Source organism: Myotis nattereri (assembly GCF_964212035.1).
Source record: "Myotis nattereri genome assembly, chromosome: Y".
Classification (NCBI taxonomy): Eukaryota; Metazoa; Chordata; class Mammalia; order Chiroptera; family Vespertilionidae; genus Myotis; species Myotis nattereri.
The window spans coordinates 37,811,588-37,883,676 of NC_138094.1; the positions used below are offsets into that span (position 1 = coordinate 37,811,588).

General features: G+C 44.0%; 1 protein-coding gene across 1 annotated transcript; it reads left to right on the forward strand.

Moving 5' to 3' along the window:
• Window positions 1-29,231: 29,231 nt before the first annotated feature.
• On the forward strand, window positions 29,232-51,425 carry LOC308512484 (cyclin-Q-like; the record flags this gene model as incomplete). Its single annotated transcript, XM_081082215.1, has 2 exons — window positions 29,232-29,989; window positions 51,416-51,425. The coding sequence occupies 2 exons, from the start codon at window positions 29,232-29,234 to the stop codon at window positions 51,423-51,425; spliced, it is 768 nt and encodes a 255-aa protein (XP_080938341.1).
• Between the last annotated feature and the right edge of the window lie 20,664 nt (window positions 51,426-72,089).

Sequence of the window (72,089 nt, forward strand, 5' to 3'; positions counted from 1 at the left end):
AATTGATAAACCATTAGCAAGACTCATGAAGAAACAAACACACACGATTCCAATAAGTAAAATCAGAAACAAGAGTGGAGGAGTAAGCACTGGCACCACAGAAATTCAAAGGATTGTAAGAAAATACTATGAACAACTATATGCCAAAATGCTGGACAATGTGGATGAAATAGATGAAGTCAGTAAAAAATGCCAACTACCAAAATTGATTCAGAAAGAATTAAGTAAAAAATGCCAACTACCAAAATTGATTCAGAAAGAATTGAATAGGCTCATAACAACTGATGAAATAGAAGCAGTAATCAAAACACTTCCAACCAACAAAAGCTCAGGTCTGGACAGCTTCACAGGGGAGTTCTACCAAACAGTCAGAAAACTACAATCTATACTCCTCAAACTGTTTCAGAAAATCAAAGAGGAAAGAATACTTCCAAACTCTTTGTATGAGTTCAGCATTATTCTAATTCCAAAAGAAGGTAAAGACACTACAAAGAAAGAGAATTACAGGCCAATATGTCTGATGATGACAGACACTAAAATCCTCAACCAAGTATTAGCAAATCACATCCAGCATTATATTAAAGGACCAAATGACATGATCAAGTGGGATATATTCCAGGGATGCAAGGCTGGTATGATATTCACAAATCAATAAATGTGATACAACTCATAAACAAACTGAAGGTTAAAAATCACATGATCATATTGATAGACACAGAAAAAGAATTGGAAAAAACCCAACCCCCAATTTTGATAAAAAGTCTCAGCAATGTGGTAATAGAGGGAGCATACTCAACATGATAAAGGCCATATATGAGAAACACACAGCCAACATCATACTCAATAGGCAAAAACTAAAACCATTTCCCATGAAAGAACAGGAACATGACAGTGATGCCAATTTTCACAATTCCCGTTCAACATAGTACAGGAAGTGCTACCATAGTGCTCAGACATGAAGAAATAAAAGTCATCCCAACCGGAAAAGCACATAATAAATGAATTTGGTCATGAATCAGGATACAAAATTAACACCCATAAATATATGTATTTTTATTTACCAAGAATGAACTCCCAAAAGGATAAACTAAGAAAAGAATCCCACTTACCATTGCAATAAAGGAAGTAAAGAAAAAACTCAATTAAGGAAGTAAAAGAACTGCACTTGGAAAATGACAGAACATTGAAAAGGAGATAAAGATATCAACCAGTGGACTAATATACCGTGTTGATGGGTTGGTAGAATTAACATTATTAAGATGTCCATACTACCCAAAGCAATTTATAGATTCAATGTAATCTCCATTAATATACCAACAGAATATTTCACAGACAAAGAAAAAACTCTCCAAAAATTCATATGGAGTAAAAATAGCCTCAGCAATCCAGGGAACTACAAAAAAATATGGAAGGCTCACAATACCAGATATTAAGCTATATTATAAAGCCACCATTCTCAAAAGTGCCTGCTACTGGCACTAGAAAAAACATATATACCACTGAAACAGAACAGAGAACCCAGAAGTGGACCCAAGTCATTACGCTGTATTATTAATTTACAAAGGAGGCGAGAGCATTCAATGGAGTCAAGTCAGTCTCTTTGATTTCTACAAGATGGCGGCGATATAGGCAGACGCGTCCCAGGTCTTGTGCCAGAGCAGATGGAGTAAGCAGCTGAAACTAATAACACCCACCGCGAATTGGGGAAATTACTCAGCTGGTGAGACGGTTTGCAGTAGGGAAGGGCAGAGCTCCCCTGGAAAGGTAAAAGAACCAGAGATCTGGGCAGGAAAGTTTGCCAGACCTCTGAGCCCAGAGGGTCAGAGGGAGACCGCATGGCACTGGGACAGGCACAGCCCCTAACTGGGGAAAAGAGATCCGCGGGATTCCTGGCACAGGGGGATTTGAGATCTGGGTTCTGTGATTACGGAGGACTGAGCCTAGAGGGGGCTGCCTCAACAGCTGAACAGACCATGCAGTGCTGGTAAGAGAGGATCTTACAGAAATTCAGACTTCCCCGTTTCTGTGGCCAGCATTTATTTGTGTATTTTCACTGAACCCTGTTCATAGGACATTTCAGAAACAGACACTCACCTGTGCTAAAGAGAGGGAGAAGGTGCAGATGCCTGGAATCTGGTGAGAGGCTGGGGAGAAAGGGGGCGCCGGGAGAGGTGCCAGCGAATTTAGTGCTGAGACACCCCTGGGACCAGGACTCGGGCAGCCATTCTTTCCGGAGTGTGGGACTCCTCCACCTAGCCCCCAGGCAAGGAGCACAGCCACACCCAGATTAGACCCTGAACGAGATGAAGGATTAAAATAATCTGATCAGTCCCTGGGCATTAACAGGGTCTGGCCTATAGAGGGACTTTCAGTCCCAGCAATAACATAGACCAGGGCCACGATTAAAGAACCAGTTCTGGGGAGTTGACCTCCCCAAACCAGTTTTAAGTGCAATAGAGAAAATAAACCGTTGCTACTGGATAGAGACGCTGTATAGCCTCAGAGGCCAACCCAAAAATACTGCCACCCAGAGGCTGGGCCACAACCTTAATCTCAGCTAAACACAAATTAAGGCAGTCTGAGACACAAATACGGCCTGCTTTAAATTCAGGACTATGGTTTACAACACTGAGGAACAGTGTATCGAAGGGAAATTCAACACTCTCCTGAATAACTGGCAAGACCAAGGCGAGCCAGACCAAAGAGTAGAAGAACCGAATTACCTTCACTACTGCAATTTTTTTTTCTTTTTTCACCTTTTAACTAAGAAAGCAATTTTTTTCTTCTTTTTCCATCAGCTGATTTTATCCTTTTAATTACCACATTTTTATGTTTAACCAGTATTATTGCTGCTACCACTTTACCATTTTTTTAAAGTGACATTTTATTGTCTCTATATTTTATTTTGGGATTAGTGTTCTCCATTCTATTTTCATCGTTCCTATAGCATCAATTTTCCCTACCTCAATTTTACCTCTTTGTGCTAAAACCCTCTTCCCCACTTTTCCCTTTTTGTTGTCCTGTTTCTCTTACCCTATTCCTGCTTTAGATTTTCCTGATTCCTTCTTTTTCCCCCTGTCAAAATTTCACCCTAATTATCTATCCTATTTCGACTCCACTGCTCTAAATCCTTATACACTTATCCCTTATCTTTCTTCACTATCCAAAATTTTTTCCCTTCTTTTATCTTTCTATGTTTTGTTTCTGTTTGCTTGATTGTTGAGTATTTCGGTTTTTTTTTTTGTTTGTTTGTTTTTGTTTTTGTTTTGTTTTGTTTTGTTTTGTTTTTTTTTGTTTTTGTTTTTTTTTTTTTTTTTTTTTTGTGTGTGTGTGTGTGTGTGTGTGTGTGTGGTTTAGGACTAGTTGTGAGGTTGTTTTGCTTTTTCCTTTTTTTTTCTTTTGCTGGCTTTTCCCCTCTCTCCACCCCCGCTCCCCGGCAGTTATTTTTTTGCTTCTGTTTTCCCTTGCCTTTCTTGATATTATTGATTATTTGTAGTTTGCATTCATCTCCAGTGATCTGTTGCTGGAATCTGTTGGGATTAGTGGCGGTTCTATCAGAGTTTTCTCCTCATATAAATAGTCTCTTCCCCTCTTCTACTTCATTCTCTCTTTTCACTCTTTTTTTTTTCGTTTTTCCACGTCATTTTTCCCAATTTCTACTTTGAACTCCTTTTTTTCCTTACTTTTCTTTTCTTTTCTCTCTTTTATATTTTTCTCTTCTTTCTTCCTTATGCCCTAATCCTCTTAATTTGGGAAGTCACCTTTATTTGGGGTTATTAATATTGTGAATATATTTGCCTTCAGTGCCTGGTACATTGTGGCTTGATTTGTTGCATTATGTGCCCTTAAATCAGCGCAGCAGATCCAAGCCGCAGCAGCCTCCTGATCACCATACCCTCTGAGGATCAGCAGCTGTATGTGAAGCCTCCCCCCACCAGCAAGAAGAGCCACCAAAGCTGTGAACAGCACACATAAGAGGAGCTGCCAACTGAGGAAAAGCTGCTATCACAACCGCCCGAGGAGCAACCACAGCCCAAGGAGCCACTGCGACCCAGGGAGCAGCTCATGAATGACTCAACGTCTAGATATGTCAGTCAGATCAAACATGGGTAGACAAAGAAATCCCGAAAGGAAAGAGAAGGAGGATTCGACAGAAAACCAGCTAAGTGATACAGAAGCATGAAACATGAGAGGAAAAGAATTCAGAATAAGGGTCCTAGAGTCCATAAACCGGATGGAGGAAAAAATCAAAAACATATAGAAGAACCAAGAAAAAACAGATAAAAAAATCAACTACTTAAGCAAGAATCAAGAAGAAAGAGATGAAAAAATCAACAACTTAAGTAAGACCCAAGAAGAAATGAAGAGTGATATAGCTGCAATAAAAAAACACCATTGAAAGTATCAACAGTAGACTAGGAGAAGCAGAGGACCAAATTAGTGAATTAGAAGACAAGGAAGCAAACACACTCAAACTGTACTGCAATTGGAGAAAAAAATTAAAAGACAGGAGGAGAGCGTAAGTGAGCTTTGGGACAACATGAAACGAAACAACATATGGATAATAGGGGTGCCAGAACAACAGAAAGAGGAACAAGGATTAGAAAACCTATTGGAAGAAATAATATCAGAAAACTTCCCTGTGTTGGGGAAGAAAAAAGTCACACAAGCCCAGAGAGTCCCAAACAAGGTGAACCCGAAAAGACCGACACAAGACACATCATAATTATCATGGCAACTGTTCAGGACAAAGAGAGAATCTTACAGGCTGCAAGAGAGAGACGGAAAGTTACATACAAGGGATCTCCCATTAGATTATCCAATGATTTCTCAACAGAAACACATCAGGCCAGAAAAGAATGGACAGAAATTTACAAAGTGATGCAAACCAAAGGACTGAATCCAAAAATACTCTATCAAAGGCTATCATGCAAAATTGAAGGGGAAATAGGAAGCTTCACAGACAAAAAAAGGATACGAGAGTTTATCACCACCAAGCCGGCAATGCAAGAAATTCTAAAGGAACTGGTGTAAAAAAAGGAACAAAAAGCTCAGAAAGAAAACAGCCACACACAAAAAAAAGAAATGGCTACAAACATGTACCTTTCAATAATAACTTTAAACTTAAACGGACTAAATGCTCCAACCAAAAGACATCGAGTGGCTGAATGGATAAAAAAAACATGACCCATACATTTGTTGTCTACAAGAGACCCTCCTCAAAAGAAGGGACTCACACAGACTGAAAGTGAAGGGATGGAAAAATATCTTTCAGGCAAATGGAAAAGAAAAGAAAGCTGGGGTAGCAATACTTATATCGGACAAAATAGACCTCAAAGTGAAGGCCATAACAAGAGATAAGGAAGGCCACTTCATAATACTAAACGGATCAATACATCAAGAAGATATAACCCTGGTAAACATATATGCACCCAATGCAGGAGCACCCAAATACATAAAAATAACTCCTGGAAGATATCAAAGGAGAGATCAACAACAATGCAATCATAGAGGGGGACTTTAATACACCACTGACATCACTGGATAAATCCTCTAGGCAAAAAATCAGCAAAGAAACAGCCATCCTAAATGACTCACTAAATCAGATGGACTTAATTGACATCTTCAGAACGCTTCACCCCACAGCCAAGGAATATACATTCTACTCAAGTGCTCTTAAGACACATTCAAAAATAGACCACATATTGGGTCACAAACAAAGTCTCCCCAAATTCAAGAAGATTGAAATCATACCAAGCATCTTCTCAGACCACGATGGCATAATATTAGAAATAAACTACAATAAAAACAACCCAAAATACTCAAACACTTGGAAGCTGAAGAGCATGTTATTAAATATTGATTGGGTTACCAATGAGATCAAAGAAGAAATTAAAAACATCCTGGAAACTAAAGACAATGAAAACACAACAATCCAAAACCTATGGGACACATAGAAAGCAATCCTGAGAGGGAAATTTATAGCTCTACAGGCCTATCTCAAAAAACAAGAAAAAATGGTAGTAAATCATCTAACTCTACATCTCAAAGAATTAGAAAGAGAGCAACAACAACAACAAAAAACCCAGAGAGAGCAGAAGCAAGGAGATAATAAAGATTAGTACAGAAATAAATGACAGAGAGACCAAAAAAATAATACAGAAAATCAATGAAACCAAGAGCTGGTTCTTCGAAAGGATAAACAAGATTGACAAACCTCTAGCCAGGCTCACCAAGAAGCAGAGAGAGAGGACCCAAATAAAGAAAATCAGAAATGATAGGGGTAAAATAACCACAGACTCCACAGAAATACAAATGATTGTTAAAAAATACTTTGGACAGCTCTACTCCAAAAAAACTAGACAACCTGGAGGAAATGGACAAATTCCTAGAAAAATACAACATTCCAAAACTCAATCAGGAAGAATCTAAAAATCTCAACAGGCCAATAACTATGGAAGAAATTGAAGCAGTCATCAAAAAGCTTCCAGCAAACAAAAGCCCAGGACCAGATGGCCTCACAGGGGAATTTTACCAAAGATTCAAGGAAGTACTAAAACCTATCCTCCTCAGACTACTACAAAAAATTCAGGAGGAAGGAACACTTCCAAGCTCATTCTATGAAGCCAGCATCACCCTAATACCAAAACCAGGTAAAGACAACACAATGAAAGAGAATTAAAGGCCAATACCCTCATGAACATAGACGCGAAAATCCTCCACACAATCTTAGCAATCAGATCCAGCAGTAAATCAGAAAGATCATACACCATGACCAAGTAGGATTTATCCCAGGGATGCAAGGATGGTACAATATCCGCAAGTCAATAAACGTGATACATCACATAAACAAATTGAAAGAAGAAAAACACATGGTCCAATCAATTGATGCAGTAAAAGCATTTGACAAAATTCAACACCCATTTTTGATAAAAACTCTCAGCAAGGTGGGAGTAGAAGGATCATACCTCAACATAATAAAAGCCATATATGACAGGCCCACAGCCAACATCATACTCAATGGACAAAAACTAACACCGTTTCCCCTAAGAACAGGAACAAGACAGGGATGCCTGCTCTCACCACTCCTGTTCAACAAAGTACTGGAAGTAGTAGCCATTGCAATTAGACAAGAAGAAGAAATAAAAGGCAACCAAATTGGAAAAGAGGAAGTAAAACTGTCCTTATTTGCAGGCGACATGATATTATACATAAAAAACCCTAGAGATTCCATCAAAAAACTAAAAGACTTAATACATGAATTTGGCAATGTAGCAGGATACAAAATTAACCCCAAGACATCTGACGCATTTCTATACATCAATAGTCAACTTTCAGAAAGAGAGATTACAAAAACAATCCCATTTACCATCGCACCAAAAAAATTAAGCTACCAAGGAATAAACTTAAGTAAAGAGGTAAAAGGCCACTACTCCAAAACTACAGGACATTGAAAAAAGAGATAGAGGAAGACATAAACTGATGGAAGAACATACCTTGTTCATGGACTGGTAGAAGCAACATCATTAAAATGTCCACACATCCCAAAGCGATCTATAAATTCAATGCACTTCCCATTAAAATACCAACGGCATACTTTACAGATCTAGAACGAACTCTCCAAAAATTCTTCCGTAATAAAAAAAGGACCCCGAATAACTGCAGCAATCCTGAGAAAGAACAAAGTAGGTGGGATCTCAATACCAGATATTAAGCTGTATTTCAAAGCCGCTGTTCTCAAAACTGCCTGGTATGGGCACAAGAACAGACATATAGATCAATGGAATAGAATAGAGAGCCCAGAATTCAACTCGAACAAATATGCTCAATTAATATATGACAAAGGAGGCAAGAACATACAATGGAGTCAAGACAGTCTCTTCAATAAGTTGTGCTGGGAAACTTGGACTGACATATGCAGGAAAATGAAACTAGACCACCAAATTACACCATACACAAAAATAAACTCAAACTGGATAAAGGACTTAAATGTACGACGGGAAACCATAAAAATTCCAGAAGAATCCAAAGGCAGCAAAATCTCAGACATATGCCGAAGCAATTTCTTCACTCATACAGCACCTAGGGCACTTGAAACTAAAGAGAAAATGAACAAATGGGACTCCATCAAAATAAAAAGCTTCTGCACAGCAAAAGAAACCATCAATGAAACAACAAGAAAACCAATGTGTGGGAAAACATATTTGCCAATGTCATATCAGATAAGGGCCTAATCTCCAAACTTTATAGGGAACTCATACAACTTAACAAAAGAAAGATAAACAATCCAATCCAAAAATGCACAAAGGTTCTAAATAGACACCTTTCAAAAGAGGACATTCAGAAAGCCAACAGACATATGAAAACATGCTCAAAGTCACTAATCATCTGATAAATGCAAATCAAAACAACAATGAGGTACCATCTCACACCTGTCAGATTGGCTATCACCAACAAATCAACAAATGACAAGTGCTGGAGAGGAGGTGGAGAAAAATGAACAGTCGTGCACTGCTGGTGGGTTGCAGACTGGTGCAACCACTATGGAAGGCAGTATGGAGCTTCCTCAGAAAACTACAAATGGAACTGCCATTTGACCCTGTGATCCCACTTCTAGGAATATATCCCAAGAAACCAGAAACACCAATCAGAAAGGATATATGCACCCATATGTTCATAGAAGCACAATTCACCATAGCTAAGATCTGGATACAGCCTAAGTGCCCATCAGTAGATGAATAGATTAGAAAACTGTGATACATCTACAGATGGAATACTATGCTGCTGTAGAAAAGAAGGAACTCACCATTTGCAACAGAATAGATGGAAGTGGAAAGCATTATGCCAAGTGAAATAAGCCAGTCAATGAAAGAAAAATACCACATGATCTCACTGATTCATGGAAAATAAAGACCATTATAAACTTATGAACAATAATAGATACGAGGCAGAGCTGCCTCAAACTGATTGTCAAACTGCAGCGGGAAGGCCGGGAAGGGTTGGGGGGCAGAAGGGAAAGGGGTAAGAGATCAACTAAAGGACTGGTATGCATGCATACAAACATAACCAACAGACATAAGACACAAGGGGGGGGAAGTGGAGGCCAGGGGATTGTCAAGGACGGAGAAACAAAAAGGACACATATGTAATACTCTTTGTAATACTTTACGCAATAAAATTTAAAAAAAGACAGTCTCTTCAATAAATGATGAAATTCAGACAGAAACATGCAAGAAAATGAAACTAGACCACCACCTTACACCATACACAAAAATAAACTCAAAGTGGATAAAGGACTTGAACTTTAGTTGGGAATCTATATGAAGAAATCTCAGAAGACTGCACAGGCAGCAAATTATCAGACATATGTCTTGGCATCTCTTTACTGACACAGCTCTGAGGGCAATGAACACAAAGGAGAAATTAAACAAATGGTCCACATCAAAATAAAAATCTTCTGCACGGCAAACTAAATCCTGAACAAAACAACAAGAAAGCCCACTGCATAGGAGAACATACTTGTCAATGGTATCTCTGATAAGTGTTGAATTCCAAAGTTGACAGGGAACTCACACAAATTAACAATAGGAAGATAAACAATCCAATCAAAACATGGGCAAAGGACTTAAATGGACATTTTTTGAAAGGGGGCCTACATAAGGCCAAGAGACATAGGGAAAAATGCTCAAAGGCAATAACAGTCCAAGAGATGTGAATCAAAATGAGAGAAGTACCAATCCACCACTGTCAGAATAGCTGTCAGAAAAAAATAAAAAATAAAAAACCACAAGTGCTGGAGAGGATGCAGAGAAAAAGCAGCCAGGCAGCTGCAGCAAACAGGAGGCTATCTTGCTCCAGTGAAGGAGGAAGCCATGGTTCCCTGCCTGCCACTGCTGGAAAGTGAGCTTGCACTCTAAGCAACTATGTTGCAATTATAGACACTAAACAAACCCCATGCTTTCAGCCAGCCAGCAGATCTGGAGTTGCAACAGAGTTTCGATAACAGAACCCAAACAAACACAGATACCTGCTTTCAGCAGCCGAGGCCTCAGCCCTCAGTTCCAGTGACAGCCATAGAAGATAAATAAATCCCAGAATAAAAAAAATTAAAAAAAGGAGAGTTTGGGAGCTTCAGTCACCCACCTGCTGAAAAGAGCCCTCAGCCCCTCACCCAGACTGGCCAGGAACCCGAGTGAGGACCCTGACCATAAAGGCGGTGTGACCAGCTGCAAACAGCTATCATCCCCTCATCCAGGCTGGCCAGGCACCCAAGCGGAACCCCCACCCTGATTCAGGACACCCTTCAGGGCAATCCAGCCGGCCCCCACCTGTGCACCAGGCCTATATCCTATATAGTAAGAGGGTAATATGCCTCCCAGCACCAGGATCAGCAGAGCCACGAGGCCTCCAGAACCCGGGATCAGCGGAGCCACGAGGCCTCCTGGCACCTGGATCAGTGGAGCCTGCCAGCACCAGGATCAGCAGAGCAGCAAATGCTCACTGCCCCTGTGTCAAGCACAGCTGAAAGGCCTCCCAGCACCGGGATCAGTGGAGCAGCAAGACCTCACTACCCCTTTGTCAAGCGGAGCCTCAAGGCCTCCCAGCACTAGGATCAGTGGAACCTCCAGGCCTCCTGGCCCCTGGAGCAGCATGACAGGGGGCAGCGCCCAAACCCACTGATCACCCTGCGGCTCTGTGTAGGACAGGGTGCTGCGCCCCAACCACCCCATGGGCCCTGCTCTGTTTGTGACGGGGTGGAGCCACAACCTCCTCCTTGGCCCTGCCCTGAGTGTGACAGGGGCGGCGCTCCAACTCCCCGATCCACGCTGCTCTGTGTGTGACAGGGACAGTGCCCCAACTCCCCTATCTGCCCTACTCTATGCATGACAGCAGGGAGCACCCCAACACCCTGATCGGCCGTGCTCTGTGTGTGACAGGGTACGGAGCCCCAACCCCCCTGATGGGCCCTGCTCTGTGCGTGACAGCAGGTGTTGCTGCAACCTCCCCATCAACCCTGCCTTGAGTGTGACAGGGGGTGGTGCCCCAACCTTCCAATCAGCCCTACCCTGAGCCTGACTGGGGATGGCATCCCAACCTCCCAATCCGCCCTGCTCTGTGCATGACAGGGGCAGCACCCAAAACCCAATCAGCCCTGCTCTAATCACAACCACGGGCTGCACATAGGAATTCGGCCTGCCCTCTGCCAGGCAGGAGCAAGCCAAAGCGAGCATGTCATTACCTCCTGAGGGATCCCAGACTGTGAGAGGGGACAAGTGGGCCTGACGGACACCCCCCCAACCAGTGCACAAATTTTTGTGCACTGGGCCTCATATATATATATATATATATATATATATATATATATATATATACACACACAAACACACACACACACACACACACACACACATAGGCAGACACACACACACATATATATATATATATATATATATATATATATATATATATATATATATATATATTAGAGGCCCGGTGCACAAAAATTTGTGCACTCAGTGGGGAGAGGGGTTCTCTCATGCCAGCCTGTGCCCTCTCGCAGTCTGGGACATCTCAGGACATAATGACCTGCTGGCTTAGGCCTGCTCCTGGGTGGCAGAGGGCAGGCCTAATCCCTAGGTGCAGCCCTTGGTCGGGTTCAGAGCAGGGCCGATTAGGGAGTTGGGGCGCCGCCCCCTGTCATGCACAGAGCAGGGCGGATCAGAAAGTTGCAATGCCACCCTCAGGCACACTCAAGGCATGGTCGATGGGGAGGTTGCGGCGCCACCCCCTGTCATGCACAGAGCAGGGCCAATCAGGTGATTGTGGCGCTGCCCCTTGTCAAGCACAGAGAAGGGTCCATCAGGTGGGTTGGGGCTCCCCCCTGTCACTCATAGAGTAGGGCCGATAGGGAGGTTGAGGCCCCGCCCCCTGTCCACACAGAGCCTCAGGGCGATCAGGGGGTTTGGGCGCTGCCCCCTGTCACACTGATCCCGGTGCCGGGAGGCCTCGAGGCTCTGCTAATCCCAGTGCTGGGAGGCATATTACCTTTTACTATATAGAATAGAGGCCTGGTGCACTGGTGGGGGCTGGCTGGTTTGCCCTGAAGGGTGTCCTGGATCAGGGTGGCGGTCCCCACTGGGGTGCCAGGACAGTCTGGATGAGGGGATGATGGCTGTTTGCAGCTGGTTACACACCCTTCAGGGTGGGGGTCCCCACTGGGGTGCCTGGCCAGTCTGGGTGAGGGGCTGAGGGCTGTTTTCAGGCTGGGACTGAAGCTCCCAACTGGTCCTTCTTTTTTTTTTTTTTTTTTTTTTTTTTTATTCGAGCCACTTTTAGCTCTGAGGCTCCAGCTCTTAGGCCTCCATTCTTGAAAGTAGGTGTCTGGTTTGTTTGGGTTCTATAATCGAAACTCTGCATCAACTCCAGCTCTGAGATCCCAGCCGGCTGAAAGCTGGTTTCTGGGGTTTTGTTTAGCTTCTATACGTTACAATGTTTCTTAAACTGCAAGCTCAGAGGCCGCAAGGCAGGCGGGGAATGTTGCAGTCCTCTGGCATTGAAGCAAGCAAGACTCATGTTCAGTTTAAGCTGCCTGGCTGCCGGCAGCCATCTTGGCTGGAAGTTAATTTGCATATCACCCTGATTAGCTAATGGGAAGGGTAGCAGTCGTACGCCAATTACCATGTTTCCCTTTTATTAGATAGGATATGCACACACACACATACATACATACGTGTATATATATATATATATATATATATATATATATATATATATATACATGTGTTGGTATATATAGATATAGATATAGATATAGATATAGATATATAGGTATATATATACATATCTATATGTATCTCTCAGAGAGGGCTAATGAACTTTGATATTCAGCAAGGCTGAAAATCAGCATTATATTACCCTGCAGTTGGCAAAATGGCTGAAGGAAATCTCCTAACCTGATAACCCTTTTAATATTTAACATACTTGACTGCTGACATGCCTGTTTGCTTTGCTAAAGGGCATATATGAGAAACCTAAAGCCAAGTCAATAAAAGCTGATGGGTGCAGGGTTTGAGAGAGCTTCTCCGCTAGAAAGAAAGGTCTCTGCCTGGCTCCCCCATGTCTTCTAAATTTCTATTTGTTGTCTAGTGTACTCATTTGTGTTCAGCTCCTTTTCCAGATCCTGAATCCTTGCAGCATTCTGACGCCCAATGTGGGGCATCTGGAGAAGAAATTTCACCAGAGTGAAAAATGAAGACATTTCACCAGAAAGCTGAGAAGTGCACTGAAAAGGTGGGGAAAATTCTCTGTGCACAAAGCCCATGCCAGCTTTGGAAATTGTGAAACATAAAGTGGGCGGAAAATCGTTCATTACTGCCAGGCTATAATGACAGAAAGTTTGATTCTAAAGCAAAATAAATAAATAAATAAATAAATAAATAAATAAATAATTGTAAACATTTACTTATATGCTCAAGGATAAAGAAATTAAAATATCAAAAGGTACTCTCTGAAATCAGGCTCAAGGAAAAATGTAACATTGCCGTCTTGAACTATGTGGGTTCTTGTTCGCACTGCATTATGCCTAATTTGTATTGGGGATCAAAAGTCTGTAATACCTAAGCCCTGGGTCCTCCACTCTAGTGTGGAAAGGCACAGCAGCTAGAGAAAATGGGGTTAACAGTCATTTTACAAAAGGACTCTTTAATGCTTTGTCTGAAAATTACCATATGACACCTTGGGACAGGCAGATTTTAGCTAAAATAACTTTAGAGGACAGCCAATGCCATGAAGAGCAGAATAAGATCCATGAAAACTACTCTGATTCATTAAGCCTTGTCTCTATGTTACGGGCGCATGTCAGTTGATTATTATTAATCTGTTTTGGTTGTTTATTGTTAGTCTATTAAGCATGCCTTCAATTTAATTTAATAAGAAAAGAAACAGTAGATGGACAGGCCATTACTAAATATCTAAAACACCTCCCAACCCATTAATTACTAGTCTTTTGGTGATCCTGTAAAATGTATGCCCACTCTCGAGAGTGTTATTAAAAGTCTCATTTTATTTCCCAGGCCGTCATTTGAAATTTAGATAGATGAGACATTCCTCACAATTTAAGGGATATCTCTGGGATTTCTGTACCCATGAAGAGAAAAACACTAGCTTAAGAGAAGTCGCACCCCACCCGATTTGGGGTGGCCTCTTGGACTGACCCCTATCTCTTCACAGATGCTATAGTACAAACCCAAGACTGTTTTTCTTTATAAGATGGTGAAAATGACACAAGGAAAATATACAGGCTGTGTTTAAGCAATAAGATTAGTGTTTCCATAAGAAGGGGCAGTTCTTAAATAATAATGGACCATATTCCAAGGTGAACATTAATGCCAATGAAAGCCAGTAAGTTTTCTCTGCTGCAAAATTTGCCAAAGTGAAATGCGCTTAGATGGTGATAACTGGCTTTTGGAATCTCAAAATTGTTAAAAGTTAAATAGATAGATATAACTAAAATGAAGGCTTTGTGACAAAGCTTTTCAGTAATAATCTAATCTAATAAAAGAGAAACATGGTAATTGGCGTCCGACCACTACCGTTTTCATTGTCTAATCAGGGTGATATGCAAATTAACTGCCAACTAAGATGGCAGTGAACCGCCATCAAAGATGGCGGTTAATTTGCATATATAGGCACAATTCAGGGAGGCGAAAGGGAAAGCAGGAAGAAGCCCCCTGTCACTGTCAGTGATCGGAAACCCAGGGGGGTGCTAAGTGCCCTGCCCCCCAGCCATGGTCGGAGAATTGGGCACCTTTGCCAACCTGGCCACTGATTGTGGGAAGTAGGGTTGGAGCCAGCGATGGGTGCTGGGCACGGGCAAATTTGGCAGTCCCAGCAGCAAGGAGTCCCTTGCCTGGGCTTAAAGCAGAGCCTACAATCACGGGGCCGCTGCCGCTGCGGGTCCCCGCTGCCCAGGCCGGACACCTCGGCCAGAGGCGTTAGGCCTGGTTAGGGGCAGAGCCTGCAATCTTGGGGAGCTGGGGATCCCCTGCCCAGATCTAATGCCTCAGCCAGAGGCATTAGGCCTGGGCAGGGGCAGAGCACGAGATTGTGGGGAGCTCAGGGTCCCCTGCCCAGGCCTACTGCCTTGGCCAGAGGCGTTAGGCCTGGGCAGAAATGGATCCTGCAAACCTGGGGAGCTGGGGGTCCCCTCCCCAGGCCTAACACCTTGGCCAGAGGCGTTAGGCCTGGGCAGGGGCAAAGCGGGAGACTGTGGGGAGCTCGGAGTCCCATGAGGCATTAGGCATGGGCAGGGGCAGAGCAGGAGATCGTGGGGAGCTGGGGGTCCCCTGCCCAGGCCTACTGCCTTGGGCCAGAGGCCTCAGGCCTGGGCAAGGGGCTGATCTGGTGATTGGTGATCAGAGGGTGATGAGGGTCAACTCCTCTGGCAGAGGCATCAGGCCTGGGCGGGGGGTTGAGCCAGCAATTGAAGGGGGCTGGAGGTCCTCAACCCAGGCCTGATACCTGGGCCAGAGGCATCAGGGCTGGGTGGGGGGTGGAGCCGGTGATTGGGGGGATATGAGGGTCCCCTTGCCTAGGCCTGAAGCCTGGGTCAGAGGCGTCAGGCTTGGGCGGGGGGTGGAGCAAGCGATCAGAGGGAGATTGGGGTCCCCTGCCCAGGCATGATTCCTGGCCAGAGGCCTCAGGCCTGTGCGGGGGCCAGAGCCAGTGATCAGGGGAGATGTGGGTCCCCTGTCGAAGCCTGACCAGAGGTGTCAGGCCTGGGCAAGGGGCCAATCCTGTGATTGGAGGGTGATGGGGGTCAACGTCTGAGGGCTCCCAGTATGTGAGAGGGGGCAGGCTGGGCTGTGAGACAGTATCCCCCCTCGCGCCAGTGCATGAATTTTGTGCACCGGGCCCATAGTTATAAATAAATATATTGATGGTGAGGGTGCAGTCCCTGAGGAGAGGGCGGACTGCACTCTCTGTTGGAGGAAAGGGCCAGTGGATCTTCTCCCTGTAAAAGCAGAGAACCTGGAAAAGCACTCTCAGATGTTATCTCTGAAGGAAAAATGTGGTGGTTTTAAAATTCCAATGGCTACAGGCCTTCTTCCTTTCTCCCCCTACTTCTTTGGCAACCTCATATGTCTAAACATACTTTTCCAAAGTCTTTGGTAACTTAAAAAATTGGAGTTGCTTACATTAAGTAAAAAAACTTATTAAAACTCTAAATGTTTTGAAATAACAATATTTTGCAATATTTATTTGAGTTTGACTCGAATGAAAAAACAAAGGACAGATTTGAATCTATTAATTAAATAAGTCTTTGTTAATTTTATTGGAAATATATCCCTAAAAATGTGAAGGTATTAGTAAACTAAGAAATGCTAAGTGTTTAACTTACCACCTAAAATTTAAGGCTTCCAAGAGTTAAAAGTTCAAATTAAATTGGGAGAAATTATGTGCTCATAATGATACAATGCATAAAGTTTAGAAATTCATTATCAAGAAAAATAATTCATGAGATTTCTCTGGAAAAAGTTAGTAGTACGAAATATATTGTAGTCCTTATGTGTACTATGTGTGGTAAAATGTCAACCTAGGATATAATATTTTATTGGACTGATTAAAAAAGAGGATTAATTCTATGGTCAGACCCAAACTTTTTATATAAAATCCAGTTTAAATTTTATTGATCTATTTTAGAATAATTACAACAAATGTATAATGTAATGTTTGGGTTACACATATTTGTGATAGTCTTTCCATGTTAAATTTCAAGACTTTAACCAAGAGATAGCTTTGAAACTTTTCAAGTGCCCTGGAATAATTCAAGGGTTTACTCTCTTCTTAAAAGAAATATTTTAGGAAAAGAAATATTTTCAAACCAAATTACCCCGATCTAATATACTTGAAATGACTTGAAGCTTCATCAAATAAAAATTAATAACTGTGTTCTCTTTACATGCACGTATTTTAAATGTTATAAAAGTTTCACCCTCTAAGGGAGGGCAGGACAAAGTTGCTGAATACTTCTTAAGCAACATCGGACTATTCAGCAGCAGAATTTTAAGATGGGAGACCTGACAGCCAGATCTTTAGCTAGTCCCAGGGGTAGTGCAACATCTGGACTTCATAGGTCAAATGTATAAGTTTACTTACTTTGCTTTCTCAATAAAGATGCGTACTTTAGTCACTAAATAAATTAGCTTTTTACAATATAATCATGGTCTCATATAAACTCAGTTATACAAGAAGCAGATATTTTATTAGCAATTGGTTCTAACACAGTCCAGAGTAAAATTTCTGTACCTATGCAAATGAGCAATAGCCAAAAGAATGCTGTTCAAAAGTAAATTTTAAGCTCAAATAAAGGAGAAATTTTTAAATCTCTTCTGCTACTATTTACAAGGAAAACAAAAAGTTATTATTGGAGCATTAAATCTCACCATTAATAAGACAACACCATAGGAAAAAAGGAGTTACTTTTACTTAATCTGTATGCATTGCACAATTGGCCAGCATACCTCTTATTGGTATTTCTTAAAAGGAACCAAGTTTGTAGCTCTATTTAAAAGAAAAAAAAAATGTTTTTAAAAGAAACTCCCTAAATGTGGCCTAGAAATTACTCTGGGAGAAAAAACAGGAGCATATTCCCTTCAAAAATCTAGAAAACTGTAATTAAAAGTAAATGTATTAGGCCTCATAAAGAAAAGTAAACCATTTGCATTTTGCCTCCATAAACAACGCTTATGTCAATATACTCAAAGACTGATAGCAAAAACCCTATTAGTGTCATTTACTGTCCCCACCCAATGACAAAGTTAGGAAATAAGCCTTATTTTGACTGATTTAAATTAGCAAATGAAAATAAAAGAATATTCAGGGGAACTTACTTGGAATAGGCAGAAACCTATTCCTGGAGCAGTCACTGTTTTTACTGATAGTTCATCTCATGGTAAAGCTGCTTATAATGCAAAGAATTCAGACCTAGTCATTCAGACCAGTCATACTTCTGTGCAAAGAATCGAATTAGAAACGATCAAGGCTGACTTGCAGGATTTCCAAAAGCCTCTTCATATTATCTCTGATCTGCCTATGCTGCTGGCTTGGTAAACAGAACTGCAACTACTCAATTTAAATGGCTGTGACCGAAGCCTATCTATACTATTTGAACAAGTCCTGGTCCTTTAACAAAAGGAAATGCATAGGCCTATCAATTAGTTATTTTATTAAACAGGCCACAGAATCTCATCAACTTTTACATCAGCCTGCCAAAATATTGTACAGCAGGCAAAACAGATTATCAAGAAATGTCCCCCTTGCATGTTATATCTGCTACAAGGGCCTCTAAATCCCAACTTGAAAAACAAAAGTGGGGGAATAGTGAAGAAATTTCCTGTAAGTAGACTACACCAAGCCTTAATTACTTTAAAATTTTTCCTTGTAATGCTGATGGCAAGTCACCCATTGAATTACACTGGTGTCAGAATAAGCCAAACCAAAATGGTCTGGTTAAATGGAAAGATACCGAGTCTGGTTTATAGAAGGGTCCCTTTATTAACCTTTGGTCGAGGATATACTTGTGTGTTTCCATAAAACTCCTCTAAGCCTGGGTGGTTCCTGCAACATGACTCTGAGGGAGGAACTGACCAGACTACTGCAACCACAGATAGCAGAGGCCCCAAGCAAAACGCTGAAGAGTCAGAGGAGAAACATCCAGAGATAGGGGATGGTGAAGACGCCTTGCCATGCTAGCACTCATCATCGGTGCATTGGTGCAGGTTGCCCATGACAAAGCCAAAAAAATTCAGACCTACATTGTCATTTCTCACCATGTGTCCACCATCCAGAACTCGAACATCATTGCTGTCATGTCACAAGCTAACAGTGACTGGGAAAGGGATCCATAAAAAACTAATGGCCCCAAAAGAAGCCTGCTATGAATGAATTCCTTAAATACCTGACAATAATATTTAGAAGGACATGAAAGAACTCAATCCTTGTCGTCGAATCTCCCTACGTTTCCTTTTTAGAGTAACCACTATTGTCTTTCTTTCTTGTTCTTCTATGTTTGCTTCCAGTGTTAAGATGCAGAATGAAAAGTCTTAAAAGGATCTGAGCCCAGCTAATGGCAGACACGTTTCTAAACTAATTAAGAAAGCAAAAAGGGGGAAATGTTGGATCAGCAAAGACCAACAGTAGTGAACATATCAAAGCGAGAATCCTACAGCAGGCGAATGGACTTTGATATTCAGCATGGCGGAAAATCAGCATTTTGCTACCCTGCTGTTGGCAAAATGGCTGTAAGCAACCTCCTACCATGATAATACTTTTGTTGTTTACCAAACTTTACCATCGATATGCCTGTATGCTTTGCTAAAGGGAAAATGTGTATTAAAGTAAATAAAAACTGATGGGTCCTGGGTTTCAGAGAGCCTCTTTACTAGAGAGAAATGTCTTCACTTGGCTCCCTCACGCCTTCTAAATATGTAATTGTTGTCTAGTGTATTCATTTCAGTTCATACACTTTACCAGTTCCTGAATCTTTGCTGCAAAAGGTTGCTGCAGGGAAGGTAGTGGAAGGTGGGGTTAGAGAGATCAACTAAAGGACTTGAGGCATGCATATGAGCCTGACTAATGGAAACTGACAGCAGTGGGGGTGATGACATGAGGAGGAGGTAGGAGGGACAAATGGGGGATAAGGACACATATGTAATACCTTAATCAATACAGAAAAAATAGCCCTAGCTGGTTAGGCACTGTGGATAGACTATTGGCCTCCAGACTGAAGGGTTCCAGGTTCGATTCTGGCCAAAGACACATGCCTGGGTTGTGGGCTTGGTCCCCAGTGTGAGGCATGCAGGTGGCAGAGAATCAATGATTCTCAGGCATCATTGATGTTGCAATCTCTCTCCCTCTCCCTTTCTCACTGAAATCAATAAAAAATAATTCAAACAATAAAAGAATAAACAGATGAATAAAATAGAGCCAGAGTAAAAAATATATGTTTTAGAATATAATAAAAGGAATCCTATTATTTTCATATATTTAATAATTCCTACAACTTTTGTGATAAAATAGGTTTGTACTGTTTTGGTAATATTATATTTAATATTTTTTCCTTAACATATTAATGTTTATTGCATGTAACACTATATTATAACAGACTAATATGCAAATTGTCCCTTCAAACAGGAGTTTGACCAGGAGATCCACCATGGGGTGGGACAGTCTGGCTAGCATCCCGGCTGCACCCTGCAGGCAACCCCACACTGTACTGTCTACGGCCCCCATTCACCCCCTCAATGATTGAGGACCCGCCAGCCAGTAATCTGCCCACAGCCCCTTCCCCTGGCCTTCATCTTCCCCCATCTGATCCCCCACTCGATCTGGGTGGAGCCAGCCGGCCAAACACCTGTATCCCCTCCCCCTGGCCAACCCGGCGATTGGGGTGTGCAGGCCAGACACCACCCATGCATGAATTGTACACTGGCTCTCCAGTATTATTATATTTAAAATTGTTTTTCTTGGAATATTATTGCTTATTGCATGTAAAATTATTACATTTAAAATAGTTTTTCTGGAAATATTAACATTTATTGAATGTAACATTATGACACTAAAACCATTTTTCTTAAAATATTAAAAAAGTAAACATAAAAAAGAGGGACACTGTATCAACATGGATTAAAAGGAATGCATTCTTCACTCTGGTGTTATCTACTTATTACCTCACTAATCAGAAGATGAAGAATTATTCCTAACAATGAAACAATAAGATAGTGTTGAGTACAGATGCCCATCCACTACTCACTTTCCACATGGCTTCCAGAAATTAAAGTGTAGCATTCCTTTTAAAACAGCTCATTACTCTAATCCATGAGAGACTGTACCATTTACCTTGACTTCCCATCCCAGTAATGCTTTGCCTTGGATCAGAATGGGCAGGTCTTGTAGGTGGAGGATCCCAACTTCTTGAAGATGGAGTTCTTTTCAGTGGAAGGGAATCCACCCTGCAGCCACTTCTGTGAAGATTAATTGTATGTCCGCCATCCTCTGTGTCATAAATAACATCATTCTACTTGAATAGGGTCAACATTTGTTAAATGGTCAAGTCTGGTTATTGTGTATAAATATTTACTAAACAGGATCATGGTCATAAGCATGCTGGTTAGCACAAAATGATAAAATTCTATCTTCACATGTCTTCAGTACAGTGCTCAGAGTTTTTGAAAGTCAGTTTGGATAACTGAGAAAGAACTGAAGCAGAATTATATATATACATGCCAATAAAACAAAACAAAACACACAAACACACACACACACACACACACACACACACACACACACACACACACCGGAATTTGAATGCAGAGAATCCAGATATACTAAGTGAAAGAAGTTATTTAAAAGATACAAGAAAACAGTCTCAACTAGTCTTCAAACTAATTTCATCTCAATAAAAGCTTTTAAAACATGTAATGTCATAGTTAAAAATTAAAATATAAAAAGTCAACACATGATGCATTACAAAAAAGTGTTATTTCACGAATGTTATCATATAATTCCTACAGTTCATTTATAAATTAACTCTTTGATCAGAATACTACACTCTATTTTAATAGTATTTAAAGAAAACATGTTGAATAATACATAATTAACAATCACTATTTTCGTTTTCAAATAGGAAAGAGGCTTATCTTCCAATTCTGTAATTCGTCATGGGAAAGAAGAACTATGAGCATCCTCATATGTGGCCAAATATGAACTGGGAAACTCTTCTCAGTATCACCCAGATGGTAAAAACAAGAACATTCACCTTCATCTTGCACAAACCCTGCAATAACACTAGGAAATTTCCCGTGAAATGTCACACACCTAATTATCACAAATGGACACTAAGTCTTTGAAATTGGGAAAACTGGTTAATATGAAACCAACTTTTCCTGCTACAGATATATTGAAATGAATAAACTTTCCTTTCATAGTCAGTCAAATAAGTAAATAGATAAATTAATTAAAAGACAGCTCCCTGAAAATTGCTCGTCAACATTTTTATTCATGTTTCATATTCCTCATATACAAGAAAGAAAGAAGGAAAGAAAGACCAATAAACTTGGTGAATCATTGGTTTTTAGCCTTTTCCTGAGTCAGAGACCCCTTTGTGAATCTATTTAATACCATAGACATTTCTCTTATGTAGTTTCCAAATGGAAAGTTTTCTACATCAAACGTAAGTACAAGATCATCTTATCAAATTAATAATAGAGATTATTATTTTACACAGTAGAGGGTTGCACATTCCTATACTCAAAACTAGTATTTCAAATCCAATTCTAAATAATGAAGTGTGTGTCCTTGACGTTTATATAGTTAGACCAACTTTTATTTCAGTGGGAATTTTCCAAGGTGAACTGATGTCCTTTTTTGAGACGAAAGAAGGGTACTTTCAGAACAAATTCTTAGTAGTTCAATAAGTATGAATCTTCACTTTAAACCTACATGACTTCCTGTTCCCAAAGTGTAAATTCTAACATAAGATCAATAGAATTGAGTTCTTCAGAGAACAGTTGAAGTGACTAGAGGCAAACAGTAATGCTAAAATAGACTGAATTTAGCTTGAGGTTTAAATCGTATCCCTGTAAGATCATTAGGAGTGTTTCACACATTACATATTGCATTCATTATTAGAAGTGCTATACCTCTTTAGCAATTACAAATCATCTTGATCATCAGTATACATTCTCAATCTAATGAACGGTATCATTTCTTTTGCTTTGAATGATATGAATGAAATTGATGTGTATCTCTTCATTCAATGTTACTGTTTTCACATAAATAATGGTTTCATGCCCATATCTTTTTTTTAATTTTTTAAAAACATTTGAGTTACTGACAGTAACTTTATGAATTTAAAGTTATTGAATTTATGGAAGTTAATATGATGTCATAGGCTTCAGGTACACAAGTCTATGACACCTCATTTGCATATTGTATTATGTGTTTACCTAAGTCAGATCTCCTACCATCCCTAGATTTTGAAACATTACCTAAGTGTTTTACACCTGAGGGTCCTTTTGCTTCTCTTACTTCCTCCTCTTCCACTTCTCAGACTTCTCACATCACCTCTATTTCTTGATGGAACTGGTGCCCTCTGCCCACCCCCACTTTGAAAAGATGGCTTCTTGGTGTAGTCTACTTTAGTTGTTTTTCCACCCACAGACTAAAATGAGTACACATAATATCAACACTTCATAACATTTAACCTGAACAAATGAGCAACTGTTTGAAACCTACTTATTATTGCAACTAAAATCAAGATCTACCTCAAATTCTTCTCCCAAACCAAGTGTTTCCTTCAAAAATGACAGAGTCCTTTTTCATGGTAAGTTTATGAAACACTTCATTATTAACAATATTCCATTGAAGTATTCAACACAGAACCATATATGTTGGTTAATAAAATTCCTCCAAAGACCCCTAGTAATAAGGACTAAAATGTATGTCGGTTAATAAAAGTCCTCCAAAGACCCCTAGTAATAAGGACGAAAATGTCTCACATTCCAGGGGAAAGCACATAAATTCCATTCTTGTTTTTTAGTAGGCTTATTCTTGGTTATCTGGAGAGAGGGATATAGAGATGGAAACATAGATGAAAGAGAAATATTTTGATCAGCGGCTTCCTTAAATGGCTCCTACTGGCAAACCAGCCAGCACCTTGGGCATGTGTCCTGACCCGATATAGATGATAGGCCATCTTGGTTCACAATTCTATCCTCAACCATTGAGCAATACTGACTGGGCAATGTGGATTACTTTTTAGAATGTGTCTGTTACTTCATTTATGTTTTGACACATCTATTTCATGTTTTCCAGTGCACCCGGCTTACATAAACTATTTATTTTTTAAAACAAACAATCATTCATTCAAAATGATTAGGTACTTTATTCCTCCTCTACCGCTTCTCAGGTTTCTTACTTTTACTATTTCTTCAGTTAAAATGACAGAAAACAATGTCCAGTATGAATGCAACTCTGTATACATAGTTCTGATTTGTTTCTCCATTCTATTTTTAATCGGCTCTTTGCACAATCTTTAGTATTTTTATGTTACTGCACTGTTTGATGTTAAATATGGTTCTAAGAAAACAAACCATCTTGAAGGGGAGAGCTGCTATGACTAGGAACCCAGCCTCACCTCTACCCAGATGGGCCTCACACATCACCTGAGAGCCACTCTGGCCAAAGACCTTTTTACGGCAGCAGCAGACCCACGGACACCGGGACTCCAGCCCCCCACCACTGCCATTGCCTCCTGTGAGTCTTGGAGTGTACAATTGAATTGCGGATCCACTCTGTGGCCATTGGCCCATCACACCCTGGCACCTGGGTTCTGACATGATAGCTAATATGGGAGACAAACAAACAATGCCCAAAGGACAGAAAAGGAGGAATTGCCAGAAGAGGAACTCAATTAAATGGAGACATACAATATGTTCGAAAAGGAATTCAGAATAAGGGTCATAAAGTTCATACACCAGATGCATGGGAAATCCACAACTTACATAAGAATCAAGGACAAATGAAAAAAAATTGATAATAGCTACAATAAAAAATACGATGGAAGGTTTCAATAGTAGACTAGAAGTAGCAAAGCATTGAATCAGCGATTTAGGAGACAGGGCAGAATAACACACCTGGAACAACACAATCTGAACAGCAACTTGAGAGAAAAAATAGAAAGCAGGTGGATATCCTAAGGGAGATTGGGGATAACATGAAACAAATAACATGTGTATAATAAGGGTGTCAGAATGACAAGATGAGGAACAAGGATTAGGAAACCTATTAGAAGAAATAATCACAAAACCTTCCTGATCTTGGGAAGAAAAAGTCACACAAGCACAGACAGTCCCAAACAAGATGAAACCAATAAGACCTATACCAAGACACATTGTAATTGTAATGGCAAACAATAATGACACAAACAGAACCTTAAAGGCTGCAAGAGAGAGACAGAGAGTCACCTACAAAGGCTCTCCTGTTAGATTATCAAATGATTTTTAACAGAAACAGATCAGGCCAGAAGGGAATGAAAGGAAATATACAAAGTGATGCAAAACAAGGGACCAAATCCAGGAATACTTATCCAGCAAGGCAATCATTCAAGACTATAGGGGAATTCAGTGTCTTTACAGAAAAAAAAAATCTAAGGGAGTGTTTCACTACTAAACCATCAATGCAAGAAATGCTGAAGGGACTGTTGTAAAAAGAAGGAATAGAAGAGACAGAAGAAACACAGGCATAAAGAAAAAAGTGGCAACATATCAGTACCTATCAAAATAACCTTAAACCTAAATGGACTAAGCACTCCATTCAAAAGATATATAATGGCCGAAATTATAATAAAACAAGACCCATATATATGCTGTCTATGAGAGACCCACCTCAGAATAAGGACTCACATGGACTGAAAGTGGAAGGAGAGAAATACTTTTCAGGCAAAGAAGGGGAAAAAACTAGGGGATCAATAATTATATTTGAAGAAATAAATCTCAAGAAGCCAAGATGGCGATGGAATAGGCATACACGTCCCAGGGCACATCCTGGAGCAAATGGAGTGAGCAGCTGAAACTAATAACACCCACCAGGAATTGGCAAAGTACACTCAGGTGGTCAGAGAGTTTACAGCCAGGAAGGGCAGAGTTCCGCTGGTAAGGTAAAAACCAGGGATCTGGGCAGGAAAGCTTGCCACACCTCTGAGCCCAGAAAGGGTATAAGCACCCCTATGTTCATAGCAGCACAATTCACCATAGCTAAGACCTGGAAACAGTCTAAGTGCCCATCAGCAGATGAATGGATTAGAAAACGGTGGTATATCTACATGATGGAATACTATGCTGTTGTAAAAAAGAAGGAATTCTTGCCATTTGCAGCAGCATGGATGGAACTGGAGAGCATTATGCTAAGTGAAATAAGCCAGTCAATGAAGGAAAAATACCACATGATCTCACTCATTTATGGATAATAAAGACCATTATAAACTTATGAACAAAAATAGATACAGAGGCAGAGCAGCTTCGAACAGACTGTCAAACTACAGCGGGAAGGCCGGGGAGGGTTGGGGGGCAGGCGGGGAGAGTGAGAGATCACCCGAAAGACTTGTATGCATGCATATAAGCATAACCAATGGACATAAGACACTGGGAGTTAGGGGAGGCCAGGGGATAGTCAGGGCGGGGAAGAAAGAGGAGACATATGTAATACCCTTTGTAATACTTTAAGCAATAAAACAATTTAGAAAAGAGAGAAAAAATAAATCTCAAAGTAAAGGTCATAAAAAAGAGATAAGACTGATTGCTATGATGTGCTCTGACACCCAGGGAGTAGACTCTCAATGCAAGAGCTGCCCTTGGGGATCAGTGAGCTCCCACAGGGCAGGGCCATTCAGCTGGATCCTGTGCTGACGACTGGCAAGTGGAGCAGCAGTGGCAGGAATCTCTCCCACCTCCACAGAGGTTCTAAGCATGTTTGGCAACTGGGATTAAGCCTAAGCCATCATTCGGACATCCCCTGAGGTCTCCCAGGCTGCCAGAGGGTGAGGGACTCCGCCAAGTGTACAATGATCGTTCACTGGGCCTCTTATATTGCTAATAAACTACAATAAGATATAACAAAATTCAAATACTTGGAGGCTAAATAGTCTTTTATTAAATAAATGGAGGCCCAGGGTATGAATTCCTGTATGGAAGCATTGTGGTTGGCCTCCCCAGATGGGGGCACATGGGGCCAGGCCTGCAGCGGTTAGTGGCCATTGGTGGTTAACCAGAAGGCCATGCCTCTAATCTGGGTGTTAGTGCATATAGGGGGTGGGGCTGACCAGGGGAAAGGCTGTGAGTGGTTTTCTTATCAGTCCTGCCCCGAATGGGGGATTGGGGGCAGATGGGAAGCAAGGCTGGTCAGGGATATGGCCGATTGGGGCCCAGATAAGGCTGCTTGGCTGCTGCAACACAAGTCATAGCCACCAGCTATTCTGGTCATTCTGCCATTCCGGTCACAGGGCTTTTATGTACAAAGATAGATAACTGGGTTACCGAAGAGATTAAAGAAGAAATTAAAATCATCCTGCAAGTAAATGAAAATTAAAAATAAAAGTCCAAAATCTATGGGACACACTGAAAGTAGTCCTTAGAGGGAACTTCATAGCATTACAGGCCTAACTCAAAGATCAAGAAAAACAGTTAACAAATTATCTAACCCCCACAACTTAAAAAGTTAGACAGAGCAACAAGCAAAGCCCAAACTGAGCAGCAGGAAGGAAATAATGAAGATCACAGCAGAAATAAATGACATAGAGACCGAAAACCGCACAAAAGATTAATAAAGACATGAGCTATTTCTTTGAAAGGATAAACCAGATTGACTAAGCTCTAGCTAGGCTCACCAACAGGACCCCAGTAAACAAAATCAGAAATGAATGAGGCAAAATAGCAAAAGACCCCACAGATATAAAAAGGATTGTAAATAAATACTATGGACAACTCTACTCCAACAAACTGATCAACCCTGAAGAAATGGACATATTCCTAGAAAAATACAATCTTCCTAAACTCAGTTAGGAAGAATAAAACATAGGACCACACCAATAACTACTCAGGAAATTCAAGCAGTCACAAAAATAACTTGCAGCAAACAAAAGCCTGGGCGAGACGGCTTCACAGGGACTTTTACCAAGTGTTCAAAGAAAAACTAACACCTTCTTCCTCAGACTATTCCATAAAATTCAAAGGAAGTACCATTTCCCAACACTTCCTATGAAGCCAGCATTACTCTAATCCCAAAGCCAGATAGAGAAAACACAAAGAAAGAAAAATGCAGGCCAATATATCTCTGATGACCATAGATGTTACAATCCTCAACAGAACTCTAACAAATGCGATGCAACATTACATTGAAATGAGCATACACCATGCCAAAGCGGATATATTCTGGGGAAGTAGGATGAGTCAACATCCAGAAATCAATAAGTGTGATGCATCACATAAACAAATTGAGAGAGATTCATATCCATTGGTGCAGGAAAAGCATTTGACAAAATCCAACACTCAATTTTGATAAAAACTCTAAGCAAACTGGGCATAGAGGGATCATACCTCAACATTAAAAAAGCCTTATGTGACAAAACTACAGACAACATCATACTCAATGGGCAAAAACAATTACTCTAAGAAGAGGAACAAGACAGGGATGCCCACTCTCACCACTTCTGTTCGACAGAGTACTGGTAGTGCTAGGCAATGCAGTCAGACAAGAAGAAGTCAAACAAGGCATGCTAAGTGGAAAAGAGGAAGTAAAACTGTCATAATTCTCGCAGATGGCATGGTATTGTCCATAGAAATACCTAAAGACTCCACCAAAAAAACTAGGAGATTTAATAAATGAATTTGGCAATGTAGCAGGGTACAAAATTAACACCCAGAATTCTATGGCTTTTTGATACACGGATAATGAACTCAGAAATAGAAACAAACAAACAAAAATGCCATTTCGCAGTGCAACAAAAATTTAAGAAACCTAGGAATAAACTTAACTAAGGAGGTAAAAACCTGTTCTGGAAAACTACAGGAAATTGAAAAAAAGTGATAGAGGAAGACTAAAGCAAATAGAAGAACATACCATATTCATGGTTTGGTACAATCAACATCATTAAAATGTTCATAGTACCCAAAGCAATGTACAGTTTTAATGTATTAACCATTAAAATGTCAATGGCGTATCTCACAGACCTAGAAGAAAGTTTCCAAAAATTCCTATGAATTTAAGAAAAGACCCCAAATAGTTACAGCAATCTGGACAAAGAAGAACAAATTTGGAGGGATCACAATACCAGATATCAAGCTATACTACAAGCCACCATTCTCAGAACTGCCTCTTACTGGAACTAAAACAGACAAAAAGACCAATGGGACAGAACAGAGAACATAGAAGTCGACCCTAACCATTATGCTCAATTAATATTTGACAAAGGGAGGCAAAAGCATAGAATGGAGTCATACAGTCTCTTCAATAATTGTTGTTGGAACCTGGAAGGCAGTCAGGCCTAGGTAGGGCTGGGTAGGTGGGGCGGTGCGGGGCTGGGCGGCTGCGCACTGGGCTAGGACTCTGCTGGCACAGGCACTGCACTGGAGACTCTTGCCCTTCCCGCGGGGTCTGGGGCCTCCCAGCAGGGCCCCATGGAGGACCTTAGCCTGGACAGCTGCAGAGAGGAGGACGCGGCGCCAGGCGCCAAGGGGTGGCCCGAACCCCAGGCGAGGGTGCACTTCCGCGTGAGAAGGTTCATCATGGAGGCAGGTGTCAAGCTAGGGATGCAGTCCATTCCCCTCGCCACCGCCTGTGCCATTTACCATAAGTTCTTCTGCGAGATCAACCTGGATGCCTATGACCCCTACTTGGTCGCCATGTCTGCCCTTTACTTGGCTGGCAAAGTGGAAGAACAGCCCCTGCGAACCCGTTACATCATCAACGTGTCCAACAGGTACTTCCACCCAGGCAGCGAGCCCTTGGAGATGGACTCCCTAGTCTGGGTGATCCAGGACAGCATTGTGCAGTGCGAGCTCCTTGTGCTGCGGGTACTGCGCTTCCAAGTCTCCTTTCAGCACCCACACAGGTACCTGCTCCACTACCTGATTTCTCTCAAGAACTGGCTGAATCCTTACAGCTGGCAACGGACCCCCATCTCCGTCACTGCCTGGGCCCTGCTGCGGGACAGCTACCGCGGGGGGCTGTGCTTCCGGTTCCAGGCTCAGCACATAGCGGTGGCGGTGCTCCACCTGGCCCTGCAGGTCTATGGGGTCCAGGTGCCCGCTGAGGCCATGGCCGAGAAGCCATGGTGGCAGGTGTTTAGTGGCGACCTTACCAAGCCAATCATTGATAACATTGTGTCTGATCTCACTCGCATTTATACCATGGACACAGAGATCCCCAAAGACAAGCCTGGGACACTCGGCTGCCAGGGGACAGCACCACCACATCGCCCTGAGGGCCGGTCCCCAGAGCACTGGCAGAGAGGACTGGTTTTGTGCTGCTGGAGGCAGGCCGGTGAAGGCGATGACATGCTGCCACTTTGATTCTCAGGCTTTGACTGTCCCTGGCAGCCAAGGTCCAGATGGGGATGGGCGCTGCACCTCCCGCGGGCAGGAGGGTGCCGCGGGCAGGAGGGTGCTGCGGGCAGCTCTGAGGCCTCCGGGTCTGCTTTTGTCCTTTGCAAGGACACAGACTACAGCCGAGGTTTGGGATCAGTGGAAGGAAAATCAAAGAACGGATGGGACTGTGCCCCAGGGGATTTTTTTAAAGGCCAGATTTAGAGAAAGTATGACTCAATTAACATAGAGGAAATTTTATTTTGTTTCATTGAAGATATTACAAAGCCAAAATAAAAACATAATAATAATTGGTGTTGGACTTATAGCACAGATACATGCAAAAAAAATTAGTCTAGACCACCAACTGACACCATACACAAGTATAAATTGGGAATGAATAAAGGACTTAAAAGTAAGTGGGTAACCATGAAAATCTTAGAAGAAGCAAAATATCAGGCATCTGTCTCAGCAATACCTTTACTGATACAGCTCCTAGGGCAATGGAAACTGAGGAGAAAAGAAACAAATGGGACGACGTCAAATTAAAACACTTCTGCAGAGAAGAAGCGGCCAACAAATACAACAACAACAACAACAACAACAAAACAAGGAAGTCCACTGCCTGGGAGAAGATATTTGCCAATGTTATATCAGATAAGGACCTATTCTCCAAAATTCATACTGAACTCATCCACTAAACAAAAGGAAGATCAACATTCCAATAAAAAACTGGGCACCACCACCACGAAGGCCCCTTCTGACTTATGGTGGCCCAGTTCCTGTGATGATTATTACAGCCACACAGGAGATGGGTATGATGGGGGCACGGCAATTACTGCAACAGCCGATGGGACACCCCTGTAAGAGGTCCTGAGTGTGGTGCTGGCGGCGATCACAGGATACACCATGTATGCAAGAGAGAGTGAATCATGCAGTACAGTAGCTCACCTGATTGGGCACTTGGGGAGTCAGAGGGGAAGCCCCTGTGACAGAAGAATTAGACACTGAAAATAAAAATGATAAGGTACAGACAATATTTTATTGTAAGCAATTTGGCTTCTGTTATTTAAGAATGACAAAAAGCAAATGGTAGGTTTGGGGGAAGCAACAAGAATTGTAGGTACCATTATGAAGTTTCAGGATTGGAGGCAAGGTTTGAATTGTACAAGGTTGCTTCCTAAGTGCTGATTTAAATTACAATATACTGAAATGTTTAAATTTTACATATTGTATTGTTAACATATTCAGAATATAAGCACAACCAACAGACCAACAGAGGCAAGACACTGGGAGTGGGTGACAAGAACAAGAGACTAGAGATAGAGGAAGCCGGAGGGAAGGTCAGTAGAAAAAAAGAAAGAGACATATATATTACTTTTTGTAAAACCTTAAACACTAACATTACAAAAAGTTTTCAGAAGAAAGTGTTCTGCAACATGGGATTTCTTGTCTGATTTTACAACAAACACAGAAAAGCAGTCCGTTTGGATGGTGAGTTATATTCATGGCCCTAAATTTCCCAGGGTGTCTATGACCATATGTGCATGAAGTCTTTGAAGTGAACTGCATACAAAATGAAGCAGTGTGTTATTTCGTCATGGCATGCTGCCCTGTTTTCCAGTTAGGGAGGGTAAACAAATGAGGTATTCTCCTTGGAAAACCTAAATGGATAAAAGGATTGAAGCACCTCTGACAAGGCTGCAAAACAAGGATTCCTCCAGCTCTGTGGCCCACATTTTGCCCCCTAAGATACTGGTAAGGAGCAGGCTGATCCCACTGGCCCCAGGAGGAAGAGGAGACCCTGGGGAAATAGGAGATGGTGGTGAGCAGCAACAGGGCAATGTGGCGTGGCAGCACAGCAGCCTAGGCCTCAGCATGAGGAAAATTCACAAACACCTGTGGAAAGGAGTATAGGAAGAACATGTCATGGCAGCCCCTGTTGAGGGCCAGGTGGCAAGGCCTGAAGGTGCTGTGGGCGGACTAGAGGGAGAGTTCAGAGGAGGGGCTGAGGTAATCTGCTTTGACTCTGAGTGACAGTGGACATGCACACTCCCTCCTCCTGCCTAAGCCCCCCTGCCTGAGCTGGAATTGCACTGCCCTTGTTGTACTGGTAGTTCCTGTCTCAGCCACACACCCTGCGGCCCTCGTGTTACAGGTTGTTTCCCTCCCAGCATCCAGGTGTCCCTGTGAGAGAAAAATAATGGCCCAGGAACCTGGCAGCACACCAGGGGAGAACCCAGGCAGCCCCTCCTCACCTGTCCTGTCCGCTCACTAGGGGCCATCATCCTCTCATAGTACTTCAGGGGATTGAGCCACAGGTCTTTGCTGATGATCTGGTAGGGCAAACAGACCTGGGTTAGGAGAGCACAGGGACCAGAATAGAATCCCAAGCAGCAGGCGGACACAGGAAGCTGTATGCTGGCATGGCCAGCGACATCCCACCTCAGCAATCCTGCCAGATGCTGTCACACTGTGGTCAGAGAACCAGTGAAAGAAGCTGGCGCTGCTGTCCTGGAGCCTGTGGCTGTAGACTTCTCATTCATAATGCTGGTACCACTGAATGGGAGTGGCACAGGACAACCTGTATCCTGCAAGAGAGGGGTATGTGAAGCTGGGTACATCGCCTTCCATCCCTGCCCACCACCAGCTGCAGCCCATGCAGGGAGCCTCCTCTTACCTGTGAGGGTGAGGAGATACTCCTTCACAATCACATGGTTGTGGAAGTAGGGGTTGCTGCGGAAGTACAGGCTAATGGTGCAGCAACCCCAGGGATGCCTGACTTCCCTCACCTGCAGAAGGAAAGTGGATACAGGGAGTGAAATCGCTGCCCAGTGCTGCCGCCTGTAGCTGTTTTCAGGGACAGGCCATTTCCCCACCTGCCCTCCACTACTCCTTGGAGCAGGTGCACTTACCTTCAAATCGATCACATGGCCGAGCATATTTTCATCTTGGACGCTGATCATGGCCGACAACTCTGGGTGGTTGACAAACTGCTTTGGGTCAAGGAGCCTCCAACCTGGGAGCTGGGCATGGACCAGCTAGAAAGAGCAGCCTGGCCTGGCCTCTCCTTCCCTTAAGGCCACTCCTTCCACATAAACGGCAGAAAGCGGCACAGCACCACTCTGTTTCCTGACAGACCCTGATGCCCACCAGATTGTTTTGTGCTGAGGGCTTGACAGGCTACACATCACACATTCCTGCTTCTGACTGAGAAACTGGACATAGAGACAGCCTGTAAGACAGCATTAGTTAGTCCCAGAACAGCCCGTGCAACACAGCCCTGTGTGTGGGCATCAGCCCCTGCTGTATGCGTGCCTCTGCCTTGGAGCTCTGCCCCTGGACACCCTGGTAATGCTTCTATGGTGCCTGTACAAGACAGAGGGTGTCTCCAGGATCCTGGGCCAGACCGGGGCGCACTGCCCCTAGCTTGTCCTCAATGTTCTTTTCTATGGGAACCATCCCCGCTTACACCGTTCTCCTGCACTGTCCCATGCTCCTTGTGATCCTGCTCCTCTACCCTCAAGGATACAGCTGTGAGCCAAAACCCAGGGATGCGCCGGATATTGAGGCTTCTCCGTTTGAAATAGGGCTTGAGCCTCTGCCGAGTCCTGCACCTGAGCCGAGAGAAGGCCCTGCTGGCTTGCTCGTTCATGGGCTCCATCTCCAATTGAAGGGCCTGGAGCACCTCCAGAGGGGACCAGGTGAACTTGGCCCCGGGCCCTGACTGGGCCTGCTCCTGCTGCACTGGCTCCTCTTCTTCTGGCTTTGCTTTGGCCTTGATTGAGGCTCCACCTCTCCCACCTGTTCCACTGCCTCCATGGTGCACTTCCCCTCCCCCTGCAGGACAAACTGCTCCCCTGCAATTAATTGCTCCTCCATCCACCCCTCCTCCTGGTGGTCACTCCCTTGTGGGTCACCTGGATCCTGTGCCTCCAGCCTCAGCTCTTCACTCACCACCTCCTCCTGCCTCCCCACCTGCAGATCTGGGAAAACCTCCTCACCTGCCCACTTGGCCTGCCATGGCACCACCTGCAGAAGGCCCTCTGTCCTCAGGATAAACTGAGCCTGTGCCTGGAACTCCTCCCACAGGCCCTCCTTGTCTTCCCCTTGAGGAGCAAAGGTTCCCTGCTGCACCTCACTCTCCTCTCCCTGCACACACTGCTCTGCAGCCACCCAGTCCTCCCCTCTCCCGCACTCAAGATCAAGCCCAACATCCTGGCCTCTGTCCAACCTCAGCTCCAGGGTCTCAGCCTCCCCCACCTGCATGAAGTCCTCCCACTCCAGCCCCAAAGCTGCCCTCTGAACTTCCTGTGCCCTTGTGTCCTAGGTATCACCACTTCCCTGCACCGAGGTGAAGCTAAAAGCCTCCTGGATCATCCTGCTTGCCCTGTCCTTCCTAGTGCAATGGCCCTGGGGAGCCCTGTGAATCCTCAGGCGCCCTGCAGCTGAAGGCCCCCTAGTGGAACTGAGAGGAAGCGCGCTGCCCCCAGGAGCCCCAGTCTCCCAACACAGCCTGACTCTGGATGCTCCCTGGCTCTGAGACTGGTGCTGTGAAGGAGCAGGTGGTGCAGAGCCTGCTGAGTCCAGGCAAGGTGCTTGCTCACTGGTGCATGCAACCAGGCCCTGGTGTGCTGACTGGGTGCACACTGGGCTCATGCCCAGGCGCTGGTCATGTGAGCATGTGGTACAGAAGGCACCTGGCCAGGCCCAGCCTGCTGTTTCTGGCTGGGCTCCTCAAAAGCCTCCTCCAATCACGGATGGGGCAGTGGGTGTCACCCTGCGCAACCCCGCCCCTCACTCAAAGCTCTGGTGTAGGTAGATGGTAACTCGGAGGTATCCTCTTATCTCTTCATTAGCCAGAAAACGGAGATTTTGCAAGCTTAGAATCTTGACCTGACTGAAAAGAAGGAAGAAATGGTGGAAGTTGAAAATGACTTCAGGTTTTCTCACTGTGCTGAATGAAGTCAAACACTGCTGCAGTGAAATATTTTACCCGTTGTTCTCTCCGCATGAACTACAATAATAATGTGCTTTGTGTTGACATTTACTGCTGTGTTGCTGACAATTACCTGGAAGAGAAGTTAAGGTGATTCAATGGGTTGGAAAAAGTTGAGCTAAATCAGAAAGCAGGTCTAGTTAAGCAAGTTTATTCTCTATCTATCTAAAGACACACACACACACACACACACACACACACACACACACATTTATATGGCTAAGGTGACTCGAGCATGTGCCATACGTTTGAAGCTCTTGCTGGCGACATTTGCATGCATGTGTTTCAAATCGTCATTGTCAATCTGAATTTGGTTGACACTGCTATTATAGAGAAAGGGCAAACAGCAGTACTAAAATATTTCTTCTAATTAATCTCCTTTCAATGGGCACAAATCCATGCACCTGGCCACTGGTATTCTAATAGTGGCAAGATATCATCCGTGAATACTAATATTCTATTGGGCCAGGACATGCCAAATTGGTCACACATATCTATATATATAAAAGCGTAAGCGACATTATGAGTGGTTGGTACAATGCACACCGACCACCTGGACGCAGACGCTCAACACAGGAGCTTCCCCCAGGTGGTCAAGGCTCTCCCACAGCAAGATCATCACTCAGCCAGAAGGCGGGCTAATGGCTGGAAAGTGCAGCTGTGACAGCAAGAGCCTCTGCTGCCTATGTGCCTATGTGACAAGGCTACGAAGCAGTGGTGGCAGGTGGAGTGGGGCTTGGATGAGCGGGAACAGAGCACCTGGCTCCAGCTTGGGCTCCTGCCCGGCTGCCTGCCCTTTCGTGCATTGCTACATCCCTCAGGAGGTGTCAGACCTAACCTGGCAGTCCCACATCTCCCAAGGGGTCCCAGATTGCGTGAGGGTGCAGACCAGGCTGTGGGACGCCACCAGTGCTTGAATTTCGTTCACCAGGCTTCTAGTCATTTTATTATTTATCACCGATTTAGCATGGTTCTCTTCTAATGCTGAATAATTTAAAGGTATAACCTGAATTTTGTAATGATGGCCATTCAGATTTTACTGCTCTTTAGCGGTATTATTTAATGGCTTATATGAAGGGCACTAATCTCCCTCAAAATATGAGAACTATTACATGTCCCACAAACAGTACTATGCTTCAGTGCTAATTCTTTCCACTAATGCCCCTAAGGGAGCCTATCACTAATTTTCTTTGCTCACTAGCTCATCCAAAATTGAAATGGGCAGGATGCTTGTCTATATTCAAGTGCAGAGGCATATTCTTCTTAACTACACTGATGCTATCAATACTTTCAATTTTACAACATAATTTATAGTGAGGGTCTCTATGTTAGACTTTAAAACATCTCTTTAGTAATATGAATAAGTCACTTTTACCTTATTTCTTCACAACTATGTGCACGCTCTGATTTAGCAACTCTCAATGCCTGACTCAAGTGTCCCTTTCCAACCTTCTTTTCATTAAAAACAGGCCATCTGAATCCACACTGATCACTTTTCAGCCTGCTGTGACAATTCAGACATTCCTTGGGTTACATTGGTCTCGAAGTACATAAGTTTTGTGGTTACGTTGCCATTCCCCATTTATTTATTAAAAAAAAAAAGTTTGATATTTCTACGTATGCACATATGTGCTTTATATTTTCTTAATATTCATTTACCACAAGAAAGGTCAGCAATTGTTATCTTTCTTCTAATTTTTTTTTACTGTTGCACACCATTACTGCTGTGTATGTGTGCTCCATGTGAGTGACATATGTGCTTATGTAGGTGGGTTCTGACTTACGCGAATATTGCATTACATCCCACTGCAGGAACGCGTCAACAATGTAACGCGAGGAACTACTGTACTTGTATCCTATTGATTAAGATGTAGTTATTTGGTCTCCATATTTCTTCAATACGTATATGATTGTTGGAAGTACAAATTATATCTTTATATATTAATGTGTTAATTAGAATTTTCACTCAATAAAAATAAATGCCTTGTCCTTACAAAAAGATCTGGCCTTATAATTGAATGGCCTAATACATATTAGAGTAGGGCATGACTACCAAAGTTTCTCAGAAGAACATGGGTTGAAATGAAGAGTATATCCTGCCTACCCCTAATTGAAACAAGAGCCTTAGTTGAGCTCCATCATGATCCAAACAGAAACAGAAACAGTAAGATACATGGCAGGTTTCTGGTACTATATGCCTACTGAGCATCCCTCAATGCACATTTCCTGATGGTGCTATTGATCAGAATGTGCACTCACAGGACATTAGGGCCTTCATGCACAACTCCATCCTGAAACCACATGAAAAGGAGCGTATTGGACAAGAATGTTAGCAGGGACTTTACAATGCAGAGGGATTCTGAAGAAGATTGAAAAAGGTGGCAGAACCCTAGCCAGTTGGGAAAAGTGGACAGATCACCGACCTTCAGACTGAAGGGCCCCAGTTTCGATTCAGGTCAAGGGCACTTGCCTGAGTGTGGGCTCAATCTCCAGTCTGGGGCTTGCAGGAGCGAGCTGATCAATGAATCACTCTCATGACTGATGTTTCTAACTCTCACTTGCTCTCTGTTTCTCTCTGAGATAAATAAAAATATATTTAAAAGAATGGTGGCAGAATCATGGATGCTGCAGGGACATGCTCCCAGGAACAAACTGATATTCCAACTAAAATACAGAACAACTTCCTGAATAATCAATGGAAAACTCACAGGAGAGAACCCTGACACCAGAGGACCGAAGGTGGAGGCCACTTAGACACTGGTAGGAGGAGAGGAGGCTTGAAGGGGCGGGCCTGACACCCACAGACAGCAACTGAAGTCTCGGAGAGATATCTCAGCTGTGGTGGACTACCACTGAGAACTCTGGGTCTAATCCCCAAGCTCGGCCTCCTAGCAGAGAGCACCAGAACTGAGGAGGGTACCCAAATAACCTGTGGATGTGAATAGCAGCAGGGCACTGTCTGCCAGGGAGAGACAGCTAGAAATTCAGGTATCCTCTTAAAGAGCCAGCGCACAAATTTCCCTGTGGAGCCACACAGCTTGTGCCCTGGCAAAGGGAGGGTGAAGTGGACTGGAGCTGTGAGGGTAAAAGCCAGAACTGGGGACTCAAGGGTTCCAGCACAGAAGACAGACACTTCAAGCTTCCTGGGAGGAGTCATTTCCTCATGCAGCAGAGAAAATCTTTCCCATGCAGACATTTGCCTTTCCTGGAGGAGAGACAATTAACACACACTACTGGGAAACACCTTGCCCTGAGGACACTTAAGAGATTATAAATAACAATAAACCTACACACAGAGGCAACTGCACCACCCTGTTGAAACAAACTCTTGCTATAACCTGAGGACCATTGCCTTGGAAGCAAGTTAAGTTGGAATCCTATCAGTCTATAGACAGAGTAGGACTCTGGATGCTTTGAGTCTTTGCCTGACCTACTTAGTCAGAAACATCCTTTAACAATATTCTGCACTAGAGACTGATAGGCAGACAGGTCTACCTAACTTGTCACCACAAACCCACACAGAAAGCCAGAAAGAGGAAATAAATAAACAATCCTCAAATGAGAGAACTGGAGAATTCTCCAGATATTGAGAGAGATGAAGCACAGAGAAGACATTTATCTGAATCAGACATCAGAGTTATGAAGGTAAAAGAGCTCAACAGCATATAAAAAGATATAGTGACTACGAAAAGAAGATATAAAATGACATAATACAAATGAAGAACACATTAGAAGGAATAGGCAGATATTAGGGAAAGCTGAGGGTCCAATCACTGATTTAGAACAGAGTTAAAAATATCACCCAATAAAAAAAGATATAAAATGACATAATACAAATAAAGAACACATTAGAAGGAATAGGCAGATATTAGGGAAAGCTGAGGATCCAATCACTGATTTAGAACAGAGTTAAAAATATCACCCAATAAAAAAAAGACAGAAAAATTAAGATTTAAAACAAACAAACAAACAAACAGGAGGGCCACTTACATAACAGTATTAGAATAGCCAGTGTGCCAAAAGAGGCAGGAGGGGAGAAAGGCATAGAGAAGGTCTTTGAAGAAACAATGGCAGAACACTTACATAACCTGGTAAAGGAAAATCCCACACAAGATCAAGAGCCAAAGAGAACCCCAAAGAAGAAGTACCCAAACAAACCCGTGCCCAGACACATCATAATTAAAATGCCAAAAATTAAAGAGAAAGAGAGAATCTTCAAGGCAGTAAGATAAAAGAAAACTGTTAGCTATGAAGGAGTTCCCATAAGGCTGACTCCTGATCTCTCATCAGAAACTCTATAGGCCAGAAGAAGATGGCATGAAGTACTCAAATTAATGGAAAGCAAGGATCTGAGACCAAGATTACTATATCTGGCAATTCTTTCATTCAAAATAGACGGTCAAATACAGAGCTTCCTAGACAGAAAAAGGCTGAAGGAGTACATCATCTCCAAGCCAGCTTTACAAGAAATGCTACAGAGATTGCTGTAATGAGAAGGAGAAACAGAGACAGAAACTTAGCCACACAGAAACGAAATGGAAAGAAATAAATAAATACCTATGAATAATAACCCTAAATGTAAATAGGTCAATGCTCCAATCTAAAGGTGTAGTGGAGCAAAATGGATACAGAAACATGATGCAAGTATATGCTGTCTACAGGAGCACCACCTCAAAACAAAAGACACACACAGGATGAGAGTGAAGGAATGGGAAAAATTTCCATGCAAATGGAAAAGAAAAAAAAGGCCGAAGTAACAATATGCATATCAGACAAAATAGACTTTAAAATAAAGGCCATCACAAGAGACATAAAGGTCACTGCATGATACTAAAGGGACCAACCAACAAGACGATATAACCCTAGTAATCATATATTCAGCCAACATAGGAGCACCTCAATTTATATATCTCAAACAAACAAATAAACAAAAAATCAAAACAAACAAAAATTCTAGAAGACTTTAACAGAGAGTGTGACAAAAGGACAGTCACAGTAAGGGACATTTATCACCCCTCTGACATCACTGGATAGATCTTCCATATGAAAAAATAACAAGGATACAGAGCCTCTAAAGGACACACTGGATCCATTAGATTTAATTGACATTTTAGAATAGCGGTTCTCAATCTGTGGGTTGCGACCCCTTTGTGGGTCGAATGGCCCTTTCACAGGAGTCGCCTAAGTAAAGGGTGTCCCACAATTCACGCAAGAAGTAATTTTGATAGAAAACAAGGTTTATAATTAAAAACTGTACATTTTTATTGATTCATAAAGAAAGTAAAAGAACTGCACTTGGAAAACTACAGGACATTGAAATGGAGATAAAGATATCAACCAATGGATTCATATACCATGTTGAAGGGTTGGTAGACTTAACTTCATTAACATGTCCATACTACCCAAAGCAATCTATAGATTCATTGTAATCTCCATTAATATACCAACAGAATATTTCACAGACACAAAAAAAATCCTCGAAAAAATTCAAATGGAGTAAAAATAGTCTGAGCAATCCTGAGGAAGAAGAAAAAAGTTGGCGGGCTCACAATACCAGATATTAAGCTATATTATAAAGCCACCATTCTCAAAACTGCCTGCTACTGGCACTAGAAAAGACATATACTCCACTGAAACAGAACAGAGAACCCAGAAGTGTACCCAAGTCATTATGCTCTATTATTAATTTACAAAGGAGGCAAGAGCATACAATGGAGTCAAGACAGTCTCTTCAATAAATGTTAGGAAAATTAGAAAGATACATGCAAAATAATGAAACTAGACCTCCAACTTACACCATTCACAAAAATAAACTCAGAATGGATCTACTTAAACATCAGATGAGAATCTATAAAAAAAAAAAAACTTATAAGATTGCCTATGTAGCAATATATCAGATATGTCTTCGCAGTATCTTTATTGATACAGCTCCAAAGGCAATGCACACAGAGGGGAAAATAAACAAGTGGACTACGTCAAAATAAAAACCTGCACAGTAAACAAAATCCTGAAGAAAACAACCAGAAAGCCCACTGCATAGGGAGAACATATTTGCCAATGGTATCTCGGATAAGTGTTGAATCTCCAAAGTTTTCAGGGAACTCACACAAATTAACAATTGGAAGATAAAAAATCCAATCAAAACATGGGCAAAGGACCTAAATTAACACTTTTTAAAAGGATACCTATAAAAGGCCAAGAGACATACGAAAAATGCTCAAAGGCACGAACAGTCCAAGAGATGCAAATCAAAATGACAATGAGGTACCATCCACACATGTCAGAATTGCTTTCAGAAAAAAATCAACAAACCACAAGTGCTGGTGAGGATGCAGAGAAAAAGCAACCCTTGTGCACTGCTGGTGGGAATGCAGACTGCTGCAACCACTGTGGAAAACCATATAGAGATTTCTTAAAAAATTAAAAATGGAGCTCCCCTTTGACCCAGTGTTCTCTCTTCTAGGTATATATCCCAAGAAATGAGAAAGGCCAATCAGGAAAGATATATGCAATTGTATGTTCATACCAGCCCAATTTACAATAGCTAAGATTTGGAAACAGTCTAAATGCCCATTAGCAGATGCACGGATGAATAAACTGTGATACATCTATACAATGGAATACTCTACTGCTGTAACAAAGAATGAACTCTTATAATTTGAAACAGCATGGATGGACTTGGAGAGCATTACACTAAGCAAATTAAGCCAGTCAGAGGACGATAAATATCACATTATCTCACTCATTTGTGGAATATAATGAACAACATTAGCTGATGAACAACAAGACATCCAGACACAAAGAAGCATTGATCACACTGTCAAACCTCAGAGTAAAGTGCTTGAGGCAAAGACCAACAGTAGTATGTGTGTGTGTATATGTGTGTGTGTATGTATACGTGTGTGTGTGTGTGTGTGTGTGTGTGTGTGTATGTATGGAGGGCTAATGAACTTTGACATGAACTTTGATATTCAGGAGGGCTGAAAATCAGCAGTATATTACACGGCTGTTGGCAAAATGGCTGAACGCAATCTTGCTAACCTGATGATTAAACCTTACTACTGATATGCCTGTCTGCTTTGCTAAAGGGCATATATGAGAAACCTACAGCCAAGTAAATGAAAGCTGATGGGTGCTGCATTTCAGAGAGCCTCTCCCCAAGAGAAAAAGGTCTCCGCCTGGCTCCCCAATGCCTTCTAAATTTATATTTGTTGTCTAATGTATTCATTTGTGTGCAGCTCCTTTCCCAGATCCTGAATCATTGCAGCAAAAGGTTGCAACATTCTGGCGCCCAATGTGGGACATCTGGAGAAGAAGTCTCACCAGAACAAAAAAAGAAGTCTGTCAAGGGCACGTACCTTGGTTGCGGGGACATACCCAGTGGGGACTGTGCAGGAGGCAGCTAATTGATGTTTCTCTCTCATTGATGTTTCTAACTATCACTCTCCCTTCCTCTCTGTTAAAAATCAATAAAAATATCTTAAAAAAAAACTCATTCAAGCATTAAATCTCACCATTAATAAGACACGATAAGTAAAAAGATAGTTTTACTTAATCTGTATGCATTACATCATTGGCCAGCATATCTCTCTCCAATTGGTAATTCCGAAAAGAAACCAAGTTTGTAGCACTATTTAAAAGAAAGAAAAAGGCTTTTAAAAGAAACTCCATAACTGTGGCCTAGAAATTTCTCTGGAAGCAGAAACAGAAGGAGATTCCCTTCAAATATCTAGAAAACTGCATATAAAAATAAATGTATCAGTCCTCAAAAAGAAAACAATTTGCATTATGCTTTCCTAAAAAAAAAAAATTATGTCAATATACTCAAAGACTGATAGCAAAAATCCAATTAGAGTCAATCACTGTCCCCACCCAATGAGAAAGGAAGATAGGAAATAAGCCTTGTTTTAGACTGATTTAAATGAGCAAATGAAAATAAAAGAATATTCAGGGAACATAGTTGGAATAGGCAGAAACCTATTCCTGGAGAGGTCACTGTTTTTACTGATAGTTCATCTCATGGTAAAGCTGCTTATACTGCAATGAGTTCAGACCAAGTCATGCAGACCAGTCATACTTCTGTGCAAAGAATCGAATTAGAAACGACCAAGGCTGACTTGCAGGATTTCCAAAAGCCTCTTCATATTCTCTCTTTATCTGCTTATGCTGCTGGCTTGGTAAACAGAACTGCAACTACTCAATTTCAATGGCTCAGTGACCGAAGCCTTTCTATACTATTTGAACAAGTCCTGGTCCTTTAACAAAAGGAAATGAATATGCCTGTCAGTAAGTTATTTTATTAAACAAGTCACAGAATTTCACAAGCTTTTACATCAGCCTGCCAAAATATTGTACAGCCGGCAAAACAGATTATGAAGAAATGCCCTCCTTGCATGTTACATCTACTACAAGGGCTCTAAAATCCCAACTTGGAAAACAAAAGTGGCGGAATAGTGAAGACATCTCTTGTAAGTAGACCACACCAAGCCTTAATTACTTTAAATTTTACCCTTGTAATGCTGATGGCAAGACACCCATAGAATTACACTGGTGTCAGAATAAGCCAAAGCAAAATGGTCTGGTTAAATGGAAAGGTACCGAGTCTGGTTTAAGGAAGGGTCCCTTTATTAATCTTTGGTCAAGGATATGCTTGTGTATTTCCAGAAAACTCCTCCAAGCCTGTGTGGATTCCTGCAACATGAATCTGAGAGAGGAACTGACCAGACTACTCCAACTACAGATAGCAGTGCCCCAAGCAACATGCTGAGGAGACAGAGGAGAAACATCTAGAGATGGGGGATGGTGACCACGCCTTGCCATGCTAGCAGTCATCAGCTGTGCCTAGGTGCCGGTGGCTCTTGACAAAGCCCAAAGAGGTCAGACCTGCATTGTCATTTCTCACCGTTTGCCCACCATCCAGAACTCGAACATCATTGCTGTCATGTCACAAGGGAACAGTGACTGGAAAGGGACCCATAAAGAACTGATAGCCCAAAAAGAAGCCTACTATGGACAAATTCCTTAAATACCTGAAAACGATATTTAAAAGGACATGAAAGAACTCAATCCTTTTCATTGAATCTCCTTACATTTGCTTTTTAGAATAACCAATGTTGTCTCTCTTTCTTGTTCTTCTATGTTTTCTTCCAGTCTGAAGAAGCAGAATCACAAGTCTTAAAAGAATCTGAGCCCAGAAGATAGTATACACCTTTCTAAATTAATTAAGAAAACAAAAAGGGGGAAATGATGGGGCAAAGACCAAAAGTAGTTAACATATCAATGGGAGAAGTCCCACAGAAGGCGAATGGACTTTGATGTTCAGCATGGCAGAAAATCAGCATTTTGTTATCCTTTTGTGGGAAAAATGGCTGAAGGCAACCTCCTAACATGAAAATTCTTCTATTGTTTACCAAACTTTACCATTGATATGCCTGTTTGTTTTGCTAAAGGACAAATGTGTATTCAAGTAAATAAAAGTTGTTTTGTCCTGGGCTTCAGAGTGCCTCTCCATTAGAGAAAAAAGCCCACAGTACACAAAAAGAAAGAGATAATAAAGGTAAGGTCAGAACAGATATAAATGACGTAGGGATGAAAAAAAAAAATAATACAAAAGATCAATGAAACCAAGAGCTGGTTCTTGGAAAGAATAAACAATATTGATGAACCTCTAGTCAGGCTCAGCAAGAAACTAAGAGAGAGCACCCAAATAAACAAAAACAGAAATGAGAAAGCTGAAGTAACAAACGACCCCACAGATATACAAAGTATTGTAAAAAATTACAATGAACAACTCTACTACAACAAACTGGACAAGCTCAATAAAATGGACACATTCCTACAAAAAGACAAGCTTTCAAAACTCAATCAGGAAGAAGCAAAAATCCTGAACAGACCAATAAATACTGATAAAATTGACACAGTAACCAAAAAGCTTCCAAAAAACAAAAGCTCTGGACCAGATGGCTTCACAGGGGAGTTTTACCAAACATTCAAAGAAGAAGTAAAACCAAACTTTCTCACACTATTTCAAATATTTCAAGAGGACGGCATACTTCCAAGCTCTTTTCAAGAAGCCAGCATTACCATAATCGCAAAGCCAGAAAAAGACACTACAAAGAAAGTGACTTACAGGCCAATATTTCAGATGAACATTAATGCTGCAATCCTCAACTAAATTCAGCAAACTGGATTCAGCATTGCATTAGAAAGATCATACACCATGACCAAGTGGGATTTACTCCAGGGATGCAAGGATGGTACAAAATCTGCAAATCAATGAACGTGAAACATCACATAAACTATTTGAGGGAGAAAAACCACACAATCATATCAATTGGTGCAGAAAAGGCATGTGACCAAGTGCAACAGCCTTTTCTGATAAAAACACTCAGCAAAGTAGGAATAGCAGAATCATCCTTCCACATAATAAAAGCCTTATATGACAAACATACAGCCAACAACATACTCAAAGTGCAAAACAAAAACCATTTCCCTCTAGGACAGGAACAAGACAGGGACGCCCACTTTCATCACGCCTGTTCAACACAGTACTGGAAGTCCTAGTAAGTGCGATCACACAAGAAAAAGAAAGAAATGGTTCCCAAATTGGAAAAGAAGAAGTAAATTGTCATTATTTGCAGATGACATGATACTGTACATAGAAAACCACAAACACTCCTTCAAAAATTTAATAAACTTAGTAAATGAATTTGGCAATGTAGCAGACTACAAAATTAACGCCAAGAAATATATGGCATTTTTACACACCAATAGTGAACTTACAGAAAAGGAGATTGAAAAAAGAATCCTATGTATCATCCCACCAAAAAAATTAAGACACCTAGGAATAAGTTTAGCTAAGGACGTAAAAGACCTACACTCAGAAAACTAGAAGATGTTGAAAAAAGAGATAGAGGAAGACATAAACAGATGGAAGGACATACCTTGTTCATGGATTGGTAGAAACAACCTCATTAAAATGGCTATACTACCCAAAGCAATCTATATGTTCAATGCACTCCGCATTAAAACACCAACAGCATATTTCACAGACCTAGAATGAACTCTCCAAAAATCCATCTGTAATTAAAAAAAGACCCTGAGCCCAAACAGGTTTGGCTCAGTGGATAGAGCGTCGGCCTCCGGACTGAAAGGTGCCTGGTTCGATTCCGATCAAGGGCATGTACCTTGGTTGGGGGCACATATCAAGTAGGGGGTGTGCAGGAGGAGGCTGATCTATGTTTCTCTCTCATTGATGTTTCTAACTCTCTATCCCTCTCCTTTACTCTCTGTAAAAAATCAATAAAATATATTTAAAAAACAAACAACCCCCAAAGAGCTGCAGCGATCCTGAGAAAGAAGAACAAAGTAGGAAGGATCTCAGTACCAGATATCAAGCTGTTTTACAAAGCCACTGTTCTCAAAACTGCCTGACACTGGCACAAGAATAGACATATAGGCCAATGCAATAAAACAGAAACCCAGAAACCAATCCAAACCAATAAGCTCAATTAATATTTGACAAAGGAGGCCAAAACATACAATGGAGTTAAGACAGTCTCTTCAATAAATGGTGCTGGGAAATTTGGTCAGACACATGCAGAAAATGAAACTAGGCCACCAACTTACACCATGCACAATAATAAGGTCAAAATGGATAATGACTTAAACAGAAAGCTGGAAACCAGAAAAATATATAGAGGAATCCATAGGCAGCAGAGTCTCAGATATATGCTGAAGCAATCTCTTCACCAACGCAGCTCCTGGGGCAATGGAAAATAAAGTTAAAGCAAACAAATGGGACGACATCAAAATAAAAGGCTTCTTCATAGCAAAAGAAACCACCAACAACACAACAACAAAGCCCACTGCATGGGAGAACATATTTGCCAATGTTCTCTCTGATAAGGGTTTCATCTCCAACATTTACAGGGAACTCATACAACTTAACAAAAGGAAGATAAACAACCCAATCACAAAAATGGGCAATGGACCTAAATAGATACTTTTCCAGAGAGGACAAAAGGAAGGCCAAGAGACACATTAAAACATGCTCAGAGTCACTGATCACCCAAGAGATGCAAATCAAAAGGACAAGGAGGTACTACCTCACAGCTGTCAGAATGGCTATCACCAACATATCAACAAAGGGCGAGTGCTGGTGAGGATGGGGAGAAAAAGGAACCCTCCTTCACTGCTGGTGGGAATGCAGACTGGTGAAGCCACTATGGAGAAGAGTATGGAGTTTCCTCAAAAAACTAAAAACGGAACTCCCATTTGACCCAGTGATCCCACTTCTAGGAATATATCCCAGGAACCTAGAATTACCAATCTGAAAGGATACATGTACCTCTATGTTCACTGCAGCACAATTTCCAATAGCTAAGATTTGGAAACAGCCTAAGTGCTGGTCAGCAGATGAGTGGGTTAAAAAGCCGTGGTACATCTACACACTGGCATAGTATGCTGCCACAAAAAAGGAAGGGGCACTGACCATTTGCAACAGCATGGATGGAGCTGGACAGCATTATGCTAAGCAAAGCTAGTCAGTCAGTGAGTCCGAGAAAGAGAAATATCACATGACCTCACTCATCTGTGGATTATAATGAACAACACAAACCAATGAACAAAAACAGATCCAGAGACAGAGAAGCATGGATCAGACCATCACCCTCAGAGGGAAGGTAGGGGAGGGTGGGGCTAAGGGGGAGAGATCAACCAAAGGACTTGTATGTATGCCTATAAGCCTAGTCAATGGACGCAGACACCAGGGGGTGAGCGTGAGGGCATGCTTGCGGGGTGGGGGTGGGGGTGTGGGGATAGTAGGGGTTAAGAACACATATGTAATACCTTAATCAGTAGTAGGAATGAAAAGGAACCCAGGAACATATCATCAGGTGAGAATTCATACACTCACACTCACACACACTCAGGAACACGCACACTCACACCAGGAGAGGGCTCTGCTGCTCTCAGTGGAAGTCACCTCTTATCTCCCAGCCTGACCAGCGCTTTCTCACCAGCTGAACCAGAGGACAATGATGAGTGACGGCCCTGGTGCTCTGCGGAAAGCGACCTCTCCCTCCCGGACACTGCCCACAGTCCAGCAGCCACTTTTCTGCCCCCTCTCTGCCCTCCACGCGCTTAGCAAGGCTGGGCTGGCCTGAGAGCCCACAGACTTGAGGACCCAGATCCCGGGGGAGTTGGCGCCGGGGCTCTGGGGGTCCCCTTGGTCAACTGCAAACTCTGCCAGCTGAGGTCACACAATAAAGGCCGACGCCAGAGTTCCATGTATTGTTCCGTGTAAGTCTCCTCTGCGAGCTGCCACTCTGGCACAGCAAGCGGAAGGCCTAACGCCAGTGAGCCAGGTTTGGACCTCAGGCCTTCACTACAACAAGGTGGGAACTCATTTCCAGATGGAAAAAGCCCGCGCGGTGTGGCTGCGGGTTACCAGTGACTAGAGCAAGTTCACCCCCAGAGACAGCAAGTTCATCCCTGGAGACAGCAAGAACCCAGAGTGTGCGCTTACCTTTTCCACAGGTAGTGCTCCTCACCAGGTGGACTCCTGCACAGCAGGGAGGCTGGCTGGAAGTAAGAGGTGGGGGGCGCCGCCCGGCAAGCTTCCTGGGACTGTGCCCTTGTTCCTTTGGGGGCAAAATCTCTCAAGATCTGGAGACCAGGAACAAACCAAGATCAGGGGACAGAAGGGGGGGACGTGTTTTAACAGGCCGAGAGAAGGTGTGGACAGGGGCGCCTGTGCCACACCCACCAGGCTGCAAGGGGTGGCAGAGGGTCGGGGACTGTCAGGGGAACCCTGTGCTTCCAGGCATGAGGGTGGGGGCGGTCCCAATGTGGAGGGAGAAACAGGAGGCCTAGACCCCCAGCTAATGTCCCATTCGCCACCCCTGGTCTGTGTTTCTGGGGACCCCTTCCCCCTCTGTGGTTGTGGCTGCCACTTACCTACCTTGTTCCCTGGGCCAGGCTTGGCTCCCCACTCCCACCCCACCGCAGCCCCCTGTCTAGAAAAGAGCGCCCTGCCCTGGGCTAGCCCACTGTCCCTACTGTCTGGATGGGGACATTTTAGTAACCCCCGGGGCAGAGGAGAGCTGGCCACATGCAATTACATTGTCTCTCTCCACAGGTGCCCTCCTCAGTCTACCCCTGGGGTTTGGGTCACCAGAGCTCTTTGACAAGACTGGAATCCAGCCTTTGCTCTGCTCACCTCCCCTAAGCCTTCAGGTGATGGCAGCCTCCCTGCCTTTCTGCCCCCTCGGGAAGGGGTTCTCCTCTCACCAACAAATCCCTTTGGCAAAGTCACAGCTGGGCCTGAAAACAGAGAGTGGGCAGGAGGCTCCTGAGGAGGAGCAGGCCAACAAAGCTGAGGAGAGGTGGGGAGGCACCAGCCACAGCCTGGTGCTCAGGCTCTGGCAGAGCTTCCCCTTAGCTGAACCTTAACCCAGGGCTCTCCTCTCAGGTGGCGCCTCCAGGGCGCACAGGGGGCCTGGCATGCTCAGTCTGACAGGTTTTGCTGCCTGCTTTTCCATAGTCTCTTTAGGAGACAAAAGTCAGGCTTGTGAGGAGAGAGGGAGAGGGGAAGAGCAAAGCTGAGGCAGAGCCTTGTCATCCAGGCTGGCCTGAGGCATCTCCTGGGGGTCTTTGGAAATCAGCTTCTCATAGTGGGGAAGTGCTTCTCTAATAAGAATAGAGCCGCAGTTGTTTAATCATTACTTACAAACTATAAATACGAGGCCCCAGGACACTGGAGGATGAAACAGGCTCTACTGAAAACATAGGCTGCCTCCATGGCCCATTACTCAGAAAAGAATTGCATTTTGCAAAGAGACCAGGCACAGGACAGGCTTTGATTTGGCAGCTGTGCCTGCACCCTGACACCCTCCTGGGGTCTTTCTCAGGAAGGCTGACGATTCTAATCTCATCCCAGGAAGGGGCTGAGCTGTTCCTAAAGTCTTGGAAGATTAGCCTCCTTGTGGTCAGCCTTTGAGCTCCTGAAGGGCAGATAGTACGCCCTCCCCTCCCCTTTGCAAGTGACACTTGCAGCTGGCAGCTACAGGTAGCTATCTTCTCCCCAAGAGGCTGAGAGCCGAATTTCCAGGGTGAGCGACTGCTCTCCCCATACTGACCGCATCCTTGGATAAACACTCATTGTGTGGTTCAACCCTGTCTCTGCTTAACATGGCTCAAGTAGTGACAGGCAGCCTCAGACACATTGTGCTGCTTTTCTCTTTCTCACTCAGACATGGGGAATATTCAGACTCTGCAAATTGTAAGACCTTATCTGAGAGGGAGATTGGGGAGCGGACACTGTGTCCCTGTCCTGCAGGTGACCCTGCATCTCTTCACCATAGGCTGTGGGGAGGTCCTGTGGGCGGAGCGTTACAGCAGGGTGGTGAGGCTGGCTTCCTGTGTGTCCCTACCCTGCCATTCTTCCAGTCGTTCCCCATGCCTATGAACTAGCAGAGTTTAAGGTTTCCAACTACATAGATGGAGGAATGAGGACAAATGAGGCGACTGCTTTCAGCCCCAGCCTCACCTAGAGCAGAGCAGATAAAAAACAGAAACAGAAACAACTCACCTGGGAACTGGAGATTCAGCATAGCCCTCCCCCCTCTCTCCTAGATGGATTTGGCAACTATTTGTCCTGGAGTGGCTGCTAATGCCATGCTCAGAGCTACACACAGTCTCTCCTCACAGAGTTTACAATGAAAACAGAAAACACAAACACACACACACAGCAAAACCCAACAAGACCATTATCTACAAATGGCTCTTTGTAACTAATTCTGTCAAGAGAACAAAGGGGCTGGTATGGAAAGTTACAGAGGCAGGAGACTCCTGCCTGAGGGTTGTATAAGGAGGGGCCATCAGGGGCTTGGAAGGATCCTGTTCAGGGCATGAGGACAGACTGCACAATTTCTGAGAGAGTAAAGTGCTTGGCCAATTTGAGAATGCAAGAGACACTGGGGCACAGGGGAGGGTGGTAGAGTGACATAGAGGGCAATGGTTGCATCCCTGGAAGGTGAAATTCAAAGGGAATCTGTTTGAATTTTGCCCACCCTTATGTTCATGATGATCTGGTTGCTTGTCAGCATTGCAGAGCTTGATGCACTAAAAAGACGAGGTCTGTTATATGAAAAGTAAAATGCTCGCCACCTGAGTGATTACATATTGCAAACCTATTCTTGTAAAATTAAATGTGAATATAACATTCATTCATTCCATTGCTTCACCCATTGCCTCATAATGTTCGCCATGTTCCTAGGCGACAGTAAGCCTGCATAAGGAAAAGGGACTAAAGTTCCTGGACGCCACTCTCTTGGGAAATCAGCAATTCATATTTATGAACCCCTTAAAGCAGTCCACATGTCCACTAAAAATGATAATGCTAGTTATTGTAAAATATCTTCCTGTATTTTTTACAAGGTTCTCTATCACAATTGCCTCTCCTGGACTAGTGATGAAGAGCTATTTTAATTTTAGAAACATTAAATGTGTCAGACAACCAGCACTGCATGATAATGATCACCCTTGTGACTTAAAAACCCTTCAGTGATGGAAGAGAGGGATGCTGGATGCTTTTGAAGGAGCTGCAGTGTGTGTGTGTGTGTGTGTGGGTGTGTGTGTGTGAGTGTGTGTGAGTGTCTGTGCGCACACACACTACTGCACAGCTGAGAGAGGCTGAGTCTAGCCAGCGGTGGGCACACTGCAGCCCGGGGGCTGGATCCGGCCCGTTCGGGTGTTCTATCCGCCCCGCGGAGCCCAAAGAGTGGAGGGTTCTCTTGCTCTCCCCTCCACTCCTTCACCAACAGCAGTGTTAACATGAATTAGTTCACACAAACACTCCATCCATGCTTTCGTTCCGGCCCTCCAGTCCAGTTTAAGAACCCATTGTGGCCCTCGAGTCAAAAAGTTTGTCCACCCCTGCTAGCCTGTCCTGTGAGAGGAAAAAATAGAGATGAGGTGAAAGGGATACATACTTTTTTCTACAATCACGTACAGTAAGCCTAAGGGGGAAAGAAGCTGCAATCTCAAACTAAGCATGCTTGACATGGATAAAACATACAGCCCTTACTGACTAAGGAAAACTTAGCTTTTTGATGTTGTAGCCAGACTCTTGTCAGGACATTTTGAACTTTCATGCTGTCAGTTGTTGTTTTCAGGTGAAGAGACTAAGACAAAGAAGAATAAACAGGGGTCCAAAGCAGGGAGGGCAAATCAAGAAGGCATTTGGGGCTGACTTTTGCTTCCATGACACCCACTGTACAACAGGCTCCTGATATCCTTACAGGCACCTGCAATGGCCTCTGGACTCCCAGCTCACTGCAAGAATAGCCAATGTGAAAGGTCTTGGAGAGAATTCAGGGTGGCCAGAGTGCATTCGCCACAGTGTGTGTCCCGATTTCTGTGAACCACACCTTTTGAAAATTCTTTTGGCATAGCTATCCAGGAGCCCAGAGGGAAAGGCAGGAACCTTCATCCCTGGGCGGCATCCCTTCTCACAGATTCCGGCCTCCCAGAGACTGGACTTGAAGAGGATAGAGCCCTCCCCATGTGAGTGACTGTTGGGGGAGAGGTTGGGTGTGTGGAGAGGAACACTCAGCTGAAGGCCAGCTGCTCACTGACAGGCGGTGCTCTCACAGCTCCAGGGCCTTGGCCCAGCGTCAAAGCAACTTCTTAGGAAGGAGATGTAGGCTGCCCCACCAGTCCTGGTCCAGTCCTACTTGGACAGGTTGTCCACTGGTTGCTCCCCTGGTTGCTAAGTCTCAAGCTTGGAACAAAAGGACTTAGAATCCTCAGAGCTCAGGAACAATTTGCATGGAGTTCCCTCCTCACCCCTCAACCTGGTTGGGGAGGGGATGAGAGAGTCAGTGGTGAGTGTCCTTTCAAGTGTCAGAGTGTCAGGGGGCAGAGCCCTGAGGGGTCTCCCCCATGGCTGGGCTCTACTCCCCTCTCTCTCCTCAGGACACAGGTGACCTTTCCCAAGGACAGTTCATGTGGGTACCTGGACTGACGCCTCTCCCTCCCTTCCAGGTTCACCTGAGTCATCCCCCTCTGCATTTCTTCCTCTTCTCCAGGTCCTGGGTCCAGCCAGCCTGGACCCAGCCTCTGCCCTGTCCAGCTGTGGGCTCAGGAGGTGTGCTGGGTGAGCTGAACTGCCACCAATTCCAGCATTGGACACAGCAGCCACAGGAATTTATAACCCTGCCTCCTGGGACCAAGAATGTCTGGGAACCTCTCCCACACTCGGGATTGATGGTGTCACAGGGGAGGAGGGGAATCTAGCTAATAGACATCTGCTGAAGCCCTCTTGTTTACCATGTTTCACTCCAATCAGGCAAAGGCAACAACGTTCTGAAGAAGGTTTCTCTCTCTCTCTGAATCTTTTGGACAGGAGCGGGTTGGGTTTGCCCAAATGTTCTCTCTGACTTTTGGGCTTCTAAATAAACAGCTGAAAATCAATATCCCCAAAGGCAGCTTTAGGATGGCAGAATCTTTGTTTCCTTTATTTCTTAACTATTGGCTAAGAGGGCTCAGACTGGTGTCAGTTGGCTAGATAACCCGTGTCTCATGGTTTCTTAACTTTACTGACAGATGTGTTCTGTTCTTCCTCAACTACCTGGAAATCGCCCATTCTCACTTCTGAAAAATAATCTCCCCCCTTTCTCCTTTGTTCAAAATACGTAGTATATAGTCCAGTTCGCCTGGCTCAGTGGTTGAGCATGGACCTATGAGCCAGGAGTCAGGATTCATTTTCCTGTCAGGGCACATGGTAGGAAAATGAATTCAGGCTGCATCCGCTGGGTGGTGCCCGTGGGGGGCAGAGGATCAATGATTATCTCTCATCGTTGATGTTGCTACCTCTCGTCCCCACTCCTTCCTCTCTGAAATCAATAACTTGCTTTAAAAACTTTAAAATGTCATATACCCAATGTTGCCTCAGTGTGTTTGTAATGTTATGGCTACATCAATTCTATGTGAAAGCTTCTTGCACATGTACTAACCCCTGATGTTCTCCTGTTAATCTCTGTCTGTTAATTTGGCTATTCGCCCAGCCTAGAAGAACCAAGCAGCCACAAAAATATTAATGAGGTATTTTACCTTCATGTTCTGCACAAAGTCTTCTTAGTTTGACGTCTCTCACAGGCCACCTCACTAAGAATTGAGTGCTAAATTGTATCTTTTTAAATCAGGAATGCTGGGTCTGTATTTGCATTTCCTAACATTTGAGAAAATAGATTCATTCACACACCCAAGGTGTTCTAAACAATAACCAAAGTATATGTTACCTTGATAGCTATATTAAAATAAAAACTCAGCTCCTCAAGTGCACTGGATATATTTCAGGGGCTTAATCATCACATGAGGCTGCTGGCTACCATACTGGACAGGGAGGCCCTGGCCCTGTGCTATGTGCAGCACAGCAGGTACTATAAGACTGGATACCTTGTTTCCAGGGTTGGGGAGGGGCTGCTGTTGGTGAAAGTGGTCCCAGGGGAGATGCTGCAAGCACTGGTCTAGGGGAGACACTGCAAGGGTAGATGTGGCAGCTCTGTTTGCCTGTTTGGCAGCTGCAGCCACAATTAGGGACACAGTAGGGAAACTTTGTTTGTGCCCCAGTGTCCCCAATCTCAGTCCAGGGCTCACTAAGGTTTGTGCTGAGCAGAGGTCTCTGGGCTCTGCCAAACCTCCAAGTGGGGTGTGGGTGTGGGGTGTGGGGTATAGGGTGTGGGGTGAGACTCAGGGCATCCTTAACTGCTCCTAATTGAGATTCCAATTGCACCTATAGATGAGAGAGTACTTTATGCGTACGTATTGTGAATGTTTGTTTAGACCAGGGGTGGGCAAACTTTTGACTCGAGGGCCACAGTGGGTTCTTAAACTGGACTGGAGGGCCTGAACAAAAGCATGGATGGAGTGTTTGTGTGAACTAATATAAATTCAAAGTAAACATCATTACATAAAAGGGTACAGTCTTTTTTTTTTTTTTTTTAGTTTTATTCATTTCAAACTGGCCGGATTCAGCCCGCGGGCCGTAGTTTGCCCATGGCTGGTTTAGACAGTTGTGGAACTTTGGAACAAACCTTGGTTCACACTTATGGGGTCCTGTGGTCTCATCTCTTGTCCCTTGAGTAACTCTGCTCAGGGGCCCTGTCTCCATGGGGAGCACTCCCGGATTTATACTTAAACGTACATAACAGGCACACCCTCTTGGCCAGGTCCCAAGGAGGCAGGACACTCTTTGAGGTCCCACCTTTAGGGGTCTGAAGTGAGGGGGGACAGTGAAGACAGTCCAGGCTCAGAGAAGGCCTCTGAATGAATAGGCATGAACACCTTGCCACCTCCACCCCCAACACAGGACAGCCTGCTGAGACCAATAACCCCAGGGGTAGGCTGCCCTGTCCAGCTCTGGGCTCAGGAGGCACTCTGAGAGCCTCTAGCATGGCTGGGCTCCTGTGCTCCTCACCACCCTTGATCACTGCACAGGCATAGTTTGTTTCTTGGGTGACCAGTTATTTCATTGAGGCTCAACTGGAGCCATGGTCCTGGACTTGCAATCTGCCTGTGCCTTTGTCTTCATTTTCAAGTTCATGAACTCTCTCTTCATGACTCAACCTCCCTCAGCATTCAGGTCTCTGAAGCAGAAGCTCCAGAAGAGCCAGTGACACTGGGTGGGGAGGAGTGCGGGTTATAATGAGGTGGCCTAGCACCAATAAGGCAAGGGCACTGCCTCTCAACTCCTGATGGATCCTGTCAGTTTGTAGCCTTCAGGGATCTCAGACCATTCCTCTAGCTACCGGTTCAGCACTCCAGCCTCTGTGACCATCTCTAGGCTCCAGCCTGGAAGGGGGCTGATGTCATTGTTTTATATCACATCTGTGGCACTTACTACAGTGCCTCAAGGAACTGGGGGAAATGAGAGCAAACCTGCCTGAGCTCCCAGGATCCCTGCTCACTGAATTCCTGCTTCCCTGTGTCCAGGGACATTTATGTCTCCATGGCTGGAGTTCTCTCTGGCGTACTTCAAGAGACACCACAGATGAGAACTTCCTTTAGGCTCTCTTTCTCCTTTGACACAGCAATTGGTCAATATTTCATGAGGACTGAGCTGGGGGAGAGTTGGAGGGACAAATCCTGTGCTCTGTACAGAATTGCCTTCCCCAAGGCCCTACCCGCTGCCCTTGTACCACGCTTGGCACAGTGTCCTTTCCATCTTCATGAAATATTTCCAAATTGACTCCTTTGCCCCACCTATCAAAAGATAGTGTGGGGATTTGTCTGGTGAGCAACTTCCTCCTAACTGCATTCACCTAACATGCCTAGACAAAAGCATGAAGAAATTCATTCACCCACAGGTGTCATGAATGTTGAGTCTAGTGCAGAACTTCTGAACAAACCTGAGCTGTGCTTCCAGATTCTTATGTACCCAGCTCTTCACTCTTCCATATTTTCCCAAACTCAGAGTGTAGCCATCAGTCCACACTTGTGGAATCTCCTTGCCCCTCCTGGAGCAGAGCCTCACAGGGACCAGGGGGAGCCTCTCCTCTCTCAGGTGGAGTCAAATCCTGATCACCTGTCCTTCAATTCTGTAATGCCAGGTAGGGGCTGGGCCCGGTGCCTCCTTAGACTTCAAGGAAGGAAAGGGCAGAAAGTTGAGAGGTGCCAAGGGAGTTCACCCAGGCTCCATACAGAAAGCCTCTTCCTACCCGTGATGGGAGGGAAGGAATTCCTTAAACAAAGAACCACGTGGGAACCAGTGTGGGAATTCATAAGTGACATCCTAAAATGTCTTTGATTGTAGAAGGAAAATGTCCTCTTTGGTGTATGGTAAGGCATATTTCAATGGGACACACTAGTGAGGGCTACAGAAGCTAGACTGTGAGCATGGCTATACTGATGGATATTTCTAGGTCCTTCCCTTACTTTGTGTGCAGTCCTAAGCAGTGGGATCAGACTCTCAGGTTTCCATTAATATTAAAAGTATTTCAAGAAAAGGACAGCCAGGTCAATTTAAAGGCTGTTTAAAAGTTGGTTTGGGGTAGCTCCTGTGTCTGGAACACCTCCATGTGCTACTGTGCAAAACATCCTGAGAACAGCCTCTCAGAGCCGTGTGTGTGTGTGTGTGTGTGTGTGTGTGTGTGTGTCACTGTGCAGGACTGGAAGGCTGGTTCCAGAGCCTAGGTAATGAGGCCACAAAGATATCCTGGTGTTAATCCCTGGGATCTGGGAATGTTACCTAATAAGGCAAAAGGGAGTTTGCAGATGGGATGAAGGCTTTGAGATGGGGACTGGGATTGTTAATTGTATGCCTTGGTTTCACAGCCCACAGGACAGGACAGCAGCCCAACCTAAACATGATTTCTGGGTGTGTCTCTGAGCTAGTTTCAAGATAAGATTAGCATTTGAAGTGGTGGATCCTAAAAGGATATCACCCTCCCTATGTGCACAGCATCACTGCACTGAGAACCTGACTAGAACAAAAGGAGGAACTCACCCCTATACTCATGGATCACCATAGGGCTGGGGCATCACATCCCATCTCACAGGCCTCTGTCCTCACAATGTATCTTAAATCATCAGCTCCTCTGATTCTCAGGTCCTCAGTCTCAGGCAAAATTAGACCAACATCTTTCCTGGGCCCCCCAGCTTAATGATCTTGGGGTTTCTCAGTCTTTGTAATCACACCAGCCAAGTCCTCATAACCTCCTGCTGCTCTGAAGAACCCTGACTAATACAGTGGATTACCAAAGTGTGCATGCAGAGTTGGGGACAGAAGATGAGCAGGAGATGGGACCACAGAGCAGAGACTGGAGTCATGTAGCTACAGCCATGGAATGCTGGTGACCTAGCAACTAGAGGAGCCAGGAAACACACTCTCCCTGGAATCTCCACAAGGAACCAGCCCATCTCTCACCGTGACTTCTGCTATTCTAAGCTCCTGGGACTTCTCAATCCCACAGAGCCTTTGCTTCTTTGTGCAATATCTTTTCTCCTCACAATTTGAGAAGTCAGTCTGTCTCACCTGGCACCATGATTCTCATCCAAACTTCCTATTCAGTGGTTTTAGGTAATGTGTCCTCAGCCTTGAGCCAAGAGCTGCCTCACAAGCAGCACCCCTGTACCCAGTACATGGTAGAACATGCTAATCAGGCCTGAGAATAGCATCTGGGCCACCTGGTTTGGGAGGTGACACATTCCAGTCCAGGGAAGTTGACAGGCAAAGGGCAATGGGCTCACCGGGAAATTGAAGGGGCCAGGGGATCTGGTACTGAGCTGGAAGGGACAGAAGATGGGAAGGAAGTAATCTGGGAATCACCCCTTTCCCCTCAGCTGACTTCCCTGAGGAATTCACAGTCTTGGGCCTCCAGGGGGATGTATAGTATTAGGACACTAGGGGCACAAGAGCCTGCATGTGGGGAAGGTACTTGCTGGGATTTATGCTGTCCTGGGATGAAGTTTGAAGTGCTGCTTCCCTGAGAGCACATGAGGTCCCCAAACTGTTGTGTCTGATACATCATCTCTTAAAAGAGCCAATACATGCAAGGGCTCAGCTTCCGAATAAAACCACTGCAAAGACAGAGGATGGAACCATGCAGAGGAGCCACCCTCACCAAGGGGAATAAGGGGTGGAGGGCAATATGCAGTCCCCAGCTCTGCCATTGACACCCAGTAAATGGAGTGCCTGAACCTTCCTCAGTCAAGCTGTCTTTACCTTTGCCCACACCACACAAAGGGGAAGTCCTGGGATAGTTCATCCAGGAGACACCAGGAGTCCCCCAGGAGAAAAGGTAGGTATCCCCTGGATGGCTCCATTTCTGCGTGATTTATGGGCTCAGTCTGACCTTACTTAGAGTATATTAAAGAGTTTGACTGTTTTAAAAGCATTTACTAATTGAATTTAGGGAGAAAGGAGAGGAGAGAGAGAAACATGGAGTTTTTGTTCTTATTGCATAAGCACTCATTGGTGAATTCCTATATGTGCACTGGACGGGAATAAACAGGCAACCTTGCCATAACAGGATGATACTGTGACCCACGAAGTCACCCAGCCAGGGCAAGAGCTTCATTCTTGGGAAAGCTCTTCTTTCCAGGGTTGCAGGTGTATGTAGACTCCAGGTCAGTATGGAGTGGAATGTGGTGAGGCAGGTGAAGGAAGCAGATTTGCATGGAGGCCCCTCCCTCCTCTGAGGCAGGGGAGAAGATAAGAGAAGTGTGTGGAGCCAGGCTCAGGCTTGGGGTGTCAGAAGGCAGCATTGTTGGTGTAGCTCCACCATGACCTGGCCTCTGCTACTGCTCACCCGCCTCACTCAGGGCCCAGGTGAGGCCTCCATGGAAGGGACCTTGGGTTCACCTTGGCCTGATTCTTTGCCTCCTCTTCAGGCTCACCAGGTCCCCAGCACTGCACCCACCAGTGAGTGCTTTTGCTGTATTCAGGGTCCTGGGCCCAGTCTGCCCTGACTCAGCCTCACTCAGTGTCCAGGGCTCTGGGACAGTCAGTCTCCTCCACCTGTGCCAGATGCAGTGATGATTTTAGTTGTTATGATCATGTCTCCTGGTAAAAAGAATGACCAGGCATGGCCCTATAGTGGTGGTTTATAAAATCCAAAAATGGCCATAAGTGATACCTTATTTATTCTCTTGCTAAAAATGTGGAAAAACAGCTACGCTGCCCAGGCCTGGGCTGCCATTGCAGGATGGGGCTGATTAATACTGTTGTTCATCACATGAGCCGTGGCACTATCCAAGTGGTGCAAGTTTGTGGGAGAGTGAGATCAACACCTGCCCTGTTGTCACAAGCTCCCTCCTTGCTCTGAAGATGCTTCCCCACTCTGAGCATGGACTCATGCAACATGGCCCTGAGGAAAATTCATCCTCTCTCTATCCTCCCTGCCCTCCCAAAGCATTGAGAGCACAGCTTGTTTTCTTCAGATAGTGTCCTCTCTCACACACACTCCCAAAGGAAACTCTCTGTTACTGGCTTGTTGTCTTTACTTGTGTTTTGTGCATCCAGACAACCACTCATTCAAATCTTTCATTGTAAAATCCACAAGGAGGCCCCTCATGTGCTTATTGGGTAGATTTCCCACAATCCTCTGGGAAATCCTCACTTTAAATCCCTTAGCCTCTCATACCTGTGCAGACCACCTGGATTCAGTTATCCATAAATGAAGTGGGAATAAGAATAAAAGAAAAATTTTATTTCCTTCTCTTCCTTTCTCCACTCCTTCCTATTTGATTTTCTCTCTTTCTATGCTCCCAATACTACCCAGAACCAAGGAAGGTTTGAGGCTGGGGTTTGTCTGAAAGGTTCTGTGACCTCTCAGAATCACCTCTGTGCTCAGGTACCTAAAGGATGCTTATAGAAGCAGCCCATGGCTGCTTGGTTCTTGCAGAATCTGTGGGAGGTGGCCCCATTCCTCAGGGTTCCCCGAAGATTTCCGTGATGCTGCCACACTTTTTCAGTGATAATACAAGTTAAAGTGCATCAAACAGTACAAGTACACGTAACTATCAGGCCACGAAGTTCAGGAGTGTTAAAGGAAGCTGGGCCAAGGTGCCACAAGCCCTGGTGTGTGACCTCATGATCTAAAGGCTGTAAGTCCTCTCTGACTTTCAGCCCTGCAGATGTCAGCTCTTAGAAATGACATGGATGATCACCCTACCTGGAAGTTAAGTCTTTGCTATAATTTTCTCCATTTAAGTCACTTGGTGACATTTTCCCAAGTACTGCTTTGTTTACCATCATGCTTTAATCGTCCAAGCTGCAACAGTGACTCACGTGGACCCCCTCGAGTTGTGTCACAGCTCAGTGGGAAAGGGTCTCTTGCTAATGAAGACTCAGAGAAGATCCTGAGTCCCAGCCCCACTCTGTGTAAAGCTGGTCAGAGGGGTGAGCCTGCATGTAGGGTGTGTGTGTTTGTGTTTGTGTGCATGTGTGTGTGTGTGGGGGGGGAGCAATGTCCCTTTGCTGGACAACAGTACGAACCAGAGAGTAATGGCTCTGCTGACCCTCTTCCTTTGCATCTGAAATTGTTTGTGGCCCCTGACTGTAACAGCAAGGCCCATAGGTTGCATGTTATTTCGATGTGCGTAGGACTGTGGGAGCCCCCATCGGCCCTTCTAGTGTTTCTCCTCAAAGGTGGACCACCTTTTCCTTTTGAAAAGGTAGTCACTATTTCATAAGAGGGACTATTATCAGGAGAACCAGGACAAGCTGTTGGGTGACCAGGGTCTCTCTAATGAAACCTTGCTGGAATAAGAAGCACACTGTTCCCTGGGAATTTGGAGTCTCAGATGGTAGACATGGTCCCTGCATTTCTCAAGTAACACGATTGGACACCTGTTTAATTTTTATCGGATGTGGAAGAAGGGTCATTTTTGATGGAAGGGATTAGAAGTGTTTTCGGTGTCACTATGGCCAATGTACCCAGCACTGTTCTCCCATAAGATTCAGTCAGAGACTCAGCACCACAGGGCATGACCTTTCATGTGTCACAGAACCTCTGTGACAGGTGCCTCTCTCTCTATCATGTACTATATCCAGATGTTTAATCTTTCTTCCTAATTGGCATTCTGAAAGGATATTATTGTATATCTTTGACCTGAAAGTATGTGTTTGGGAATAAATATTAGTGTGTTTAAAAATATTTTTTTTAGCTCTATTGGTTATTATCTATTTTTGCAAGTGGTCCTTCTGCCAACTCTGGCAGCCATCAATGCTTAGCATGTATATGTCACATGTTATCATGTGGGCACACGGGTAGAGGATGGTGTTAAATGAGTGTGGTTACTCCTGAAGCACTGGCTCTGAGTCCCTGTGGTCCTGACAGAATAAGGAGCAATGAATGAGGACAAGGTGGAACTCCATGAAGGTCAGAGGTCTGCTTCCTGCAGGAAGGATGAGGATAACTGGAATGTGCCCAGCGCTTCCCACACTTTTCCCAGGAGATGAGGATTCAGTCTACTTGGTCCACAGGTCCAGCTGATGGAGTTAAGAACAGGTCAGGGATTAGTACCACTTCAGTGTTATCTCACACCAAAGACATTACTGTGGAAACTGACTTAATGGAGCACATACAGGTTTAGGCACTGACACTGAATGCATGGTATCACATAGAATATTGTCACTGCCTAACATATCCAATTTACACGGCTCTACTCCATCACAGATGTCTGACCTCACTTAGCCAAGGTGTCACCACCCTTTGCTCTTCAGAATGTCTGTGCTGTGGTATGAACAATAATACAAACTTTGTGCCCTAGCTTTGTGGGAGCATCTTGATCCATAGGACTTCCAGTCATTACCTGAGTACAGTGCCATGTCAATCTGACAAGTACCACTCGGTTATGACTTGTCTGTTCTCCAAATCCAACTCTTTCCAGAAGAATACTCCACGCAAACCATCTCTCTGTGCATGAGGCAGATTTTGCCACCAGAAGTCTCATGGCTCAGAGGTGAGGATTCCCAGTGGATCATGTAGGGGGTACAGTGAAGAACATGGTGTGCCCCATTTGAGATCCTGCCACACTCTTAGGAGAGGACCTGGGGTTAGGTTTCTTGCCAAGTCACCTCCCAGAATCTCAAACTCAGGATCCCACTTCCTGTTTTCCTCTCAGTGGCAATCAATCCTACTGAGCTCTCTCCATCATGGGTATTGTGACCTTCAACGTTGTGGGAAGTCATTCTGTCTTCCCTTGATCCCATTTTCTTTTCACCCACTTGCCCTCCTGCAATTGATTTTACTCAACGTCTAATGTCTCCTCAAGCGACGCAAAGAACTCCCTCAGGAGCACTAACCCTCTGCCAAAACTACTTAGAAACAAGTAAAATGGTCCTAAGGGGAGGGTCTAGTCCACCTCCTGTGGCAGGTGACAGCCCATGTGAAAAAAAGTGGGATACAAAGGTAACTGGGCTCAGATGCATGTAGGAGTTATCGAGGGGCCAGGTACTGAGCTGGATTGGACTTGAAAGAGTAAGAGAAGCAGACAGAGCAGTGTCTGCCACCTCCCTCTCAGCTGCCTTCTCTGAAGCTCAGGTTGAATCATCTTAGGCCATCAGGGGGCACCACTGTCCTCATATGGGGAGGAAGTTTGCTGTGCTTTACCCCTGACCTGTATGAAGTCCTCTCTGTTGTTTACCAGGAGATTCTCTTGAGTCTGTGTCTGCCATAGAGGGGTAGGCCCTGTGTCTGCTGCATCCCAACATTTCAACTTCCCAATATTTCTACTTCTGGAAGTGGCAATAATGGGCCCTGAGCCTCAGACACTGTGCAGATTGGGACAAGGGGGGCATGAGGACTCATTGCAACTGAGTGTGTCAAGGAAATGGCTGAGAAAGAATGAAAGTTTCCAGATTTGTCCATGGTTCTTGAGTAAGCAAGCGATTGGATGTTTTCCTAGACCACCTCAGTCACTGTCCTCACTTTCCTACCTATGTCACATGAGGGAAGTCCTCAATTCCTCAGTCAAGAAACATGTTGATGCCCCAGGAGGAAAGACAGGGGCAACCAAGGTTTGATCCAGTCGCCAGGTCTCAGTGTGTCCTGAGTAAGAAGAAACACTCAAACTATCCCCATTCTCTCAGGTTGGCTCACCAGATTGTGTTCTTGGTCCTTTCAGGGTCCTGTGTCCTTGTCTGCCCTCAGGTTGGCACACCTGGAAAGTAGGTCACCATCTGCTTGCTGGAAGCAGTGATGGCAGTGGGTGTTACATTTATGTATCCTGGTACCGTTTATGTCTCTGACATGGCCCCTAACCTCCTGATTTATGGGGTCACACTGGCCCTCAGGAATCCCTGAGCACTTCTCTGGCCCCAAGTCTGGCAACACAGCCATGCTGACCATGCCTGGGCTGCAGTTGGAGGACGAGGTTGGTCATTACTGTTGCTCACATACAAGGAGTGACACTCTTTACACAGTGGAGCCAGCTCATGGGACAGTGGGAATTAAACTGGACCTGTGCTCACAGGCTCCCTTCGTGCCCTGAAGATGCTTCCACAGCCTTCATTCACAATGGGCTGGAGAAACATTGCAGGAGCCTCTCTCACCATGGCACGCAACCATCTCTCTAGCTTATTTTTTTGGGTCAGTGACAGTTTCCTCTTTACCTGTGTGTCAGAGTCCCAGAATATGCAACTCTTTCCAACTCTTCAACTGCAGTCATGGGGAGAAGAGGGCGTGCATGCATGGGGCCATTTTACAGTTCTCAGGATCATCTCCACTTTAAGTGTTTTCATCTCTACCGCAGAGCAGAGCGCCAGAGATGGATTTTCTTCTACTGTTGCCCACTTCAGTTCTGTGTGCCCAGGCTCTCTTGGCAGGATGGCCCTCCTCAGTGGGTGGTCCTTCTCTGGGCCCGTTGCTGAAAGAAGAGCAACTGAGAAAAGGTGACTGTGTTGCTGAGGAACTGAGGAGAGTTAGGTGCTCTCAGTCTTTTGGCATACCTCATTGTGACACCATATCCAAGGAGGCTGAGCAGTAAAGGTCTGGAGTTGCAACTCTGTTTTACGGAGAATGTCCTCTCCCTTAGAGCAATGGACTCCTAATCTGGAGGCGGTTCTCACAATGCCTGTCTCCCTATCACCTGGCCTCTTTCCAAAATCGCTCCTTTTTCCCCACAAGGGAAGAGATACCGGGTGTGTGTGAGCCCTCTTTACAAGGACCATCAAGGGGTCTGCGATACGTCGATGAGTTTCTACCTGGCACATATGTATTTCTGCTGTGTATCTACAATGCCAAGAACTGTTTGGACGTCTCAATCAGCCTGGCAGAAGCACTGAAAAAACTGCACTGTGACCGACTCTAGCCATTTCTCCAAAATTTTCCCGGTTTTAGAACTGAAAGAGTATATCTTAGCAAGGTCCTCATTCTCAGGGCAATTAGGATAGGTGTTCATGGTGAAGATTAATTTCATGGTTATCTTGAGTGGGCTACGGGGTTCTGGGATTACATATTATTTCTGGGTGTATCTGTGAGGGTGTTCCTGGCTGTGACCAACATGTCACTGGCTGACTCAGTTTACCAGGCACATTGCCCTCCCGTGAGATTAAACTCAAACAACCCGCTGAGGATCTGAGAAGAACAAAAGGCCAGGTAAGAAGGATCTGACTCCCCCTGTGTCTCATGGATTGAATGGGGACATCTCATCTCACCTTCTCCTGCCCTCAGACTGAAATTTACATAATCATCTCCCCTGGATCTCAGGCCTTTGTAGTGAAGTTGAGTGGCAACACCAGCTTTACTGTCTCTGTAGCTTAGTGGGCAGCTCCTGGGACTTTCCTGCCTCAGTAATCAATAACCATGTGAGAACATATTTTATATATCCAGGGTGGAGCAAAAGTAGCTTAACAGTTGTTCATGTGGAAAAGAATACCATGATTAATAAACAATAATACAGGCATAAACTCTGTTTTTCCCATACTCACAGCTGTAAACCTGCCTTTGCCCCATCCGAGTCAGGACAGACGGAGCCCATGACAGAGCCGAGGGAATCAAGCACGCTTTGGGTGTCCTTACTTTCCTATTGCAGGAGTTACAGTGCTGAAGGCAGAGGAATCCTAGGACATCCCCCATTGCTGTGTGGGACAAAGGTAACAAGAACATCACAGGATGGCTGAGGTTAGTGCGATCCAAATCCTACCCTGCTCAGGGCCCTCGGGCAGAGCTGGAGATTGGTAATTCTCCCTCATCCTCTTCTTGATCCCGCTCTGTTGGGAGATGCTTACTTGCACTTCCAGAAAAGGAATTATCCTGACACAATCAACATTGACATAAACACTCAACATTCTTTGTGTCCCACTTAGGAATGACTCAGCAAGCAGCTAATGAGACTCTAAACAGCAAAGGAAAACAATGAAAGTACCTTTCCCAACTACAGGCCCTTGCTGACCCCTTGCGGCCTTAGATAGTGAATACCGAGCACCATGCTCTGCTCCAACTCCTGTCCTCCCTCCCCAGCTCATGACCAGGTCCCAGGCCCCTCTGATCCAATTCATGATCCTTTAAAGTCCTCCAGAAAGGCTTATGTTGGGAAAAGATGTGTGGCCCATGGTAAAGCCTTTCTTCTTTGAAAGCAAGGATACACCTTCGCACAGACCCCAGTCCATTTTGAGAGGTTTTGACAGCACTCTCTCCTTAATGGTTTCCCCACCTTGGTAGGAACACCTTGGAACTTAGAGGGGATGGAAGCCACCTTCGATGCGCTGAGAAGACCTCTGACAGAGCATGGAACCATCTACTCCCCACAGGTCTCTGGGTAATGAGAATCTCATGGAGCCTGGCCTAGAGGTTAGCTCATGTCAGCTATCCACAAGCCAGTGAACCATGACGATCAGGGTTGCTAACATCTGGGTCCACTTCCATGGCTTCTGGTTTAGCAGTGATGGCAACTTGAAAATGTCACCTGTCCTCTGTGCTGACAAGGGTAGGTGTCTGAGAAAATTGTAATGTCAGTGACTACCCAAGTCAAAGGTATTGAGAACCTATGGATCAGGAGCTAACATCAGGCCTCTGTCCTCCTGATGTGTACACAGCCCCTGTCCCCTGAAAATGTATAACATGTCCTTTTTCTTTCCATTTTTTTTCATGGCAGTTATTTTTAAAAAATCTTTGGTGTTGAAAGTATTACATATGTCTGTTTCCTTCCCCCCAGCGACCCTTCCAGGCCACTCCAGCTCCCTTCCCCAGGCCCTGACCGCCCCCATTGCCTGCTTCTGTGGGTTGTGCATACATTCACACAAGGTCCTTGGTTGGTTATGTCTCAGCCATCACCCACTCACCCTCCCCTGCCTTCCCTGTGAGTTTCCACAGCCTGTCCATGCTTCCATGTCTCCGCCTCCATGTTTTTAAAATCAATGTATTTTGTTCATGAGATTCCAAATAAGAGTGAGATCACATGATACTTGTGTAGTTCTGGCTGGCGTATTCCCTGAGCATAATGCTCTATAGGTCCACCCATGCTTAGCAAATGAAAGAGTTCTTCCTTTTTTTCTGCTGAGTAGTATTCCATTGTGTCAATGTACAGCAGTTTGTTTGTCTTATCCACTCACCTGTTGATAGGCACTTAGGTGCTTTCCAAATCTTAGCAATTGTAAATTGTGCTGCTATGAATATAGGGGAACATATATTCTTGCTGATGTGTCTTTTAGGTTTCCTAAAACATATTCCTAGAAGTGAGATGGCAGGGTCATATGGGAGTTCTGTTTTCAATTTTTTTATCTACATGCCATTTTGTTTGTCATTATGGCTGCGCCAGTCTGCTTTCCCATCATCAGTGTGCTAGGGTTCCCTTTCCTCCACAACCTTGCCAGCACTTGTCATTTGTCGATGCTACCCATTCTGACAGGAGTGAGGTGATTCCTCATTGTCCTTTTAATTTGCTCAGTGTCCTTTTGGTTTCTGGTATGTTGAAGGCGCTCTTTACATATTGACCTTTATACTCTACCATCATATTTAGGGTTTTGTAGTAGCTAATAATTAGATTTGCCTCATAATTTTTGTTGAGTTCAAAGATCCATTTATTTGACTTGTGAGGAATAATTGATGGTCATTCCCTTTTTGCTACTTTCTAAGCACAACAAAATGTAGTTTGTGTAGACGTTATTCCTCAATTTCTTCTTTCAACAGATATTTACACGTGTGCCTTCTGAGTGCTAAGTACGAGAAACGCCATATTTTATTCAGCAATGAGTTTTGTTGTAAAGATAACAGATAATCAAGGAAAAGAAAGTAAGTACTATTATGCACAAGAATGTTGAGAAGGAAAATAAGGGTGGTAATTTAGGCGGAATCAGTGGGGGCACTTGAAAACCCTTTTATTCATAAAAAATCAAGGGAACCAACGGTATTAGCTAAATCTTGAATGTTGGGGATGTGGCAGAGGTGCGTAGATCTCGAGGGAATATTTTAGACTCAGAATATGTGAATGGCTCTTATGGCTGTCACTTTGTATCAGGGCCCCTGTGTGGCAGAAATTTTATTGGGATTTGTTTACAAAAGTAATACCAAATTTTCTTACTGAAGTTGTTTATGTGCATCAGTTACTATCCCATCAGTTATGTTTACACAGCCAATTTGACTTTGGGACATCAGCGAATTTAAGCACTTATGATAATGAAAATGCTACGTTTTAAAATGTTATATTCATAGACCCATTTAAGTAAAAATAGCTGAGTGATGTAAACATACGATAGATTATGTAATGATTCTATTTCATAATAGAAGAGATGAAATCATTTTAAACTGTAAGCAAAGAATGCAATTCAAATGGAGAATTTTTACTTCTGGCATTTTAACCGGAGAAGTAATAAAAATAATACAGACTATAGGTAAAATAACAAATCACTCTGAACGAATGATTCAATACTTTATTTCCAAGCTAGTACACACTTGTTGACTACCTGGGCACACTTTAAAATGAATAAAAGCTGACAATGCAAAAATGAAGAGAGGGCAATGCATGTAATCTCTCATCATATGGGAGACATGTAAAACTTTGCTAATATCTAGGGGGCATTTGCATAACTTTTAATAATAAATATATATGGCCCACACTTTTTCCTCCACCTTAGTGGTTTCCTGAGTCCCCACCCCATCTAATTAGCAGCTCCAGCCAAGCTGTTTGTAGCAGCTTTTCCATATGCATGGCCTGGCCTGGCTCAGGCTTCAGTCTCTCTAACACCTATCAAACAAGGAGCAGCTGGCATCAGAAAAAAATGTTAAAAACAACCCAAGATCCAGCACTGGCAGAAATCTGCATTGCTTCATGCTGGGTCTCTCCAGGGCATTTCCAAGCCCAATACAAATAGCAGCTGGTGGTGGGCACAGTTGGAAGGTGCTGTGCCCAGCTTCACAGACCCCTCTCTTGCAGGATACAGGGTCCCGTGCCCCTCCCATTCAGTGGTCCCAGCATTGTGAATGAGAAGCCTCCATCAACAGGCACCAGGACATTAGCCCCAGCTTCTTCTACTGGTTCTCTGACCACAGTGTGGTGGCATCTGGCAGGATTGCTGAGGTGGGATGTCGCTGGCCATGCCAGCATAGAGCTTCCTGTGTCCGCCTGCTGCTTGGGATTCTATTCGGGTCCCTGTGCTCTCCTAACCCAGGTCTGTTTGCCCTACCAGATCATCAACAAGGACCTGTGGCTCAATGCCCTGAAGAACTATGAGTGGGCGATGGCCCCCAGTGAGCGGAAAGGTCGGGTGAGGAGAGGCCGCCTGGGTCTCCTCCGGTGTGCTGCCAGGTTCCTGGGCCATTGCTTTTCTCTCACAGGGACATCTGGATGCTGGGAGAGAAACAGCCTGTGACACCAGGGCCGCAGGGTGTGTGCCTGAGACAGGAACTACCAGTACAACAAGGGCAGTGTAATTCCAGCTCAGGCAGGGGGCTTAGGCAGGAGGAGGGAGTGTGCATGTCCACTGTCACTCAGAGTCAAAGCAGATTCCTTGAGCCACTCCTCTGAACTCTCCCTCTAGGCCGCCCACAGCACCTTCAGGCCTTGCCACCTGGCCCTCAACAGGGGCTGCCATGACATGTTCTTCCTATACTCCTTTCCACAGGTGTCTGCAAATCCTCCTCATGCCAAGGCCTAGGCTGCTGTGCTGCCACGCCACATTGCCCTGTTGCTGCTCACCACCATCTCCTATTTCCCCAAGGTCTCCTCTTCCTCCTGGGGCCAGTGGGATCAGCCTGCTCCTTATCAGTATCTTAGGGGGCAAAGTGTGGGCCACAGAGCTGGAGGAATCCTTGTTTTGCGGCCTTGTCAGAGGTTCTTCAATCCTTTTATCCATTTAGGTTTTCCAAGGAGAATACCTCATTTGTTTACCCTCCCTAACTGGAAAATAGGGCAGCATGCCCTGAAGAAGTAACACACTGCTTCATTTTGTATGCAGTTCACTTCAAAGACTTTATGTATGTATGGTCCTAGACACCCTGGGAAATTTAGGGCCATAAATATAACTCACCATCCAAACACATTGCTTTGTATGTTTGTAGTAAAAACAGACAAAATCATTTTTGCAGGAAACTTTTTCTGAAAATTTTAACACTACAAGTGTTCCAATTAAACATTTAAGTATATTGTAATTAAATTAACACTTATGAAAAAGCTTTTAATAATTCAAATTTTGCATTCTATCCAAAACTTTCATAAAGGGTTGATAATTCTTGCTTCTTCCGTAATCCCACCATTTACTTTTAGTCATTCTTAAATAACAGAAGACAATATTTTTACAAATTAAATGGCAACCAAACCTTAGCATTATTTTTTATTTCAGTGTCTACTTCTTTTGTCACAAGGGCTTCCCCTATGTCTCCTCCAGAGGAGCCCAATAGTTTAGTTACTGCACTGTATGATTCACTCTCTCCTGCGTAGATGGTGAATCCTATGATCACTGCCAGCACCATGCTCAGGTCCTCTTAGAGGGGTGTCCCATCGGCTGTTGTAGTAACTGTTATTCCCCCTCCATCATATCCGTCTCCTCTGCGGCTGTAATAGTCATCCCAGTGACTCCTTCGACCATAAGTCAGAGGGGCCCTCATGTTGGTTTGTGCTCCACCTGAGCTTCCTGTAAAGTCAGAGACCAGATAACAATACTTTCACATCTTAACGAATAATTTTAAGTCAGTATGACATGACCCTAGTAAAGCCTTAAATAGTTGGAAAACCTATGCTTTTATACATACACCTGTGCTAAAAATATGTCAGTAATGATGAGGCAGGCAAGGGAGCTTACATTTATCTAAAATACAGCTGAAGAATAATGTTTTAACTGAAATAATTGATTATGAATATATGTGAAGGCACATTTTCTGGAAATAGGCTGAAATCCTGATCTTCCTATTATTTCTATGCTTCACACTGTCAAATTCTCCTTCTGCAAAAGCAAAAAGTGAAAAGAAACCCCTGGATGTTGTGCCTAAGTGTGTCGAGCACCAGCCTTTGCAGTGCCAGGATATCGGGTTTGATTCCAGGTCAAGGGCATGACCCTGGTTTTCAGGGTCCATTCCTGTCCCTGGATGGGGACTGTACATGAAGAAGCCAAACAAAGTATTTGTCTCACACTGATGTAGAGCTCTCTCAGCCCCAATCCCTCCGTACCACTCTCCCGAGGTCAATGATATATATCCTCACGTGAGAAAAAAAAAAAAGAAAAAGAAAAAGTTGTACTTTGTTTCTTTAATGAAGACAATAAATGAGTGTGATCCTTCACCCCTGAAAGAATTGCACTGTTCCAAATGAGCTGCTAACAAAAGAAAACAAGACCTCACAGATAATACAAAGCCCATACTGCATATAGTCCTCCCTGTGCAAATGGAAGTAAAATTAGAGTAAATCACAAGGCGGCCTGTTAAATCCAATCCTGTCACTTACACACAGTCTGTCTGGACACTTACCATAGCTCTCATATGAACCTCTGTAAGAGCCTCCAGTTCGATATTCAGAATAATATCTACCAGGACTGCTGCCACAGCCATCACGATCACTATGTTAAAAAAAACACGGTATTAATTTTGTCCAAGTTAACAACTGCAGTGTTCTACTGGATAAAAAGAGAGAAGGCTTTTAAACACCTGTGTCTCCTACAGGAGTGCTCATCTCCAGAATCTGAAAGGCCATGGTCACAGTGTGCATCCTCCCTAGATGGTGTGCCATAATGCTTCCTGACTCGGGAACCTAGATCACCTCTGCCGGAATAACTGAAGGAAATAAAGCAGAAGTATTTTGAAATCACCTTCTAAGATACAGAACAGGGACACACTCTGACTACACAGATAGGAAAATGCCAATGGGCAGAAGGCTTCAAGAGACATTTCTCCAAAGAAGATACACAAACAGCTAACAAGCTCATGAAAGGATGGGTCATTAGGGAAGTGCCAATCAACTAAAATGAGATACTTTATTCCTAAGTAGGTTCCAATGTTTGAAGAGGAAAACATCAG